Consider the following 72,089-nt stretch of genomic DNA (forward strand, 5'->3'; position numbering starts at 1 on the left):
AAGAATCTGTTGGGCAAGTCAAAATTGCAGAAGTTGTTGGAATCAAGGTTTGACTTGGTCTTGGAGGGTCTTGATCAAGGGTCATAGGTCTTGGAATTCATTAATTGAAGTTCTATAAGAAGAGAAGAATTCTTGTGGGTTTTCCTCTCAGTGGGAGGGGCTTTGGCCCTGGCTGATCGCCTACATCTTGTGTCTTATTGTCTCTTTGATTTTATTGTTTGGTAGTTGTTTGATGATAAAGAAAACTAATAATAATCAAATGTAAGAAGAAGCTAATCAAGTTAAGTAAAAATACATCACAAGCAGTTATCAAAGTAAGAGAAATCACCTAATCTAATTGCCATAGATTTATCAACATGGTTTCAGAGCTAAGGTTTCAAGACAAGGAAAGGCAACTTAAAGAAGGACACTCAAGGGCCGAAGCACTAGAAAAGCATCTGAGAAGCATCAAGAAGAGTTCGATCAAGAAAGAGAAAGAAGCCTTATACCCATCGAAGGAAGAATAAAGAAAGTGACGCATTTCCGGCTCTATTTTGGGTTAATTTTCCTCCACATGCGCAAAGGTTAGGGCATCATCCTGCAGCGGTGTAAGCCAAAAATTGTAGTCACTGGAGCCAAAGTTTGGGTTAAAGGACTATTTAGCAAGTCGAATTGTCAAGAGAAGTAGTAGTCAAGGTCAAGTGAAGTCAAAAGGAGGAAAGTCTGTCCATTTTCCAGCCACACGTGTGACCTAGGGTTTCTGCAAGAGAAGCTGAAATTGCAGTCTTGCAACAGCAAGCCTAAAATATGAAGAAGGGCCGAAATCTGAAGCTGTACGAAGACCTAAAAACCCTAACTTATCCATAGAATAGCAACACATTGAAACATCTAAAAGTCTTTACATTCTAGAGAAGCAAGAAGAAGCATAATCATCATCATCAAGGAATCAAGGTGATCTCACTTTCGTTGAAGGATCACTTTTGAAGGAAGACATTTTCATCAAGAAGACATTTTCTATCATCATCAAAATCAAAAAGGCATCAATTTGAAGATATTAACATCAAGGAGCATCTTCACTTGACAAGAAAGTATCTTTATATCTATATTTGAATCTATCAAAATGACTTCGTTTTGCAAGGAGAGCAACAAATTGGTTCGGTTGTCAAACTTTCTTGCATGGAAGAAGAGGATAGATTTGATCCTCATATAAAATGAAGTCATTGAGCATGTTGAGGGTTATGTCACTAAACCTCCAAAGGAAGAAGCTCAATCTCTCGCTGAATACATGAAAAAGGAAATAAGGGCTCAAAGAATCCTTATGTAGCAAAATTGGCAAAGTGAAAAGACATTAATGACACACTGGTGGAATTATTCTCCGTAAGTTCTGCAAGAGAAGTGATATCATTAAGAACCAAGCTCTACAAGATGATGATATCAAAAGAAGGAGAGGGTGTCTGAAATAAGGAACCAACTGCGAGAGGTGGGAGAGATAATGTCTGACAAAGAAACAACTACTATAGTACTCAACGCACAACCAGAGGAATGGGGTAACTTCACATCAAGCATTTATGGGAAGAAGAAAGCTACTCCATTCAATGAGTTGTGGTCACTATGCAAAATTGAAAAAACTAGGTTGAAGGAAAAAGTGATGTAGGATCAAACAAGCAAACTCAAGCATATGTTGTCATGGCGAAGAGGAAAGGAATGTTTGGGAAATTTGGTCCTCATAAAAGGAAGAAGAATATGGCAAAGGTTCAATGCTTTGGATATGCGCACTATAAGAGAGATTGTCCTAAGCTTAAGAAGGACGACAGCAAAAGAGGAATGAAAAAAGCCCATTCACTGAAGAAGTGGAAGAAGTTGAAAAGAAGAGATCCAAGAAGGAAGAAGTAAAAGATCTCTACTATGATTGAGATAAGTCTTCTCCACCTAATTCTTTTTAGTTTCTATAAGTATAACTATCATGGTAGGAATCATTAGAAGAATGATAGGATGCATCATGTTAGGAGATGGCATTATAGAAGCATACGATTGAAACCAAGAGCTCGTCTTAAAGAAGCATGAAAGATAATTGAAATAGAATTCTATGGTTGTCACCTATAGAAGGATGTAGCTCCTGGTAACCTCATTAGAAGCATAAGTAGTATTTATGGGAAAAAGAAATTCATCTAGTATAGAGCTCAACATACATCATTCAAAAGGAACATTTGCAAAATGAGGATAATCAGGATCATCAGTTAGAATCTTCTTTTGAAGGTTCGTCTCTTGGGAGAAGAAAATGTCTTGCTGAGAATTCCACTTTGGATGGGATTTCATTGTTTGAAAGAATGATGGTAAGATGACAAAAGAATGCAGCTTGTCAAAGATGATTGAAGCACTCTCAATAAAGGATAAGAAGCTACAGAAGGAAGTCTAGATGACCAAAGGAGAAAAGAGGTATGTATGCATATGTTTAATAATTGAGTCATGTCATATAGTTGCAGATAGCATGGATTAATGCTCCACCTCATGAGCATTATCAAGAGAAAGGGATCTCCTCCTTTGGAATGATGCATAAAGGCATGGTTCACATATTGACTAGATGAAATCAACATAATAAAGTCCTCATATGGAATATGAGGTGGTTGATAAAAATGAAGGAACTATGATTGGAAATTTCTGGGAAGCAATGTGTTAATAAAGAATGGAAGAGATTGAAAGATGCAACTATGGAGAAGGCAATCAAAATCCAATGACTAAAAGATTTGACTATGATATCTCCATGGAAAAGATATGAAGACCCTGATGAAGTCTGGAAAAGGAGACCCTTGACATTGTACATCGTGAAAATGTGTCAAATATATGTGTGGGATGTTAATATTGCAAGCAAACAAATGTCATGATGAAGGGCCGTCACAAAAGGTAATTTGATTTGATGTTCTTTTTTATTTTTGAATAACATCTCGATGGGTTAATGCAGGGCCACTGGAAAAAGAGTTGTGGATGTTGTCTACAACTAGTGCTCATGTGGTGGGATAGAAGATCCTAAAGGAAACATGATGTGGAAGAGGTAGCTATATGAATGAAAGCAAGTTGTGGACTAGAAAATCACTTTCCAATAAGGGGAAGGATGACATGACTAACTTGAGGAAAGTGATGGATGGTCAATGCCCTACAAGATGAAGGCTCCATAATTTAAACATAAAATTCATGACATCGAATGGAGGAGCGCTACAAGCAGCTGAAGGTCCCATGATCTCCACCAATGAAACAAGTCCCTAGTTAAGAGGGAGCTTGGAAACAAGTTTGTAACTTGGTAAAAACTTGGAAACAAGTCCTTGGCTAAGAAGGAGCTTGGAAGCAAGTTCATGGGAACCTGGAAAAGCCCCTGGATAAGATGGAGCTTGAGAATATTTCTTTATAGGAATGGGTATATCCTCCCTAATTGAGAGGGAGAGATAGACACATCATTCTTGTCTTCACTTGGGAAGAAAGAATGGAGGATTGGGTAAGCATCTGGCATCCGATACTCTTTGAGGATGTGGTAGGGCATTCAAGATAAGAGTAGTTGTAGAGGACCGATATTCTTTGAGGACTAGGAATCCAAGATAAGAATAGTTTTGGTGGAACATACTCTGAGACAAACCCGGGTGGGGTATGTTTCGAGAGAGACAATGATGAAGATGTCTATAAATCATTGGTCTTGCCAACATTGTGCTATGATCTTGTGGAGAGATAGAGTTGTTAGTCAAGGCCTTGCTATGTGACAATGCTAGATGATATGATGCTATATAGATGGGTTACCAATCTGACTCTTTTGACGAGAATTCTTCAAATTGAGAATGTCCAAGTACCTTGTATGGATTATGAATACCTCCTAGTTAAGAGGCAGTGTTTAAATATGTAACTAGGTTCGGTTTTCATAATGGCATATGTAATCATGATTTTATGTATTTAATGAAAAGGGAAAAATAAATTTATTATTATTCTTGAGGCATGGGTTTCATGCTCAAGGGAAATTTATTTTTAGATCAAGCACCCATTGAATGCTTCTAGGTTTGTCATAAAATTGAGTCATTGTCATATATTGAAGACCCATTTGGGCATGTTACATATTGCAAAGAAAATTTATTTGAGTCAAAATAGAATCAAAAGGCCCTCCAAGACCTCGTCGTGGCACAAAGATCAAGTCAAACTATATGAAGGCACAAGTCAGCGTAAAGAGAGCAATTTGTACCCCTCACGAGACTATAAGAAGGAACTCGACCTCATTGGGACTCACTCAAGCAAAGTTCAATCTTCTCAAGATAGAAGCTGGAAAAGGGATGAAAAGGAAGGAGAAAAACTAGATCGAAGATTTTGGGCCTCTATCTCTCTCGTGGTAAGGTTTCTACCTTTGATGGGCAAAAGAATTTGTTGGGTAGGTGAAAATTGCAGAAGAGTTTGTTGGGCATATCAAAGTTGTAGAAGAATGTGTTGGGCAAGTTGAAGTTCTAGAAGAATTTGTTAGGCAAGTCGAAATTGCGGAAGTTGTTGGAATCAAGGTTTGACTTGGTCTTGGAGGCTCTTGGTCAAGGGTCATAGATCTTTGAATTCGTCAATTGAAGTTCTATAAAAATAGAAAAATTATTGTGGGTTTTCCTCTCAATTGGAGAGGTTTTGGCCCTAGCTGATCGCCTACATCTTGTGTCCTATTGTCTTTTTTATTTTATTGTTTGGTAGTTGTTTGATGATAAAGAACACTAATAATAATCAAGTGTAAGAAGAAGCTAATCAAGTTAAATAAAAACACATCACAAGCAGTTATCAAAGTAAGAGAAATCACCTAATCTAGCTGCCTGAGATTTTTCAACACAGCTGAGCCCTCAATTCAGCGTGAGGAATGTTTTCTTGCAAGCATGCAAGAGATAAGTTCAATTTCTCTCCTTTTGTTGATTATTAATTAGAAACACCACAAGTCAACAGCGAGAGGGGGTAACTGGACCCATTAAACCCAGTTGGAAACCAGTTGGAGCCATCATTTAAACGAATAAGGGTCTGATTTGAGACTCTAACCAGATGGCCTTCCCAAATGTTGATGAGGCCATTTTTGGCCATCAACAGGGCTTAAAAACCAACATGCCACAGCGTGGCTCTTGTTAAGAGAAGCAATCAAATTGTTTAAAGCATGCATCATATACTTGTGATTCCATCAAATGTTATATTAATAACCAAACCCAATAGGCATGATTTACCAGTCAAGTTACTTTTATAGGTCAACTCCCTAAATTGGGAATAAAGGGAAGTGGCCAGCGCACTAGAATCAAATTTTAAGACAATAGTCATATTCAGAAAAAGCTAAATTGAACTTCTGGATGCAATGCCTTCCATGGCAATCTGATTCCAGTGTAAACACTGAGACATCTGTGCCAACACTGACAGTAAACATGACTATATTTATTCTTTTACAAATGCTTACATACCAACACCAGCAACACAGCTGTAAACAACGTTTTCCATGTAAGTGAATATTCATTCCTCCCATGTTAATGACTAGCTTAACTACAGATCATGAAAACCCATATTAACAGTAGTTGTAGACAACCTTTTGAGGGTGCATTTTCCTTCTCTAGATTGAATCACTTATTTTGTTTCAGTTTCATTAGAGGCCACGACAATATTAATGTGATGTACTTCTCTGAGCTGTTCCCTAGTATATTAGATATCTCTTTAAGTACATGTCAGGGAAAGAAGAATAAAGTAATCCAAGACTGGTCTAATAAAAATGAAGATTTTAGCTCGGACAAATGTCTATCAAAAAGAGAATTCTGAAACAACTTGATGTTGAAGAAATTTGTTCAAGACATAGATAAGAAGGAAAATACATCTCACTTTCTAACAAAACATGAAATGCTGTGTAGACAAAACCAATGAAAACTTTCCAGAAATTTGAAGGTTCATCTTTATTGTCCATTGGTAAAAAAATTGAATACACCTGCATATGATTATCTCCTTAGCTTTTGTATTGTTTAGTATTCCAAAACGCTTGTACCAAAATCCATCTTAAATAGTTACCAGTCCCAAAACTGTAACAACTTGTGCATGCATTCTGCAAAATATGTATCTGGAGATTAAAATTCATAACAAGAACAATAGAGTCAATTACAAGAGAAAAAAAAGGAACATCTCTCGATTGCAATATCAATGTCCAACAGAGGCCGCAGAACTTTGGTCAAGACTTAAATTACAAAAGGACAAAATAAAGTGAATATAGTCTAGTGTTCAAAGGGACAATTTGGCATGCACTTCTGGGCAATATAGCCATTGAAAATTAGCAAAGTTTACGAGAGTGAAATAAAAGCAAATCAAAGTATGTGCAATCTCAATGATCAAGGTGAAGCCAGGAAAACTGAAGTTATGTGTAATTTCAATGTTCTTCTAGACAACCCATTGGGGGTAAGTTGTAACATACTCCTGCACAGTGAGATGATGCTAAGCGCTAGTGAAAATGATCAAATACAAAAAAGACCAAATGTTTTGATGCTGACAGCTCCATTCAGCATTTACCTATTCAACATAGATACAAACATAACACAAACTACTACATAAAACACCCTAGCATAACTAATAAGAACATAGCTGCCGGCATGAACATAAAACTTTTAAATAGTTTCACTCACAAGATGTAATTACTTGGCAGAATTTTCCCTTTCTTCATTTATCTTGTCACCAGTGCAACAAAAGAAATGGGGCAGCTTGACCCTGCCACAACTCCTGCAATCATAAGATCAGCCCTTAATCTTTATGTAGTTTAAACTCTCTCTCTCTCTCTCTCTCTCTCTCTCTAAGCTGGCAGAGCTTATATGCAGAAGAATTTGTTTTGGTCTATTTATAGCAGCAACGCAATTATTAAAACTATTGAGGTATTGACCAAATTTCAGTAATAACAGACAGACATTGATTACAAGAATAGGAAAAGCCATTTGTGTTTAACATGAATATGTTACAGCTCAAGAATTTGTATCCATTGTCTCATTACAAGTGGATGTAATTGGTTGATGGCAAACATGACTTTGTTATGCAATAAGTTTAACAAGGCACAAATAACGATTATAAATAAAAGTTGAATTAAGCCACAAGAATGTTAAGAAGGAAAACCTCTCAGGAGAATACCAGGCTCAAAATTTGTAAAGCCTGAAGGGGGTGTTAGTTAAAGATGGCCCCATGTGGCAGGGCACGAGTGCTAACTCAAAATGTTGCACACGTGCCACAAGCATGGCTACATGAGCTTTGCAAACATGCTGAAGTTTTTCTAAGAGTGAGGCATGCAAAATGTAGATTACAAAATATTGCAAAATACAAGTTGCTACATTGCTACATTTAAGTCAAATTTAGAATGTCCATTCTAACTTAAAAAAAGGATGAAAAAAACACATGTCAGTTGTATATTTCACAGTTAAGTTATAAAATAGAATTTAAATGCATTGAATCTAACATCCATCATGGAACTAACATCTGTCATGGACTGCACAGACCAAAAACCATGGCTTGACAGATGAAATCTAACCCTGCAGAAAATCACAGGGCTTATATGCAGAGAAGGAAAGTCGTGTGGCAAGGACAAGGGAAAATATTTGTCATGCAAACAGAACTCAACATCACATTGAAAATTCCATGAGCATTCAGCAATACTTGAAATTGCAGCCAATAAATAAGAAAAATCAGAAAAAAGTGGACAATTGTCATATTCCTGCTTGACAATGTAGAGAAAATTCAAAAAACCTGAATTCACTAGAGCAGGAATAGCAACTATTAAGTGGCAGTTTTAAACATTAACAAAAATTAACGTTTCTTATTCTTCAAAGTCAAAATCAAAAAAATATAGGCTTGCAAAAGGGCTTCAACTGCTATGCTCAACTTGAGGACTCCTTTAGGGTATAATAGATGAACCTGTTCTCTTGGCATATATGAGCTTTAGAGTTAGACTCTGGATTAAGATATACTACAATAAGCAAGAAAGCAGAGAGATTAGCTCTACTCTAGTATTGCTTCAAAAAACTAAAGTGAGTACAGTAGCAATAGAAAATTAGATAAGATCATTTTTAATAGAGTTAACGTACAGCCATAGGAACAATAGGTTTCCCAGGAGGACTAGCCTCAATCTGGAAGAAGATTAGATATCTGGGAAATTTTAGACCAGCAAATAGCTAACTCGACATGGAGAAACCAATATACAGTGCAACATTACCAATGCTTTACAGCCTAAAATTTTATTCAGGCAAGCAAGCCCTGTGAAATTCAACCCTACAGGAGAGGAACAAGATCTTTCTTTAACCAAATGGATTCTAAACACAGAATTTCAACCTGATTATCACCCCTGGAAGGGAAAAAAGGATATTTATGGATGAGAAACCTCAACAATTGGAAGGACCAATAGATAAGAATAGTCTCATTGACATTCACCCCCAAAGGACCTTTCACCTGGAATATCAGAAGAAAAGCCAAAAACATTATAACAGAGAAATTAGATGAATACTTTGTTAGTTAAATTTCTTAGATTTGGAATATTAAATTTGAATCAAAAGTATCTGTTACCCACCAAAATTTGGGAAACTCAGGAGAAAACTTTTCTCCTCCTTGGACAGCCAGCCAACCAGCCAGCAGCCCTATATGATGAGCACATGACATGATGCCAGGATCCTCGACGTCTTGCTCTCATCAGATTTCTCTGTCCCATCCAGCATTCCTTCTTGAAGGAAAGCAATCATCCATCAGCAGGTACGTTAACCATTTTGCAATCATGTGCTATCACTCGATGCTCAGGCATACTAATATGGATCAAGGGGTGATCTGGTAATTGACCGATCTTGATTGTATTATTGTTCCCTCACTTCACCTAGGGGGTTAATCTTTAACTCTAATCCAGTGGGACCTCCTCTAAGGCCTTAGGGTTTTAGGAAGGACACTATTGGGTAGTGTCTGATTGAAATAGTGTGTCCGTGGTATTCCATACTTGCCACTTTCCATCTATCCCATTACTTCATCTCCATTCTTCAGGCTGATGGTCATTGGCTATGGGGATTGGCACCATTTCATCCAAATCCTTGAGTCTCGGCCAGAAAACTCTGCCCTAAAGGTTGATGCAGCTAAGAGAAATGTAAAAGCATAAGAAAAGTCACAATAAAAGGAAACGATAAAATGCAAAAGATGGTTGGGACATTTGATTTGCACATGGGAAAATGCCTAACATGAGCTCTACCCCCCTCATTAGCCATCAACCAATTCTTTGAGCACACAAAGCTCCATCTATAAAAGGAACTCTTGTATTGTCCCAACCCTGATGACCAATAAACTAACTCATCATTAAGGGGTATTAAATGCTAAATTTCAAACAGCAAGCTTGGGCTCCTAAGCTATCCACCTAGCTCAAAGCAAATCATAAAGAAGTAAAAGGTGCACCAAAGGGTTGGAAAAAGCAAGATGAGGAAAAGGGTAACTCATGGCCCATGGCTCCATACTTGGCTATGGCACCTTGCACTGAAGTCATTCCCTCTCCATTGCCACCATTTTCACAAACACATATGGATTGATGAGCTAACTTGGGACTTGTCACTTCCCCTAGGGGCCTAGAAACACCTAACAGGGTTATCCATCTAACCATCCCTAACATAAGGAGGTGTTTACAGGACTCAATCTAGTTAGATATTTGCAGGTGAGCTTTGAGTGAAGCATTATTGTGGCCCCAGCATTACGTATGGTCCACTATGATGCATCTAACGATTGTTGATTTTCACTTGATCTTGAGATGGCTTTGTCGAGTGATTTTCACCACAACGGCGAAATCCTCTTGAGATGATTGCCCTACTTTCTCAACAAGATAGCAAAGGTCATCTTATCCATTCCAGAGAGAGAGTATGAACTTGTTAATGCAGTGCTGCCTATATATAGCAAAGCATTGGGCTACTTAATGTCCCCACATGATGATTGACACTCGAAGGTACCACCATGTTGAAACTTGTGGTAGCTTCGGAAGGTCTTCTACATTGCCTTGGTGTCTTAGCATGTCGATGATGATTTATTGCTACTTTAGGTGCTTGCGTGGTGGAGTAAGTGATTTATGTCTTATTTCCTAAGGGTAACTTAGGAAAAGTACAATAATTAAAGTTAATTCATTATTGTGGACCTAAGTCACCTAACACAGGGATTCGGGACTCGACGGATACGGGGATTCGAGTGTCGGATACAGACACATTGACCCCGCAGAACAGGACACGTTCAGATACATTATATATTATTTTATTAATATATATATATATATATATATATATTAAAAATTAGATATTTCTTACACAAATTCTCATTCATGATACAAATTCATTGATTCAAACATAGATCTTCATCTAGATGTAAGTTTTACAAAGTAACATTATGCATACAAAATTACAAATACAATTGTGACATAAATGATAAATTATAAATTTATAATACATATTCAATTCATCAATGATCCAATAGGAGAAAGACAAGATAGTAAGATAAAGATATTGTAGTTTTCTCATTAAGTCATCAAAATCAAAATGTGTTACTATTTACATAGGTAGAGCAATGCCAATGGAAAATAGAAATAGAAAATACAAAACAACTACAACTACAAGTCTACAAGTGTACAAGCATCAAGGCAGTAGGTAGCTCATGACTCATGAGTCATCAATCCTCATAGTCATCATCAAAATCAATATCATTGTCCTCATCATCATGGTCACCACTACTCTCCTCTGTTGCATCCTCCTCCTTTGTATCCAAAGTCATCTTTGCATCTGCTGGTGTGGAGGATGACCCCTCCATAGTATCACCATCATCAAATCTGATAGGCTCTAGCACTTACTTGTTGCTTGAATCTCCTTGAAAATGCTCCCACACCCTTTGCTCCTTGCTCCCAAACACCCACAACAAACTAAACAAGTGAATGTGCAAATAGAATGGAGAAATACGCCTTTATAACATCGTGCGGGTTCTTGATTTCTGGATTTTAAGTGTCCTAATCAGGACACGTTTCAGATTCGAAGTGTACTGATCGGGACACATTCCGGATTCTAAGTGTCCCAATTGGACACGATGTGTCTCGATTTTCGAACACGAATCTGCCCGAATTGTGTCTGATTCGTCGGATTCGAGACACATAAGGCCTAGGGGACGAATCCGGTTTCATAGTTGTGGACTATTAAGTCATTTTTTATGAATAAATAATCTAATTATTTTAGTGGACTTAGACATAATCTCAACCATTGATCTCTGTGATCTTCTAGAAGGGAGCTTAGGATTAGGGATTTGGGCTTAATGAAGATTATAAAAAAGTCTAGCAAAGAGGTGAAGACACAAGAACATAAGAGAGAGAGGTAGCTACAGCATTTTTGGGAAAGGGATTTTCTCAAGGAGAGAGTGATTCGCTGGAACGTGAGGCTTAGTTCAACAGAGGAGAAGGAAGAAGAATACCAAGGATAATTTTGGGGTGTTTCCAAGAGGACAATTTGCTGGGAATTTTAGAGGTCGGATTGTTGAAGTGGAAAGGAGGCGCAGTTTGGGGAGGCTAATTTTCCAAGACTGAGTTGTGAGTGCGCGAAAGGAGGCGCAGTTTGGGGAGGCTAATTTTCCAAGACTGAGTTGTGAGTGCGCAAAGGCCGAGCGAGAGCTAGCACAGACATAGTATTCAAAACAAAACCAGTGACTAGACCAGTACACCTATCAAACCGATTTTTGAACCATAACCAGAAAAACCAAATTGGTCAGATCTCAATTAACCAATCTTTAAATAAATATATGAAATATTTAATTTTTAATGAAAAAAATCATTTTTAAGATTTAAAACCATGATTCCAAACCAATAGAGACAAAATATGCAAAGTTCGGTCATTTATATACCACGTAAAGGTGAATATATCAAAATGGCACTAAGTGCAATACATATCAAAATCAAAATACATAATCAATGAGGCTCTAAATGGCCTCTAGAGTCCAAAAACAATGCTACAAGTTATGAGGCCACTGGCCTACTACAATTCTACATACCAATGATCAACACGATAAAACTCATCAGCACTACTAGACATGGGATCATCAACAGGAGCTACATAAACTTCATCTGGCTCAAGAGTCTGATGACTCCTCAGACTCCTCTACAACCTCAGTAGTAGTAGTAATAGCATCAAAACTATAAATCAAACTCATCACTGATTCAGCACTACTAGAAATGAAATCATCAACAAGGGCTACATAAACATCATCTAGCTCAAAGTCTTCAGACTTGCACTGCTCAACCTAGAAATTGAAAAAGTTTAACATGACTAACCAATGATTTTGGTTTGAGTGAAGGGTTCATCTCCTTAACCTTATAATAGTAGAAAAAGCTTAGCATGCCTAACCAATTATTTTTCTTTGAGTGAAGGGTACATTTTTGTTAAGGCCATGGTTGATCTATATATGAAACTGCTTGAGGTTTATGTAAATTGCAAATGATTAAATTTGAGTATTGAGGCTCTTATGTTAAATTCATAAACACATAAAACATGAATTTAAACTTCAGAATTTGCATAATATTGCAGACAATACCACCATAATAGTAAACACAAAACAGCAAGTGATGAAGGAGTTCACCCCTCTTGGGCTACGTCTCCTGGTCCAACTTCCAATAGTTGGGCCTATATCATTATGCTCATGAAAATAGTGATTACATCAAGTTACAATGCTCAAATGGCTTCAATAACAGCTCCAATGGCTTCAGAGCTATCAAAAACCCCTGTCTAGCCTCTTTTTGCTCCCAAAAAGACCAAAAACTGAGAAAGTTATGAGCTCCCCAAGTTTTGCTGCTAGTTGACCTACAAATTTGTCAATTTGGCTTACAATCCTACAAATCTGCCCCTTTTTCCGCTAACTGCGCGACAAATTGGTGAACCATCGGTGCAAATTGTGGGATCATTAATTTTGCTAATATCCCCGTGCTCGCGTTGGTGGTCACATGGCCCCCATGTGACGCACCTAGGGTCTGGCCCCCTTCCAGTGTGCTCCTAGTTTCGAGCTCATGGTTGCATGGTAAATGTTTAAGGTTGGGGGGCTGGGGCTAAGCCTTGGCCCTTGGTCTTGCCCCTGGTCCGTGTGGGCGCGGTGACCAGGGCTGGGGCTAGCCCTCGACCCTTAACCCATCTCCGCCACCCATTAACGTTTAATTACATATATGGTGGGTCCTTTTAACAAGGCCCACCCACAACCCAACGGTAACGACGGAAGTTTGTTGGAATGAGATTCAGTGTTCGATTCCCACCAAGTGCACTCCGGACTTCAACAAGTTTTTAGTGGCCACCAAGGTGCCACGTGGTAGCCTCTGGCTAGGCCATGTGGTGACCTCCGGCTAGGCCACGTGGCGACCTCCGGCTAGGCCACGTGGTGGCCTCTGGTTGGTCCACATAACCAACACCATCACCCAATACGAAATCGCTAACTCAGCACCAATAAGAATCTGACAAGTGGAGCAATGTCATTGGCTCTTTTTGAAGCCCAGTCATTTTCCAAATCAGCAGGCCCAGTCAGCATGCCACGTCAACAGTATGGACTGCTCACTGGGCAGCCCTACACAAAATTTTGCATGTTTGCCAAATCGATTAGAACTCATTTCCAGGAGCATACGGCATCCGTTTTTCGTGAAACGAATTGCGCCGAATTCAAAATGACGAGATCTATCCCGTCATTCCATTTTCAAGCCATTCTGACAACTTTCATTTTTTAGCATATTTTTTTATCCGACGGATCAATGGTAGAAGAGTTCAGCAATTAATGCTACCACCTACACACCAACATCATGGTACTTAAAGGGCTTCATTCTCTTGATCAAATGCCAATCTCATACCCTCATGCATTATAGAATCAAGAGGAAACATTGCAATCCCTCAAATCCTAAATTCTTGAAAATCATTTAGCCTACTGGATTTTGAGTGAGATCTAAAATTCTAGTTTCTCCATAGGGAATCCAATGAGGACGAAACCGCTCTTAAATATCACAAGTCATTTCCTGGTAATATTAAAAATTTAAAGTAAAAAGATGAAAATGAAAGATAAAGGAAATGTCACGTTTTCTAGGGTTGAGTTAGGTTTTTGTTTAGGTTTAGGGTTTAGGAGGGAGAGGGTTGGTTTTATGGCTAGGGGAGGTTGTTTTGGAAGGAAAACCACCCCGATTTCCTCCAAAACCGCCATCAATGGTCTTGGATTCCCTAAACTATGTTGGTAATGAATCAGATGGTTTAATGACCAGTTTGATGCCAAACCTAGGTCTGCAAGGGCATGAACTAAGTTTATTGGCCAGTTTGGTCACTGAGGCTAATGACTCGGTCGATTTTGAATACTATGAGCACAAAGGTCGATTTTCTGGTGAGAGGTGGGTCGAATTTCTTCAAAGGTCAATTTTTAGTTGGCTGACTTTTCTTGGGCCGGATTATTCTAGTGGGGCCGAGTTGCAAGTTTCAGACACTGTTTTTTTCTTTGCAACTTTTCTATGGGTTAAAACCCTAATTTTCCAAATTAATAAATGGCAAAGAATTGTTGTGGGTGAATTATTTCTATTGAATGTGATTGATCTCTCCGATTTATTTTCGCTGCATATATTTCTAGATGTTAAAATACTAGTGATTTTATCTTTCGGTAATTTAGGATTTATTTTGTTAATTAAATAAATTGTTGGGAATAAATAATTGTCATGAGAAAATAAATTTGGGCTGGTAAAATTTAACATGGTATCAGAGTATTCTAGATAACTTTGGGAGAGAGATCTGAAATCACTAGGGTTTGCAGCGACAAGTTTCTCTTTTTTATGGCAGCAGAATTATTTTTAAATTTTGTAGTTGGGTTTTGTGGTCATGGTTGTTTTGTAAAGATGGCATCACTAAGTAGTTTGTGATATGAAGACAGGTTGGATGGCGCTGCTAATTTTAGTCCCTGGAAGGAGCGAATTACCATGATTCTAAAAATGAATGGTTCATAGAATCTTGTAAAAACATAAATTCAGGTTTCTTCAGATCCAAACCTTGCAACGGAGTATAATCTCAAAGATATGAAAGCAAGGTGTATAATTTTGGATGGTGTGAGGGATCACATAATTCCTCAAATATCAGGGAAGGGCATCGAACATCAAATGTGGGTAGCTTTGACTGGTCTTTATCAGAGCACAAATGAAAATGGGAAAATGGTGTTGCAGTAGAAATTAAACAGCATCAATATGAACAAATCTGATACTGTAACATCTTACCTCACGAGAATCCAGTAGGTTAGTGATGAGCTTGCAGTTGTTGGGGAAGTTGTGATTAATTCGGAGCTAGTGAAAGTTGCTTTGAAGGGTTGCGTTAAGCATTGGACCACCTTTGTGGATGGGATCCTTGCTAGGAAGAAACTTCTTGATTGGAGTCGGTAGTGGGATGACTTCATCCAGCATGGGATCTGGTAGAACTAACTAATCAAAGGACAACGAAAGGGTATTGAGGAGAAAGATGAGCTTGCTCTTGCTACACAAGCAAAAAAGGGCAAAGGGAAGGCCAAACAGAACCAGAGTGGAGGAGGACCTTCATGGAATAAAAAGGACATGAGCAAAATAAAGTGCTTTACATGTCACAAGTTCGAGCATTTTGCAAATCTGTGTCCAAAAAAAGAAGGGCAAGGGAAAGACAACTACGGCGACCATTACACAGTTGGATGAGATGGTTTAAAAGTTCGATAATAACTTTTCCTTAGTGTCATGCCTTTCCGAAACCGTCGCGACAGGTGTCTGGTTTGTGGATAGTGGAGCATCTCATCACATGACGGGATCTCAAGACGTCTTCACCAACATGACTAGGGAGCCCAGGGATATACATGTAGAACTTGGTGATAGGGCCAAGTATGCAGTAGAATCCATTTGCAGTATTCAGTTTCAGATGGACTCAAGTGGTATCATGGAGGTGAATGAAATATTGTACATACCAAGTCTAGAGAAGAATCTCCTTTCAATTTCAGCATTCCAAGACAGAGGACTAGAAGTCATCTTTATTGGAGGCGTAGTGGCTATTGGGCCGAAAGGAACTGATCCCAACAAGAAGCAAGTAGTTGGGAGAAGGGAAAAGGATCTCTATAGGTTGAGAGGACAGTCGGTGAAGGCTCTCATACATAAGAGTGACAGCCAGAGTGATATGGCATTGGAGGATGGGACACCTATACTACAGAGCTCTCCCTATGTTTCAGAGAATGGCTATATGTTTTCCAGAGATCAGGGTGGAGCAGGATGAGTGCGTAAAGGGTGAATGGTCATAGGTTTTCCAAAGATCGGGGTGGAGCAAGATGGGTGTGTAAACTGTGTGTCGTTGGAAAGCAGGCCAAGGTTGCATATCCTCATAGTGAGACCAGCTCTAAGGGAGTGCTAGACTTGGTGCATTCAGACATTTGTGGTCCTATGTCCGTGACGTCAATCACAGGGTCTTTGTACTTTGCAACATTCATAGATGACTCTTCCAGAAAAACTTGGATCTACTTCCTGAAGACCAACGATGAGGTCTTCAATCGGTTTCAAGAGTTCAAATATCTTGTGGAGAACCAAACCGAGAAGAAGATTAAAGTACTGAGATCAGAAAATGGGGGCGAGAATACCTCCAATGAGTTCCAGGATTTTTGCATGGCAGTAGAGATTAAGAAGGAGCTCATGATACCTTACAACCCTCAACAGAATGGAATCGCTAAGAAGAAGAACAGGACCATAATGGATGTAGTGAGGGCAATGATCTATGATCAAGGGTTGCACAAGTTTTTGTGGGCAGAGGCCTGCAATACAGTTGTATATGTGTAGCACAGGAGTCCTCACATGATATTGGAGGAGGTGACTACAAGAGTGAAATCGGATGTGAGCCATTTGCGCATCTTCGGTAGTCTAGTCTATGTCCACATTCCCACGGAGAAGAGGACTAAGTTGGAGCCCTTATCATAAAGGAGCATATTTGTGGGCTACAATGAGGTCTCAAAGGCCTACCGAGTCTACATTCCAAGATAGAGGAAAGTTATTTTAAGTTGGAATGTCAAATTTGATGAGGACAAGACCCTTAGGAGGTCTCATGAGAAAGAGCCAAAAGGCTAGAGGATCGGGAGTGAAAAGATCCTAAGGTTGAATAAGGACCAGCAACGCCAACAGTAGGGACACATTCCGTAGGTCTGAAGGATGAGTAATATATTCCTTTGAGCTCTACCAGGAGGAGGCCAAGATGGGTCGAACATACATTGAGGGATGTTGAGGAGCATGTGGAGGCTCCTAACAACACCTTCAAGAAGAGCTGACCACCGACAAGATTTTCCAATTATTTGGCATTGTCGAGCAGCGTTAGCGAGTCCGAGCCTTCCACTTTTAAGGAGGCTACAGATGAGTAGGTTTGGAGGGATGGCATGGTGGAGGAGTATAGCTCCATCATGAGGAATGATGTATGGGACATAGTGTCGAAACCGAAGGGAAAGCCTCTGGTCACTTATCAATGGATCTATAAGATCAAACATATCGCAGATGGCAATGTCGAGAAGTACAAAGCGAGGTTCATGGCGAGAGCATTCTCCTAGCAGGGGGAAGTGGATTATGAGGAGACAGATTAATAAATAACAAAGAATGGTTGTGGGTGAATTATTTCTATTGCAATTTGTGATTGATCTCTCTGATTTATTTCCTTTGCATATATTTCTAGATGTTAAAATATCAGTGATTTTATTTTTTGTTAATTCAAAATTTCTTTTGTTAATTAAATAAATTGTTGGAAATAAATGATTACTGTGAGAAAATAAATATGGGTTGGTATTAGGAGAATTAACACCCCATATGTTGAAGCCTGAAATTGTAAGCCCATTAAGCTTGGCGTTGGAGAGATTAATGATGTGCTCAATGGACCCAAGATGCCCCTATTAGAAAATCATAAAGGCAAAATGATTTTCTTATATAGATAATTACTTGTGATTCTTTTAACTTTATGTTCTTCTTTTATCTTTTAGTTCATCAAGCAATTACCAAAACAATAGCACAAAGACACCAGATGTAAGCAGACAGCCAGGGAAAAACCCCTATCTAAGGGAAAACCCAGTCAACAATTCTTCATTCAATAGTTTCATGAGATAATCCAAGACTCTTGATCTAGACAAAGACTTCCTCCACACCAAGTCAGCCCTCTCTTCCTTTTTGTAAATGATAACCCTTCAATAGCAACTTCGACCTAGCAGCAGCAGTAGCAGCTTCGATTAGACAAGAAAAACTTCCATCTTCCTAGATACTCCACTCGAGTGAGAGATAGATGGCCCAAAACTTCGATTTTGATGTCTTCTTCCTTCCTTCCAAATTTCGCACATTTTTCTAGCCCTTTTCTAGCGCTTTTCCAACTTTGCATTTTTTAGCTACCTTGGCTTGTAAGTTGAACTTGTGTGCGAGAGAATGCTCCAAATGAAATCGCACTATTCCTCTATATAGGCTTCTAGTGAGGTCAAATTACCTAGTTGAGGCCGCCTTGGTGTGGAGAGGACAAATAGTATATTTGACTCAATAATAATTCTTTTTACATTATTCAAAAGCCCAAGAAGGGTCTCTTTTAATGGATAATGACTCTCATGACTCAAAATAAATCCTAGAAGTCATCAATGGGGACTTTGACCTAAAACATGATGACCCAAGCATGAAACCCATGCTTTAATAAGTCATAATAATAATAATAACAATATTTTCTTCATTCTTTTGATAAATATATTTTATTGTGACTCAAATACATTTATGAAGATCGAACCTAGTTACATATTTCAACACTCCCTCGTAACTAAGGAGATATTCATAATGACAAGTACAAGGAAGATCTCAAAACACTTGAACTATGAAAAATTTAGGTACCGCAATGCCATGAACTAGATTCCTGACTAAGGCAACCTATCCAAGGTCCTCCAACAGTTTTAGGCACTCATGGTTCCACAAACTAGATTCTTGACCAGGATAATCTATCCGAGTGGGACTAAGATGGACTAAAGCTTTCGACCTCTCTAGGTACCATCAGGCTTACTTGCTAACCATCAACCCATGGATCCAAGTGTGTATCTGAGGTCAAAGCTCTATGACCAACGCCACCCTCCCTACTTCGAGATCCAGACATCATCACAAAGTGTTGGTCAAATGTCCTCCCAGGCAATGTGTCTTACACACAAAGCCTCAACACTCTGACTATTCCAATCAGTAGCAAATCCTCCCGATCAAACATATCAGTAACAAATCTCTCTATCGTGTAACCAGCATGCTATCAAAACTTTAAGATATTTACATGTACAAACACAACCCCAATCAGTAACAAACTTTCAAATGTACATAAGTAAACACAAACCTCCGGGGGTTTTCAGAGAACAGATGTTGCTTCTCAATTTATCATAGTAGGACTTTCAAACGAACCTTGACAGAATATTTCTCAATCATACATCTTCCTTTCCTACTTCACATGCAACAACATATTCTACAAACATATCCTACTTTTCTTATCTCAGTAGCTCAGCAAAATGTATTTTTCAATTTCTTCTTTCAAGGTGTCCATCATGACTATGATACACCCTCCCTCTTAACTAGGGGGGATTTCTTTTATCCAATCTCCCTCTTAACTTAGGGAGATCAACTTCTTATGACATTGGAGAATCTTTCATGGCTTCCATCATTTTCATTAGAGTTATCATGACCATTATCATTCATATAACTTTCTTCATCATGCTTATCATATCAACTTTACGAACATCTTCACCATCTTGAAGATTATGTACCTGCACAACTTAGATAGCAAGTACAACCAAATTTATAGAAGCATGACGTTAAGCATATTAGAATCATATAATAATGGAACCATTCGACATTAGACATCAAATACCCAAACTTAGCTAGGTTCACAAACAAGAGACACATACTTTTCAACTTCTTGCTAGGGTTTTGTCATAAACCCTAGACTTTATCATCAAGACTTTGAGTACCTCAATCAAGATAACAACCTTCATTATATCTAAGGCTTCAATATTTCTTCCAAAGGTATGACATACCCTACTACAATATATTGCAAACCCTAGAAGCAATTCAAACAAATATACAATGCATCCAATCATTTTAGAACTCATATGTTAGAGTTCCAATAGGATTTAGTGCAAGATCTTAGATTTTATACATGAACCATTAAGCTTCAATAATCACAATTCAATTTCAGATTTCAACAATCTTTCATAAATCTCAAATTATCACACTAGTCATCACATATTAGATAATTGAGCTTCTACTAAGTTTTAGTTACAAAATCCTAGAATTCAAAAATATTATCTTCCTAGAGAATCAAACTTCGACTAGGACTTAGTTCCAAACCTAGGACTTATGACCTTCAATAATTAGGTCAACTCATATATCTAGAATTCCATCATTGTGCACAAGTATATCATAACATGTGTTAGTCAAACCCAATGACACAAATATCAATATATTAAGAAGTTAGACATATAACAAACTTGATCAGACTAGGGTTTGATCGGACAAACACACATATACCTAGGATTTTATTTATAGGACATTAATAAGGGCCTTGCTTATACACCTTTGCCAAACCCTAAAGATCTAGGGTTTTAATACAAAACATAGAAAACCCTAATTTATCAATACTTCAAATATTTGGGATTTCAGACATCACCATTCAACCCTACCATGTTAGGATTTTCATAACCATACTAAAACCCAAACATGACATCATCAAAGCATCAAAGACCAAGAATAGCATTCTCTTAGACTTCACCAATAACCCTAAGTAGGCTAGGGATTCACACATTATTATCGACATACCCTTAAGTTAGGGTCTTTACAAAGAACCTTTCTAGGGTTCCACAAGAATAGTCAAAGACATGAGGAGGCTAGATTTATCTGATGATGAATCACCCAATCAAGAATCTTTATGATTCAAGAGAGCTAGACACGATAATGTTAATAATGTAGAATAATTTATCAAGAATGAATATCATGAAGAGAGCAAAATCTTATAGTCTAAGGCATACCTTTTGTTTCTTAACAAACTTCGTAACTTCAATGCTTTGTCTTTGTAAGGCCTTCTTGAGTCTTTAGCAAGTTTTTCCTAAACAAGGAAAATATGAATAGAAATGTGATTAGTATTTAATGCAAGCAAAACTAGATAAGTAAGGAAAACTAAAAAATGAAAAGGTAATAAGATACTTATCTTTGGAAGTTGTTGAGGGCTCCCTCCAAGCTTGAGGGATACCTATGACCTTATAAAAACAATTCAAAAATGTTTTTCCAAAATATGTTAAACCTACAAATACTAGAAATCAAAAAATGAAATAACTAAAGCTTAGAGCAAAGGACTTAATAGTGTAAGTCCCTTATATCTAGTTCTTCGGCTTTATTCTTCTTTGGAGATCCTTCTTCAACAATATTAGCTTGGTCCCTGTTTCTTTTCTTATTCTTTGGATTGTCAAGACAATCACTTCTATAGTGACTCATTTTATGACATTGGTAGCATTCTATTTTGGACATATCTACCTTCCTTCTTGGCCCTTTTGACTTCTCGAAGTTTCCTTTGTTGTGAGAAGCAGAGTATGCATTTGAAACATTTTCTTCTTCATTGTTGGATACTAATGAGATTCTCATCTCTTCTTGGCTGCAGGCATTCCATAATTGTTCAAATGATGGAGTTTCTTTCCAGTTGTTGAGTCCTGAAGCAAAAGCACTCCATGTAGGTGGCAATCCCAATAATGCAGTAATCACTAACTCTTTTTCCGTTACAATCTCATCAATGGCTAGAAGGTCATCCCTAATTATAGTTATTCTTATAAAGAATGAAGCCACCGTATCATCCTTTGTCATTTTGTGGTCCTTAATTCATTCTTAAGACTTGCTACATCACTGATGTTCTTGATAGTGAACAATTTTGATAAGGCTTCATACATCTCTTGAGCATAGTGTATGTTGGAAATGTTGAGGGACAAGATTGTCCTTTATACTTTCTATCGTTAGTGTCATAGCTAATATTTTTGACTCTCTAAGCTTCACTTTAACTGCATCACTAGATCCTTCAATAGGTTTCTTCACTTTTCCTTTGACAAAATCCAAGACTTTGTTCTTTTCAAGAATGAGGTCAATTCTCTTCTTCCATGACCTGTAATTAGATGTTCCTTCCATTTTTTTCTCTCCCTTTATTGTGTTAGACATTGTCCTTGAAGGTAGTATGCTTCCTTCCTTATAAGATCTCCTTTATGATCCCTTGCTCAACCTTTTGAGGTTTCTTAGACTCCTTTCAGTAGATCCTCAAACTGCCTTTTTCCTTCTTCACCTTAGCTCTAATACCATGTTAGAAAATCAAAAAGGCAAAATGATTTTCTTATATAGATAATTACTTGTGATTCTTTTATCTTCATGTTATTCTTTTATCTTTTAGTTCATCAAGCAATTACCAAAACAATAGCACAAAGACACCAGATGTAGGCGGACAGCCAAAGTAAAAACCCTATCTAGGGGAAAACCCAATCAACATATCTTCCTTCAATAGTTTCACGAGATAATTTAAGACTCTTGACCTAGACAAAGACTTCCTCCACATCAAGTCAGCCCTCTCTTCCTTCTTATAGATGATAACCCTTCAATAGCAACTTCGACCTAGCAGGAAGCAGCGGCAACTTCGATTAGAGAAGAAAAAATTCGATCTTCCTAGATACTCCACTCGAGTGAGAGATAGATGGCCCAAAACTTCGATTTTGATGTCTTCTTCCTTCCTTCCAAATTTCACAACCTTTTCCAGCCCTTTTATGGTTCTTTTCCAACTTCGCACTTTTTAGCTGCCTTGGCTTGTAAGTCGAACTTGTGTAAGAGAGAATGTTCCAAATGAAATCGAACTGTTCCAATATATAGGCTTCTGGTGAGGTCGAATTAACCAGTTGAGGCCTACTTGATTTTCTTGAGGCCGACTTGGTGTGGAGGGGACAAATAGCATATTTGACTCGATATTAATTCTTTTTACATGATTCAAAAGCCCAAGAAGGGTCTCTTTTAATGGAAAATGACTCTCATGACTCAGAATAAATCTTAGAAGTCCTGATGGGGACTTTGACCTAAAACATGATGACCCAAGCATGAAACCCATGCTTTAATAAGTCATAATAATAATAATAATAGAAATATTTTCTTCATTCTTTTAATAAATATATTTTATTGTGACTCAAATACATTTATGAAGACCGAACCTAGTTTACATATTTCAACGACCCCCAGGCTGGCCTTGACACTATTTGATGGGCATCACTTGTTCAAAAGCGCAAATGATGATGGTCATCCTTTTCATGACAGAGAAGGGCCTACACATCACTTTTGAGCCCTATGTTGCAGGAAACGTGGGGGGGGGGCCCGTTTCCGGCTGGAAACTGGGACGAAACGCGGAAACGCGTTTGGTACGGCCAGGAAACGCGTTTCCGGCCGTACTGCCACGTTTCCCGAAACGGAAATGTGGCAGTACGGCCGGAAACGCGTTTCCCGGCCGTACAGCCCGCGTTTCCCAATTGAATTGTGTTTTTTTTTAATTTTTTTTTTCAAATTTGTTTTTTAATTTTCTAGATGGGTGTCTAAAGTTATAAAAGTGAATTTTTTCCCTAGTGTTGATATGCAGTTCATGGTAATGTTAAATTCTTAAAGTAAAAGTGATATTCTCCTTTATTTTTCATTTTCATCCTTTTACTTAAATTTTTAACATTACCATGAAATGACTCAGGATGTTTGAGAGTGGTTTCGCCCTCATTGGATTTCATATGGAGAAAGTAGAATTTTAGATCTCACTCAAAATCCAGCAGACTTATTTGTTTTTCAGGATTTCAGGATTGGGGGGATTGCAATGTTTCCATTGGATTTTATCATGTACTAGGGTATGGAACTTGTATTTAATCAAGAAAACCAAGCCCTCTATGCAGGGGAAACTCCCAATAATCAAGATCATGTAGGGTACTAGGGTATGAAACATGTATTTAATCAAGAGCACTAAGGTTGTTCGACTATGTAGGAGGAGACTCCCAATACAACAGTGGTCCTTCTAAAGAATGGGATGTGGATGCAGAAAATCCTTATTTGGATCTCTCTCTTGCAGCCTTATAGTCTTTATTGTACTTGCAGCCTCATATATTAATATAAATAAAGGCTGATTTTCAGATTTGGATATCTAATAAAGGTTGCTTTTGGATATTCCGATATTTTTATTTTCATTATGTGATCATTCATGAGTAAATGTGATGTAGATTAAATCTTAATGTTTAAGTGTAATAAATTATAATGTATCATTTATGCTTTATGATTGCACACACACACACACATATATATTTAAATATTTTCTATATATATATATATATATATATATTCGCGTTTCCCCGTTTCCAAAATTTGGGGAGGTCGCATTTCGTATCGCTTCCCGTTTCGGAAACTCGTACCCGTTTCCTCGTTTCGTGCAACTTAGTTTGAGCCCCAATGTTTAAGTGACAAAATGCCATGTCCCCCATGCCGCCCTTTGGAGGGTGATGTTGGGCACTATGAATATGACATCTTGGCATAAAGGCACTTTGGAGGCATTCCCATGATCTAGGAGCTACATCTTGGAGTATGGAGTACTCATTGGCCCACATGACACTTTTAGTGGCATTTACAGCTCATTTGGAGGATGACATCATGCTTGCAAAGGATTTTCTCCCACACATGTGGGCATTTCTAGCATTTTTGTTATGTTTTTGAGTTGTGAAGTTGGCTTGTAACCTCTATCTTGTGGAACACTTAAACTTGTCAATAGGGCTTCTTAGTTGTATTATCGTGATAATGAGTGGGATAGGTTTCGTATAAATAGAGACTCGCCTCATTTCATTTGTTCACCATCACACATACATTTCTTTTCCTCTCCAAGAGAGTGTGAGCTAGTCTTTTTTGCTACTATGGGCAAGATGTGATCTTTATTGGTGTGAATTTCTTGTGGATGTGATTTTTGCATGGAGACATTGTTCTGGGATTGAAAGAAGTGCCTTTGTGGAGAATTTTGTAAGTTTATTGTCTTATCATTGATATTTTGCATGTTGAATGTTTAAAGTAGGGTTTCTATTATGCCATGACTAAATGCTTAATTATTACTGAAATCTTGCTTCATTATTGCATGTAAAATTGTTCTCTCTAAGGCCTATAGGGAAACTCTTAATGTGCAGACCCTATATTTAATTTCTCCCCTCACAAGAATAATAGTTAAGGTTTTAAAAGTGGATGCCTTAAGCATCCCCCCTTACTTCATCAAGGTCCTTTGAATTTTTGCCCTAAAGACTCCATTAAACCCTCATAGGATAAGGCGTTGATCATTAATGTGTTGATCATCCATAAAATCTATTACATTTCATCTCATTTTTCTTTCTCATAAACGGCTAGGGCAGCCACTAAGGTTTCTAAGGCATATTTATGGATAAAGTGAAGTTTGAGTAAATGTTTAGGGCTCATAATTTAGGAATTGCATATATAAATTATTTAAAGGCAAAATTTAGCATATTGCATGGTCTATATCAATGTTGTGAACAACGCGATTTAATCGCGATTTTTTAACCTTGCCCATAAAATCGCCCGATTTTTATGACGTTTCTTTTCGAAAAAAAATCGTTGAAAAAAATCGCGATTCGATAAAAAAAATCGTGAGCCTCCGGGGCAACGCATTTTAAAAGTGAATTCATGGGTTGTATTTGTCATTTTTAGCAGACAGCAAACTTGTTTGAGAGTTGAGGAGGAGATGTAGGTGACTACTAGAGCAGAGGAGGAGAAAAACGAAAGATTTTAGCATCCCAAGCAAGAGAAATTCGTGTTTGGACCAAATTTATGACATTATGACTCATGATATGAGATACATTATTATATTTTTTGTTGATATTTTGAAGCTGAGTTGGGACTCAGGAGTCAGGAGTTACTATTCGGGACATGATTCATTGTTATGTGTGATGTGGCACTAGAAATAATATTACACATCTTATATATTAGTTCTTTTATCATATTTACGTGTCAATGTATTTATTTTATGTTGTAGATGCTTTAGATATTAAAAAAATTGAAAAAAAATGAATATTTTTGTATTTTCCGATTTTTTTCCCCAATTTTTACCGATTTTTTCATTTTTTCCCCTCGCCGATTTAATCCCAATCGCGATTTTCGCAACATTGGTCTATATCTCCTAAACAATGTAAATGTTACTCTTTCTTGTTGTTTATGCATCCCTAACAGCCATAGAAATAATTTCCCTAGTCTAACCCTAGTCTCTATTGGAAGATGTTGGTCCTTTGTTGAGGGATATCATTCTAAGCTCTTTTCGTGGGCTACTATATGACATTAAATGTCTCATCATTGTATGTCTTCCAAGCCCTAAATTATAGCAGCCTATTTCTTGGTCTAGCCATTGAATATTTGAACCCTAGCATAGAAAACCTAGGCCATCTTAGGCCTTGCCAGTGCCCTATCCAACAATAGACCTTTTACTCATCACCTTGAGCCATAGCATTAGAACATCTTTCTAGGTGATTTAGGGAAGCCTCCCTTGTGGTTTAAATCCACTAAGGAGCAAGAGAAAGGTTGTTGAGGTAATAGTGGCAACCCTCTCTCTTGTTGCCATAAGATTTAGCCCTGCCTAGTGAGGCTTTGCATCGAGCCTACTAGATTTTCATCAATCATGAGAATAACCAATAGGTGATGGTCATCAATCATGAAAATAACCATAAGGTTTTGAATTGTTAAAATCCCAATATTTAATTCTAAAGATATTATATCAAGTCATGTCGCACCTTAAGAGCCACACATGGTCACTTTTCTATGTAGTTATCAAGTGTACTTGAGCATATGGGGGCATATATGACATATGGATCAAAATATAACTAACTATACCCTATCAATCTTTTGAAACCTTGATTTATAGAAAAGAGGGTGTGTCCACCTTAAAAGGCTTGATGACACCCTTATTGCTCTCATATAAATCTAAGAGACTAATCAAGCTCTAATTTCTCTTAATTAGACCTCAATCATCACTTCATGGACCTAATTAGGTCTTGACCTTGTATTTATTCATGTTATATATTATTAAACTATAAGATGTGTCCTTGTAAAAGGGAAAGGAAATGACCTAAGAAGTACATCATTCTTATAGGCTATAGAACAGTATTCTTACTTTGGTAGAAATCATCAATCATAGATGCATCCAGCATAACATGGGAATACAAGAAGGAATTAGTTAAGAAGGTATGGGCACTCTAAAGCAATTTTGTTTTATTTGGTATCAGAGCGGATATTTTATGGGGCATAATCCACTAAGGCTCAGTTGAAACAAGTAGGTTCAATTAAAAAAAATGAAAAATAAATTTGGTGATGAGTTTAAGTTTAAAAATTGCTGTTCAAGTTTGAGTTTGAGATCCAAAATTCAAGTTCCAATTCAATTTAAGAGTTGAAGAGCTTAACTTACCCAAAATTTAAGAGAAATGCTTTTACGTCACTGGATGATACATTTATATCAGTCATTGAAAGTGTTGCACAAGTATATGAAGAGCATTCTAGATGGGCCTCAGATTTGCCCCACCATATACCATACCATGACAAGATGTTAGGTCCCTTTGAAGGGTATTTCAAGTATAAAGCACATATTTTGGAGGTAAAACAAGTAGCAACATACTCAGCATAAATGTGACTATTCCCTTAAATACTGATGTGAAAGGGAGCATTCATATGGATCACCTACACCTATTTGTAGGTGAGCAGGCTAATATAAGACTACCACCTACAACCCATAGGTGTTGTAGATGGGAAAGAAATGATATGAAGAATTCATGTTTTTTATGTTATTTGCTAAGTTTCTAGACATGTCCATACCCCCCCACTCCCATGCCACATATTTTACGTGTCGACCATGCGATATGTTCTTAAGACATGTGCCCTCATCATGTCCCAAAATTGGACATGTGTCTGGTGAAAAAGTGGCCCACGATCCATAAAGCAGAATTTTGCCCTCAGTATAATGCATTTCAGTCACAAGTTTGGAGCACTTACAGATTTTGGAGTACAGCTAAGGGCTATTAAGAAGTGTTAGAAGGGATTCCAAGTGTTGGTAAGTCAAATTGTCCACAATTTTTCAAGATTTTTCCTATCACAGTCCATTTTCAATCACAAAAATCATGGCTCAATCATCAAGGGTGGCTGGAAAAGGTTAAAGGAAAGGGAGGAATGCCCCAACTGAGGTTGTCCCCCTAGTGTTCCATCTGCGGGAAGTGGGGCTGCAACAACAACTTCAATTGTGGAACAAAACATTGTTTTAGCAAGACAACAAGCTCAAAAACAAAAGTATCTATTGTGGAAGTATGTTACAAGACATCAAGGGCCCAAGCCAAGTTAAAGGGAGGAGGGAATGTTCTTTGGACATGTAACTTTTGCAATAGTCAATTTAAGAGTACCTACTTCACAGTTAAGGGCCATTTGTTGGGCACACCTTGTGGACTCGGAGAATGTCAAGAAGTGAATGCATCCAAAGGAAGGGAATGATCCAAAATGGATCCTAAAAATCCTCTAAGTCTTCAAAATCAAAAACTATCGCATAAGGAAAAACCTTTACAAATGGCAAAAAACAGTAATGGGTCTGAAAAACATGAAGAAACAGTGAAAAACAGAGCTATCAGAGGCTTGAACAACGATGCACAGGAGCCGTCGGATCTGGCCAATCAACGGTCCAGATCCGATCGGGATATCGCAATTGGAGATGGCAAGTGGAGGCTATCGGGAGGCTACCATATGAAAGTTGCGACAGCGATCTGCGCAAGTCAACGAAGACCGTCAATCAAGCGCGCAAATCAACGGCCCAGATTAACTCGCAATATCGCATTGGCAAAATACAAGGGAGCGCTTGCCAAAGTCCCGGGGACTATGCGATATGCGATTGCGATATCGCAATATCACATCGGAGCAGCGGGACCAATACATACGCGACTTGCGATAAAGCCGGACCCAACAGGTCTTATGGGTAGAAATATATATCTTTTGAGTTCCGTAAAAAGGGGTTTTTTTGTGTAAATTCACGTTTTCGTTAAATAAACGAAAATCAAAGGGAATGTGAATGGGGCGATAAAACGGACCCGAAAGGGTTTATACATGCAACGATATATGTTTTGAGTTTCGTAACGAACAGGATTTCGGGCGAGCATTAGGCGGTAAGTGGTATTGGTCGGGCTTCACCCGAGCCCATACACTGGCCGACATGTGGCTAGGTGCCGAAGAGAGAAAACCGCCTTTTCGGGCGGGTAACCTCCGTGCGCATTAGCCACCCAAAATCAATAACAGTCGTTGATCAACGATCACTTGCGATAGCACCCGAAGACGGATCCAAAAGGATTATAGGGCGGAATTGATAATATTTCATGTCCGAGAAAAGGCGTTTGGGCGAATTTTTACAGTGTTTCTATGTATTCTCTATGTAAACAGAGAACCACTTTTTTGGGGATTTCTAAAGCGTTGATGGTCCCTTCCGTTACAAAACAAGTGGCCACCATCCCTAAAGACGTTACACCATGATTGGTTAACGCTTAGAGGGGGTTTGAACGGACAGAGGTCAGAAGCCAGAGAGCCCGAAAGGGAAGATGAACAGACAAACGTCGATTGGCTTAAAAGCCATTGAATGACAGAGACAGAGGGAAGCAGTGCTGAGACAAAGAGAAGATAGAGACAGAGAGCGAGAGGGAGGGTCTGCGCACTTAGAGAGACTTGAGGGATTCAAGTAAACTCGTGTTGTTTTGCATCTGTTGTGTTGAGACTCAAATTGAGCTCACTTTTGTAAACTCTGCTCTTGAAGACATAATAGAGAGGTCACCACTGAAGGCTGGACCAGGAGACGTAGCCCAAGAGTTTTGGGTGAACTCCTTGATTATTTGTTGTGTTATACTTGTGTCTGTTATGTTTTTCTAACTGCTTCATTGTCTATATATTCGCAATCTTATTGATTCGTTGCACTAAGTAATATAGGCAAATCCATGCACATGAGTCTGTAATACCTTAATATTAGTCTAAGATCTCATTTTCGGATCAAGTGGTATCAGAGCTTTAGGTTTGCTAAGGTTAGACAAACTTGTGTTGGATTGTTGAATGCTAACTAGGTCAAAGCTCAAACTAGGAGAAGGAGAACTTGTTGAGGCTAATCCAGAAATTGGAAGAGTCTATCCTAGGAGGAGAATGGCAGAACAAACCCCATTGGAATCAGAATCTCAGTTCATGGACAGTTTCATGACCATGAGAGCCATGGTGGAAGAAATGTATCGAGAATTTAAGAAAGGTCAAGGTGAAAGTACTTCAACCCCCAACCAAGACAAGGGAGCAGAGGAACCTTCCCTAGATGCCCCAGAGGGCAAAGGGAAAGGGGAAAGCTTCCTCCATCGTCTCCTCCACCATCACCTCCATCATCCTCATCTCCTAGCGCTGAAAAGAAAAAGAAGAAAACATCTTTGATTAAATTAGATGTGAAAATTGATCTGCCAATCTATGATGGAGAATTAAATGCAGAAAAGCTAGATAACTGGATTAGACAGATTGACGTATATTGCAGGGTGCAAAACATTGATTCAAAGAGCAAAAAGATTCAACCAACTAGCCTTCGCCTTGGAGGAACTACACTAGTGTGGTGGGAAGGCAAGACACAAGCTGATTTGAAGAAGCATGGTAAAATTCTTTCTACCTGGAATGAATTTGTTTCTGCCATTAAAAAACAATTCTATCCACCAGCTTATATGTAGCAAGAAATGATGAGTTGGCAAACTCTTCGCCAATTAAAGGGCCAAAGTGTACAAAGTTATACCCAGGAATTTAGAAAAAGAGCTTTAACCCTAGACATTTCTCTAGACACACCCAAAACTTTGTTGAAGTATATAGGTGGTTTACATAGTTATTTGAAGCACACCATTCTCATGTTTAACCCCACTAGCCTAGATGATGTATCAGTTCAGGGTACACATCTAGACGCTAGAGGCAAGAATGTGAACCCATAGATTGGGAGATCATCAAAACCCTCTGCAAACAAGAACAAGGAAAAGAAAAAGCTGAAATGGAAGGAGAGGAAGGCAAACGCTGTACAGAAAGACAAACCTTCATGCACTCACTGCAAGAAGGATGGACATGATGAACACTGCTGGTCTTTGCATCCGGAGCTGAAACCCAAGAAGTTCGGTGGTAAGAAGAAGAAGATTGTTGCCGCTATTCAGAAAGACTTGGGGTTAGCCTCAAGTGATGAAACAACAGTCACAGCCACAAGTATAAAAGGTAAAAATTCTGAGGCATCTACAAGTAATTCTTCTCAATCTATTGATAATGAAGATAATGAGAGGAAAAGACATGAGCTTTTTCATATTAGAGTTATTTACAAGCACCAAAAGATTGATACTTTATTTGATAGTGGATCACCAATGAACTTGGTTTCTGAAACAATTGTAAAGAAGTTGGGCTTACTAACAACACCTCACAAGAAGCCATATCCATTAGGTTGGGTATGTGATAAAGCAAAGCTACAAGTGACTAGACAATGTGAACTTAGGTTTGCTATTGGGTCAACATTTGTAGATGAGGTTGATTTAGATATAGTTCCCTTGGACATGTGTGGTATTGTTTTACGAAGTCCTTACTTGTATGATAGAAAAGCCATTTTTTATAGAGCTGAAAATAAGTATAAACTCACTAAAGATGGAATAGAATATATTGTAAGAGCTCATAAACTCAAAAATAACTACTCTCTCATAAACTCAGGGCAGATGAAAAGAATTGTAAATTCATGCAAGCAATTTTTACTAATGGTTGTAAAGAAAAAGAACCCTAATAAACCAATGTATTTGAAGGTTGTGATGCTAAACAGATAGCCAATTTAGATAAAGTTGTTTCAGAATATGATATCCTATTTCAAGAACCTAAAAGTCTGCCACCCAAAAGGGAAATAGTACATGATATGCATTTGCAGCAAGATGCTCCATTGCCTAACATCGGAATGTACAGGTTATCCGCTTTAGAGAATGCAGAGATCAAGAAGCAGGTACAGGAGCTGCTCAAAAAAGGGTTCATAAGACCAAGCACATCACCATGTGGATCTCCAATTGTGTTGGTGAGAAAGAAAGATGGTTCGTGGAGGATGTGCATTGATTACAGAGCACTGAATAAAATAACGATCAAGAATCGTTATCCTCTTCCTCGCATTGATGATCTATTAGATCAGCTGAAAGAAGCAGTTTACTTTTCCAAGTTGGACTTGCGTAGTGGCTATCATCAGGTCAGAGTTGCAGAACAAGATGCATGGAAGATTGCTTTCAAGATAAAGCAAGCGTTGTATGAATGGTTGGTTATGCCTTTTGGCTTAACTAATGCTCCTGCCACTTTCTTGAGAGTAATGAATGATGTACTCCGACCTTTTATTGATGATTTTGTAATTGTATATTTAGATGACATTCTTGTTTTCAGTAAAACATGGGAAGAATATCTAAAGCATGTAAAGCAGACTTTAGATGTTTTGAAAAGAGAAAATCTCTATGTGAAGTTATCAAAATGTGAATTTGGCAAAACATCTTTAAATTATTTGGGTCATATTGTAGGGGGTGGTGAATTGAAGATAGATCCCTCTAAGGTTGAAGTCATTGTGAACTGACCTAAACCCAAATCTGCTACAGAAATTAGGAGCAGCACAATATTGAAAAAAGTTTATTGCTAACTTTTCCTTGATTACAGCTCCCTTACATGCTTTAACAGGATTGAACAAGGTGTTTTAGTGGGAAGGCAAACAGCAGAAAGCCTTCGACACCTTGAAAGAAAAAAATTAGTACAGCACCAATACTAACACTACCAAATCTTCAACGACCATTTGAAATTGAAACAGATGCCAGTGACTATGCCATGGGAGCAGTGTTGATGCAACACGGTAAACCCATATGTTATCATTCTGAGACATTTACTTCTGCAATAGTTAATTATCCCACATATGATAAAGAATTGTATGCATTAGTACAGAGTGTGAAAAAGTGGAAACATTACCTAATGGGCAAAGAAACAATTATACATACAGATCATCAACCACTTCAATATTTACACTCACAAACTAAATTGCAGCAATCAAGACACTATAGGTGGATGGGTTTTCTACAGCAGTTTCATCTTGTCATCAGATATAAGAAAGGCATACACAATAAGGTTGCAGATATGTTATCAAGACCAATCATAAATGCATCTACTATACTTAAGCATAACTCAGTATTGCATGAAAGCTACATTGAACAATATGCTCAAGATGTAGATTTTAAAGATGTATATGCAACTTTAAGTCATGGAAAACAAGTAGAAGAATTGGATTATCATGTTAAAGATCAACTCTTATATCATTTGGGAAAGTTATGCATTCCACAAACTGAAAGAGTTAACATAATCCGAGAAGCACATACTTCTCTTATGTCAGGTCATTTTGGTGTAAGTAAAATAGTTGCACAGCTGCAAAAGTTCTGTTATTGGCCAAGAATGCATGAAACAGTTTCTAGATATATTAAAGGGTGTACTATGTGTGCTAAAAGCAAGGCCAGTAATAGAAAATTAGGCTTGTACACTCCACTCCCAGTTCCTTCTCGTCCTTGGGAAAGTGTTTCCATGGACTTTGTTGGGGGATTGCCAAAATGTAGAAAGGGTCATGATTATTTATATGTTATTGTGGACAGGTTCAGCGAAATGTGTATTTTAATACCTTGTAACAAGCAGATTACAGCTGAACAAACAGCGAAGTTGTCCTTTAACTGCAAGAACAGATTAAAGAAAAGCACAGCATGTCATCCACAAACAGATGGCCAAACAGAGGTGGTCAACAAGACAGTTATCCAGTTGCTCAAGGGCTATTGCAGCAAGCATCCCAAGCTTTGGGATGAACATTTGTGTTATGTGCAACATGCTTACAACCGTGCCAAGCACTCTTCTACTCAAAGATCTCCTTTTAAGACTTGTTTTGGTTTTACACCAATGTCTCCCTTGGATTTTGTCTTTGGAAAAGACATAGCAGCTGATAGACACAGTGATGTGGACAAAGCAACCAAGTTCATTGAATAGATCCAAGAAATTCACCAGGCAGTGCAGGAACAGCTAGAAAGAAGCCAAGCCAAGTACAAGGCAAGGCATGACAAGCATCGAATTGAGCATAGCTTCCAAGTTGGTGATCAAGTCTGGTTGTACATCAGCAAAGACAGAATGCAAGGTGAAGGTAAGACGTTGAAACCAATAAGGTATGGGCCTTTCAAGATACGTGAGAAAATTGGTGAAAACGCTTTTTGCCTTGATTTGCCAGCTTATATGCATATCTATTCAGTTGTTAATGCAGAGAACTTGAGACTATATGAACCTTCATTAATTGAAGATCCCAAAGAGCAAAGTCAGTTGCCTTCTATTGATGATTTGTTGCCTGAATATCTCAATGAGTTGCAGGGAGACACAATTCTGGATGGGAAGGTGAGAACTACGCGCAGCGGGGATGTTGAGTACCTGAGAATTGGACTCAAAGGTTCAAAACCTGGCAGTGCAAGATGGATAGAGATTGGACAAGTGAGGAAGTTGTATCCTCACTTGATCGATGCTTAAAAACCAACTTTTGGTGGTCCAAAAGCTTTTTCAGTGGGAAGGCATGATCCAAAATGGATCTTAAAAACCCACTAAGTCTTCAAAATCAAAAACTATCGCATAAGGAAAAACCTTTAAAAATGGTAGAAAACACTGTCATGCCTGAAAAACATGAAGAAACAATGAAAAACAGAGCTATCAGAGGCTTGAACAACGATGCACAGGAGTCGTCGGATCTGGCCGATCAACGGTCCAGATCCGATCGGCATATCACAATCGAAGATGGCAAGCGGAGGCTATTGGGAGGCTACCATAGGAAAGTTGCGACAGCGATCAGCACGAGTCAATGAGGACCGTCGATCAAGCATGCAAATCGACGGCCCAGGTTAACTCGCAATATCGCATCGACAGAATACAAGGGAGCACTTGCCAAAGGCCCAGGGACCATGCGATATGTAATATTCCTAATTAGCCATGGCTAATTGGAATATTCGATTTTGCTCAATTTTGCCTTCTATAGTTATTTATAAATAAAAAGGTGAGGAAAGGGGGACATAACTCACTTTATGAATAAAGTCACTCCCTAGTAGCACAACGTTGTAACTTAAAAGGGGAGCCAACAAGGGCCAAGGACCACATAGAGAAGGGGCCCACGTAGACACTTGGAGGGACTGCGCAGATGGAGAAGGAACACGTGGCAAGAGCGAGGCTACGTTGGAGGAGGTGGGCCTTAGGGTTTTGATGAAAGGCCAACACTATAAAGGAGAGAGGAGCCTCTTCATTTTGATCATTCGATTACGTTGCATTTGAGCTAGTCATTTCAACTTTAGAGCACGCTGGCTGTTTAGCCTGTCTGCAGCACTGTTTAGTGCATCGAGTGTCTCCGTTCGGAGATCTCACCCTTAGCCCCGAGGGACTTCGAGTGCCTGCTCAGGCAAGGTAGTTTCATCAGTATTTTGCAGGAGGAGCGATCTCTGGAGTTGAGGAGGAACTGAGCATTTTGATGACTGCGCAATTTTGAGAGGGGACGCAGTCTCTTTTGGTAGGAGCTCCGAGTTGGGTTTATGTGGAGGATTTGAGCTGGGAGATTGAGCAAGGGATCAGCCCTTGCATATTGGAGGATTTTGGCAGAGTTTCGGGTAGAGTTTTGGAGGATTCTCTTCAGGGGCAGCGCAGAGCCTTGAGAGATTACGTAGATCCCCAAGGGGGTGATTTTCAGGGGTCAGCTATTTTAGAAAAGCTTTCTGGGCTTTTATGGGTTTATTGAGCAGAAGCTGATTCCAGAGTTTCAGCATTTTCTAAGGAGGGGAACAGCCCCAAACCCTCATTTGATTCCAGCAGCAGCACAGCAGTTCTCCCGTAGTTTGGACGCAGTTCAGAGAGAGGTCATTTCCTTACCATTCTGAGTGTATTTCTTCACTTATCTTGTGCAAGTCGAGGTGCTATCTTTCTGATCACCTCTTGTACTCTTTCCATTACTCAATATAATAAAATGGCTTAGCATTTCTCTCTGCATTTCTCGAGTATCTACTTATATTCCATGTATACATTATTGTATGTTGCACTACTGTTATTTCTCTGGTTGGAGTTTGCTTGTGTTTGAGGGATATCTCTGATAAGGGATATTACAGTGGTATCAGAGCATAGATCTGGCTCAGCCTGTGGAGCTAGCAGTCTATGACACCGAGGGAGAAGCCCTACATCTGTTACAGAGGTAGGAAATACAGAGATATTGAGCGTAGGTTGGAGAACACCTACGAAGAGGGAGACTGTGTTCGAGTGGTAGACACAGAACAGGAGGAGCCTGTGGTGGACGCAGAGCAGGAGGATCCGATGGCAGATGAGGACGGGAAGAGATTTGCGGACATGCTCCTCAAATCAGTGCAGGATCTGTCGAGGCAGATCGAGGTGATGGGGCAGAGATTCACGGCGGTGGAGGCTAGACAACGTGAGAACCCACGAGTTTTCCAAGTTGGTGAGGGATCGGGTACATCCCACCATTTTCCAAAGCAGGGTGCCACTCAGCGTGATACTTCTCAACAGATGGCCTCACATGCCCCTACACGCTCTACCATGCCCACTTTCCTAGGAGCATACACGAGGGTCGAAGCCCAGCAGGAGGCAGAGCCCGGTCATATGGGCGATTATTTTGCAGAGTACCAAGCCTATGGGCAGGAGTTCAAGGATGCTCTCTCATTTAGAGACTTTGTTCAGCTCCAGCGGGATAGTAGACCCCGCGACCATCACAGAGGATACCGGCATTATCATGATGGAGACACCCACTGCACAGCTAGTAACTCCACTTGCCTACGTTTGATGGCTCATCAAACAGTTCGGCAAAGTCTTGGGTGGAGAAGCTAGACATCTATTTCCAGCTTAACCAGATGTCAGAGGCAGAGGCCATCAAGGTGGCAACATTACATTTGGATGGTGAGGCCCAGGACTAGTGGTTCCATGGGTTGGTTACACTCCACAGTGACGACATATGCCGAGTTCACCAATAGACTGATAGAGAGGTTTGACCGAAGGGATCCGGAACAGCACTTTGTTGAGCTGACGAGGTTCAAACAGACCAGGAACCCAGAGACCTACATTGCCGACTTCTTGAGGGTTTCAGTGATGGTGCCAGATCTATCCGCGACACAGAGGATCTACATGTTTATTGAAGGGTTAGCAGAGCCACTCCGGGGTCTAGTCAGATCCACTAGACCAGCCACACTCCAGGATGCTATTAGCAAGACCCGGGACTTACAGGATGCCTTACCCAGGCCCCGCACACCTTACCCCCAGAGACAGGCTTTCCAGCCTAAGGGGAAGGATGTGAGGATTCTGCCTCCAAAGGGGAATCCAGGACGAGCACAGATTGATGATGATGCCAGAAGGGAGCTGAAGAAGAAGCAGTTGTGCTTTACCTGTCAGGAGCCGTGGGCACTGGGACATAGATGTGCTGCTGGCAAAGCACATTTCATTGAGGTCTTCTCCGAGAGCAGCGGGGAAGAGGATGAGGAGGATGGTGTGGAGGTAGGAGATAGTCATGCCACGCAAGATCCTTTGCCACCGCCACCACCAGCAGGAGGTAGTGCAGCTTTTGCACCTACCAGAGGGGCCCTTGCAGCATTGCGAGGAGTTCCCAAGTATTTGACGTTGCGCGTACGAGGGACAGTACGTGGCCAGCGAGTATCAGTTTTGGTTGACAGTGGGGCAACCCACAACTTCATCGATGCACAGATGGTTGAGCGGAGAGGTATACAGACAGAGAGCTTCGATGGCTTTTCAGTTTTGGTCCCAGGAGATCAGACCATGGTGTGTGCTTGTTATGTTCCAGAGTTATCAGTGATGATGGGCACCTACACACTGACTGACCACTTTTTCGTGGTCGATATTCCGGACACCAACATGATACTGGGTGTTCAGTGGCTTATCACTCTAGGGAAGGTCACGACAGATTGGAAGGCCCTAGAGATGGAGTGGGATGATGAGAAGACAGGGAGGCATGAGAAGATACGGGGACAGCACACATATCTGCCTCAAACTGTTTCGGCTCATTGAATGGAGGCAGTCTTCCGAAAGGGAGACGTAGAGTGGGCAGTGGAGCTGCGTGCATCAGAGGCAGGGACCACAGGGCAGACGGTGCACCCAGAGATACAGTCCATCCTTGACCAGTATGCCACAGTGTTTGGGGAGATTCCGCCGGGACAGCCACCGGACCAGGGGTTTGAGCACACCATTGAGCTTGAGCAGGGCATACAGGCAGTGATTACTACCCCCTATAGGCATCCCAAGGCCTAACGGTATGAGATTGAGCAGGTCATTCAGGAGTTGCTGGCTCTTGGGCACATTCGATCGAACATGAGTCCTTTTGCTTCTTCCGTGGTGTTGGTGAAGAAGAAGGACGGCACATTGAGGATGTGCATTGACTATAAGGCCTTGAACAAGAAGACCCTGAAGAACAGGTACCCCATACCCAGGATCGATGAGTTGATGGATGAGTTGAGAGGAGCACGGTTCTTCTCAAAGATTGATTTGAGATCTGGGTACCATCAGATTCGTGTGAGGGAGCAGGACATTCCCAAGACCGCCTTCAAGTGTCACTATGGGCACTTTGAGTTTTTGGTGATGCCCTTCAGGCTAACCAACGCCCCAACTACATTCCAATCCTGCATGAATCACATCTTCCGCAATCACTTAAGGAAGTTTGTGTTGGTGTTCTTTGATGATATTCTCATTTACAGCAAGACTTGGGAGGAGCATCTCCAGCACATTGAGACAGTGTTGCGCATCTTGGAGGAGCAGCAGTTCTATGCCAAGCTCTCCAAGTGTGAGTTTGGGTTGACGGAGATGTTGTACTTGGGACACATCATAGGGGTGGACGGAGTGAGAGTCCACGAGGAGAAGATCAGGGCCATCAAAGATTGGCCGGAGCCGAGGAACGTGACAGAACTCCGGGGATTCATTGGCATTTGTACTTACTACCGGAAGTTCGTCAAGAGTTTCTCACAGCTTGCTGCACCCCTGACAGATCTGACGAGGAAGGGGGCATTCAGTTGGTCGGATACAGCGCAACGAGCCTTTGACAGGCTCAAGGAGGTTATGAGCAGCTGCCCAGTGCTTGTATTGCCGGATTTTTCGCAGCCATTTGTTTTGGAGTGTGATGTGTCGAGAGAGGGGATCGGCGCAGTGTTGATGCAGGGAGGTCACCCTATAGCCTTTGAGAGCCGAAAGCTCCTTCCACATGAGAGATTATATTCTATATACGACAAGGAGATGCTAGCCATTATGCATGCATTGGCCAAATTCCGGCAGTATTTAGTGGGTAACAGGTTCAGGGTGAGGACTGATCACAACAGCCTCAGGTTCTTTTTGGAGCAAAAACTACAGGAGAGGCAGCAGAAGTGGATCAGTAAGATCCAAGCGTATGACTTTGACATTGAGTATGTCAAGGGTAAGAACAACGTGGTAGCAGATGCCCTTTCACGTAGACCAGCCACGTTGTCTCTTATGAGCTTGGACACAGACTGGAGGGCTCGACTCTTAGTAGAGTACTCCAAGGACAGATTTGCATGTGAGGTTCTGGATGGGCAGGTGGCGAATGACAGGTACAGGGTAATCGATGAGATCATCTACTATAGGGACCGGATCTTCTTGACTGAGGGATCTCAGCTCAAGAAGAAGATACTTCAGGCATCACATGATTCACCATTGGCCGGCCATCAGGGGTTTACCAAAACCTACAAGGCCATTAGAGAGAGGTTCTCATGGAAGGGCCTCAAGGAGGACGTACTCCAGCATATCCGGGAGTGCGATATTTGCCAGAGGAACAAGGGGGAGATGAGCCATCCCGCAGGATTATTGCAGCCTCTTCCCATTCCGGAGGGGAAATGGGAGAGTATTTCGATGGACTTCATCACAGGGTTGCCCATGGTGCAGGGCAAGGATTGTATCTTTGTCGTCGTTGATCGACTGACAAAGTACGCACATTTTTTCGCCATATCCGCACACTACACAGCAACGCAGGTGGCCGAGCTGTTCTTTAGAGAGGTCTTCAGGCTACATGGTCTTCCTAAGACCATCATCAGTGACAGGGACAACCGTTTCATGGGCGGGTTTTGGCAGGAGCTTTTCCGATTGGTGGGGACGGAGTTGACACCGAGTAGCAGTTATCACCCACACACGGATGGGCAGATGGAGATAGTTAACAAGTGGCTGGAGGGCTACTTGCGTAACTATGTTAGTGGGCAGCAACGAGCATGGCTGAAGTGGCTGCATCTGGGGGAGTATTGCTACAACACTACACATCACATGTCCATTGGTATGTCACCATTCTATGCTTTGTATGGATATCATCCTTTATCTTTTGCTGACGTGATGTTTGGTGTTAGCAAGGCTCCAAGAGGCGAGATTTGGATCCAAGAAAGTCAAGATATCCTCCGAGCTCTCAAGGATAATATGGCTACAGCGCAGAACCAGCAGAAGTTGTATGCTGACAGGGGTCAAGTGGAGAGACAGTTTGAGGTAGGGGACTTGGTCTACCTACGATTACAGCCATACCGACAGTCGTCACTGAAGCAGAAGGGAGCTGATAAGCTCAAGCCCCGCTTTTATGGGCCATACAGGGTGATACGCAGGATTGGACAGGTTGCGTATGAATTGGAGCTGCCCCAAGGTAGCAAGATTCATAACATTTTTCATGTATCATGCCTGAAGAAGGCATTGGGGCAGTAGGTGACAGTGACAGATGAGCTACCACCCACGGATGATGAGGGGCATTTGGTGTTGCAGCCAGAGGCTATTATTGATACCAGGGAGAGGCAGCTACGGAGCAGGACGGTCAGGGAATTCTTGGTGAGGTGGAAGAATTTACCGAATGAAGATGCCACTTGGGAGAGAGAAAATTTTGCAGCATCCATCACTTCAGTTGCTTGAGGACAAGCAACATTTTGCCGGGGGAGACTATAATATTCCTAATTAGCCATGGCTAATTGGAATATTCGATTTTGCTCAATTTTGCCTTCTATAGTTATTTATAAATAAAAAGGTGAGGAAAGGGGGACATAACTCACTTTATGAATAAAGTCACTCCCTAGTAGCACAACGTTGTAACTTAAAAGGGGAGCCAAGGACCACGTAGAGAAGGGGTCCACGTAGACACTTGGAGGGACTGCGCAGATGGAGAAGGAACACATGGCAAGAGAGAGGCTACGTTGGAGGAGGTGGGCCTTAGGGTTTTGATGAGAGGCCAACGTTATAAAGGAGAGAGGAGCCTCCTCATTTTGATCATTCGATTATGTTGCATTTGAGCTAGTCATTTCGACTTAGAGCACGCTGGTTGTTTAGCCTGTCTGCAGCACTGTTTAGTGCATCAAGTGTCTTCGTTCGGAGATCTCACCCTTAGCCCTGGGGGACTTCGAGTGCCTACTCGGGCAAGGTAGTTTCATCAGTATTTCGCAGGAGGAGCAATCTCTCGAGTTGAGGAGGAACTGAGCAAATTGATGACTGCGCAGTCTTGAGAGGGGAGGACGCAATCTCTTTTGGTAGGAGCTCTGGGTTGGGTTTATGTGGAGGATTTGAGCTGGGAGATTAAGCAAGGGATCAGTGCTTGCATATTGGAGGATTTTGGCAGAGTTTCGGGTAGAGTTTTGGAGGATTCTCTTCAGGGGCAGCGCAGAGCCTTGAGGGATTGCGTAGATCCCCAAGGGGGTGATTTTCGGGGGTCAGCTATTTTAGAAAAGCTTTCTGGGCTTTTCTGAGTTTATTGAGCAGAGGCTGATTCAAGAGTTTCAGCATTTTCTGAGGAGGGGAATAGCCCCAAATACTCATTTGATTCCAGCAGTAGCAGCAGCACAGCAGTTCTCCCGCAGTTTGGACGCAGTTCAAAGAGAGGCCATTTCCTTATCATTCTGAGTGTATTTCTTCACTTGCCTTGTGCAAGTCGAGGTGCTATCTTTCTGATCCTCTTGTACTCTTTTCGTTACTCAGTATAATAAAATGGCTTAGCATTTCTCTCTGCATTTCTCGAGTATCCACTTATATTCCATGTATACATTATTGTATGTTGCACTACTGTTATTTCTCTGGTTGGAGTTTGCTTGTGTTTGAGGGATATCTCTGATAAGGGATATTACACGATATGCGATTGCGATATCGCAATATTGCATTGGAGCAGCGGGGTCGATACATACACGACTTGCGATGAAGCCAAAACCGACGGGTCTTATGGGTAGAAATATATATCTTTTGAGTTCCGTAAAAAGGGGTTTTCCTGTGTAAATTAACGTTTTCGTTAAATAAACGAAAATCAAAGGGAATGCGAATGGGGCGATAAAACGGACCCAAAAGGGTTTATACATGCAACGATATATGTTTTGAGTTCCGTAATGAGCGGGATTTCGGGCGAGCCTTAGGCGGTAAGTGGTATTGGCCAGGCTCCATCCAAGCCCATACACTGGCTGACACGTGGCTAGGCGCTGGAGAGAGAAAACCGCCTTTTCGGGCGGGTAACCTTCGTGCACGTTACCCACCCGAAATCAATAACAGTCGTTGATCAACGATCACTTGCGATAGCGCCCGAAGACAGATCCGAAAGGATTATAGGGCGAAATTGATAATATTTCAGGTCCGAGAAAAGGCGTTTGGGTGGATTTTTACAGTGTTTTTGTGTATTCTCTGTGTAAACAGAGAACGACTGTTTTGGGGATTTCTAAAGCGCCGATGGTCCCTTCCGTTACAAAACAGGTGGCCACCATCCCTGAAGACATTACACCATGATTGGTTAACACTTAGAGGGGGTTTGAACGGATAGAGGCCAGAAGCCAGAGAGCCCGAAAGGGAAGATGAACAGACAAGCGTCGATTGGCTTAAAAGCCACTGAATGACAGAGACAGAGGGAAGCAGTGCTGAGACAGAGAGAAGACAAAGACAAAGAGTGAGAGGGAGAGTCTATGTACTCAGAGAGACTTGAGGGATTCAAGTAAACTCCTGTTGTTTTGTATCTGTTGTATTGAGACCCAAATTGAGCTCACTTTTGTAAACTCTGCTCTTGAGGACATAATAGAGAGGTCACCACTGAAGACTAGACCAAGAGACGTAGCCCAAGAGTTTTGGGTGAACTCCTTGATTATTTGTTGTGTTATGCATGTGTTTGTTATGTTTTTCTAACTGCTTCATTATCTATATTATTCGCAATCCATGCACATGAGTCTGTAATACCTTAATATTAGTGTAAGATCTCATTTTCAAATCAGGGTATTAGAAAGAAAAGCCAATGTTGGCGTGGCGATGATGGCAGCAACATGTAGGACAGCAAAGAATGAGGGTCCTCTTCCATTCTTGAGGAAATCATCTAGCAATTATCCATTTAGGAGTGGGAGTGGGAGTGCAATTCAAGCAACAAAAAAGCGGGCAGTTGATCCAATGGACAAGATATTTCAAGAAGAAAGGCGAGATGAGATTGATTTTACCATTGCTTTCTATCTCAACTTCATATTATTTAATGTTGCACGATCACCTTTTTTTATTTAGATGTGTTGAGGTCTAGCTCAAGGGGCTCCAAAAGGGTACATGCCTCATGGTTCATAGAAGCTTAGAACCACATTGTAGGTTAAGGCGAAGAAGGTGGATAAAATGCTAGAGCCTGTTAAATCATCACGGCCATAATTTGGGGCTAGTATTGTTTCTGATGGATGGGCAAATATAGCATGCCATCCACTCATCAACTTCATGGTGTCTTCTTTGAATGGAATAGTCTTATTGAAAGTGGTGGATGCTCTTGGAATATACAAGTATGCAGAATATATGGGTAAGTTGTTCATTAAAGTTATTGAAGACGTAGGCATTGATTCTTGTGTGAAAATTATTGCAGATAACGCATATGTTTGCAAGGTTTTTGGCATGATTGTGGAATCAAAATATGCACAAATATTTTGGATGCCTTGCATTGTCCATTCTTTGGATTTAGCACTTAAAGCTACTGCGTCTAGTGTGGCATGGATCAGAAGTCTTATTGAGGATGCACACCATATTCGCAAATTTGTACAAAACCATGCCAATGCCCTCACAATACATAAAGAGTGCACACATCTATCATTGTTGAAGAGAGCATATTGGTGATTTGCCTTATTCATTATGCTTAGTAGGTTAAGGGATGTCAAGACTCAAGACTGCTATTGGGTTCATGGTTATTTTAGAGTTTTGGTCTTTTTGAAGATAGACAAATCAAGCTTCTTCAAAAAAGGTCATAGATACATGCTAGATGATGATTGATGGACCAGGGGGAGGGTAGTTCTTACCATTAAGATCATGGAATTTATCATCTCTTTGTTTCAATTTGCAAACACAAACCAGCATGTCCTAGGAGAGGTTTATGAGAGGTGAGATTCCATGATTCAGTCCATGAAGACCATTATTTTACAGAATGAGTGCCCTAAGTATGGGACATCAACAAAGACTTTTTTCACCACGATACAGGATATTTTTGTCAACATGTGGGATAAGAATTACTAAACTTTGTATTGCTTGGCTCACTCATTAAATCTCAAATATCACAGCAAGGATTGGCTCAATGGTGGTCCTTCACACAAATTCCCCCCACACATGGATGGTGAGATTTCACGTGAGAGGAAGGACACATTTACATGGATATATCAAGATAGAGCATCCCTTGATGAGGTGGAGGAGACCTTTGTAGATTTTTCCACTGGCACTTGGAGATTTGGAAGCTATTATGTGCTTAGTGACAAGAGGGCTAAGAAGCCCTATGCTTGGTGGGCAACTCATGGGGCAACATGCCCTCTTCTAAAACACTTAGCCATGAGGCTCCTCTCTCAAGTTACTTCATCCTTTTGTTGCGAGAGATATCAGAACACATATGGAAACTTGTGTAGTTTGAAGAAGAGAAAGCTTGAGCAGTCTAGGGCAGAGACAATGGTTTATGTGCACACCAACCTCCATCTTATTTACATGTAGAGGGAGGAGTGGTTGAAAGGAAAGACAAAGATGTGGGATGTGTTTCCTGATGATATGTGTTTGAACAGTGGAGTTGAGTTGGCATTGGCCAACTTAGATCTTAATGAACCAGTGCTAGAGCCCGTCACTTTTGATGATGGTGATCACCTTGAGGGGTCATCCTCCACACCAACAGATGCAGAGATTAGATTGGATATAGAGGAGGATGTAGGAGAGAACAATGGCAATGATGTTGATTTTGATGATGATGACATGGAGGGCTACTGATAGTCTTGATCTATGATATTCTTCTATTTTTATCTACGGTTCTAGTATCTACCCTGTTTTGTATTCGCCATTGGCATTCCCACCTATAGTAGCAATGCCTCACTGAGCCAGTATCTACGTAATACATTTTGATTTTTATGACTTAATGAGAATTGAGAAAACTGTAGTTTATGGTTTTAATTTCTTGTGTGTTTGTCAATTTATCACCATTCATGTAGTACTAGTTATATGATTGAATTTGTATCATTGTATAAATATTTTAGCTTCTAAAATGAATATTTGTCTATTTTTCATTTTTAAGTGGCATTCACTAATTTGTTATATATTGGTTATATATTTATATATATAGAACATGTCCTTTGTGTCCTATTCCCAAGGTAGTCGTGTCTCGTGTTGGATACTCGTATTTTTGTGTCCTCCATGCCCTGTGTCATTGTATCAAGTGACTTGGGTTATTTGAATGTTAATTATGCTGTGAACAGTGACGTATCATTAATTAAGTTGTAACAAAGGTCACATAGACAAAAGAGGTCAATGAATTATTTTGAAATTCTCGCATTTTTCAAGGCAAAGGAAGGCATGAATTAAAGTGAGGTTACAATATTTCTGTTCTCATTCCCTGTATATGTGTTGTCTTGGCAACTTTGAGTCCATTAGAAGGATTGTCGGTTAGATCCCCATCGTGACATAGGACAGCGACTTCCTTCTCTCGTGTGTTGTTGTTTGTTTTCCTTTCATTCTCTAAAACAATGTATCTGTTATTCCTTTGCAGTGGTACTTTTATGGATGTTTGAATGATAATCGATTTAGCAATTCTTTCCTAATATTTACTTACTTGACACCTATGAAGTTGTTTGTATTCTAGATATAAAAATCACAAAAAATAGATCAACCCTGTAATTTGCAGATCTGGTTGTTGATTTGAAATCATTCCACAAGTACATATTCTCATAATTACACAAAGAAGAAAACAAAAAACCTTTGTGTAAATATTTTTATAAAATCATGAGGAAAACCTTTGTGTAAATATTTTTTTGCCATCAGAATTATCCCAACATTTTGGTGTCACTACCAGGAATGTGTACCTCACCCTCAATAGGAATTTTGTGCAATAAGGATATCCAAGAGGGAAAAAAAGAAAAAGTCATGTAGAGGGAAAAATAGAGAGGTTAAGGAAACAAGGCATCCCACTGGGAAGACAGTATGCACCCAAAATGTTCTTGTCCACTGGAAATGGTGTTCCAACATTACATGGATTTATGGGACTCCTCCTTTATCCTAAAACAGTACCCCCAAAGCGTGCAGAAAAATATATGTGCACATCCAAGAGGGTAAAAAAGAAAAAAAACATGTAGAGTGAAATGAGGAGAGGCAAAAAGAAACAGAACGTCTCAATGGGGGCAAAGAGCACAACCCAAACATTCTCATCCTACTATTTTTTATTAGTGAAAATGGTGCTCCAATGTTGCATCTCTTTCTATGATTCTTCCTTGCTCCTAAAGTAGTAGTCCCAAAGCGTAAAGGTCAATAGAAGTACACCTCCAAGTTGCTCCAAAAGCATGGTCATGTTCATAGTATTCAATACCGGCCGGGTCAAATCATTAACCAATCAAACCAGTCGGTTCATTAGCCTCAGTGACCAAACCAGCCAATAAACCTGGTTCATGCCCTTGTAGACCTAGGTTTGACATCAAACCAGTGATAAACCGATCGATTCATTACTAGCGTGATTTAGGGAGTCAAGGACTATTGATGGCGTTTTTCCAAGTGGTTTTCAATGAAACTCTGCGTGGTTTTCCTTTCAAAACAAACCCCCTTGGCCATAAAACCAACCCTTCCCCTCCTAAACCCTAAACCTAAACAAAAACCTAACTCATCCCTACTGCTGGCAATCAATGGCAATGTTAAATTCTTATCATTTTTACTTAAATTTTAAATATTACCATGAAATGACTCGGGATGTTTGAGAGTGGTTTCAACCTCACTGGATTTCATATGGAAAAACTAGAATTTTAGATCTCACTCAAAATCTAGTAGACTTAATGGTTTCCAAGATTGGGGGGATTTCCATTTGATTTTGTCATGTGTGAGGGTATGAGATTGGCATTTGATCAAGAGCACGAAGCCCTTTAAGTACCATGATGTTGGTGGTGGCATTAATTGTTCAACTTCGTTGATGTTGGTGGTATTGATTATTGAACTCTTCTACCATGGCCTTAACAAAAAGGTACTCTTCACTCAAAGGAAAATAATTGGTTAGGCATGCTAAGCTTTTTCCACCATATTAGGAGACGAACCCTTCACTCAAACCAAAATCATTGGTTAGGCATGTTAAACTTTTTCAATTTCTACCATATTATAAGGTTGAGCAATCCAAGTCTGAAGATTTTGAGCTAGATGATGTTTACGTAGCTCGTGTTGATGATCCCATTTCTAGTAGTGTTGAATCAATGATGAGTTTGATGAGTGATCATGTTGATCAGTGATTTGTAGTCTTAATGTCTAGTTTTGTTGCTACAACTACTACTATTGGGGTTGCCGAGGAGTCTAAGGAGTCCTCAAACTCTGAGCCAGATGTTGTTTATGTAGCTCCTGTCGATGATCCCATGTCTAGTAGTGGTGATGAGTTTGATCATGTTGAGGAGTGATCAATTTGATCACTAATATATAGACTTGTAGTAGGCTAGTGACCCCATAGCTTGTAGCATTGTTTTTAGACTCTAGAGGCCATTTAGAGCCTCATTCATTATGTATTTTGTTGTTGATATGTATTGCACTCGGTCCCATTTAGATATTTTCACATTTACATGGTATATAGATGACAAAACTTTGAATATTTTGTCTCTATTGGTTTGGAATCATGGTTTTAAATCTTAAAAATAGTTTTTCATGAAAAATTAATTATTTCATGTGTTTTTTTAAAGACCGGTTCATTGAGATCTGATCAATTTGGTTTTTCCGGTTCCAATTTTGAATACTATGGTAATGCTTTAAAGGCTCCTCCATGTTGTCTTCTCTGGATTTACTTTTGTTAAATTTGGCAACTTGGACCAACATCCACCTCAAGACAGCTCATATGATGGAAATGATTATTGCATTGGATTCCTCTTTTGGAGAGGTACAATTTTAATATAAAGATCATCTCATTCTGACAAGCAGAAATGGAATTATGAATTTATTTCTCTTATGGACAAATTGTCAAGGTTAGAGGATCTGGCAGAAAGCCGAATTCTTTTGGGTCAAACAGGCCGAATTTCAAAAGCGTTGGCCAGGGGTGATTTGACAAGCGTTGACCTCGGTTTTTTGGGCCAGAAATTCGATTTTTGGAGGTCGCATTTATTGGCACAGAAATCGAGAATTTTGGGACAATTTGACCAGCATTGACTTTAGGTTTGACTGACGAAATCTGCAGCAGTATTTTCTCTCTCCTTTGACTGGGTTTGACCAAAGAATTTGAGCTAACTTTGACTCTCCTAGAAGACCGAATTGGACTGCTGTTTGGAGGATGTTTTGGGGCAGCTTTAACCACCGTTGACTTTCTGGTTAGGGCTGATTTGACAGATCTGTTTTGGGCTTGTATTTATGATATTTGTACTCTCTCTCTCTCTCTGTGCTGAACTATTGAAGAATAATAAAAAGATTTGATCAAGGGGTTTCCCCACATTGGGGTTTGTAACTTTGTCCCTGGCATCTGCCACATCTTGTGTCCCCCTGTCTTGGCTTGTTTTCTGCATATGATTTTATGTTCTATCTGCATTTACTGTCAATGTTTATAAGTTAATGTGATTGCAAGTGGATATAATTGGAATTTGTCATTGGGCTGTTAAAAGAACATTGAAGTAAATTGTCTTAAGCATAGAACATACCATCATTATCTAAAATTAACAACTATAGATAAGCACCTCTCTTATACTTGAATCTATGAAATTATTAAAATAGATGAAAATAGTATATCCTATCTATGAAATTGGAAATTAATGAGATGAGTAAAAGTTCTTCACAAATTCAAGATGGTATGGATGGCTTAGATAAGATATCTCACAACGTCAAAGATTAAGATTTTCTGTGATTTGAATAAGTAATTCTAGTCTCTAACGTGAATAATGCAAAACGCAACCAGGGAAAATTGTGATATAAGAGAGGGACAACCTGTTAGATTTTACCTGTTGCTCAGTACTTGTTCACCTTCAACAGCAGCAGTAGCAACTTCACCAGTTGCAGCCTTGATCCTTGTGCAGCCAGTTTGCAGTTCATGACGAGAAGGGTGCACTAGAGAGTTCATACGTAGGGCGCAATAGTTATAAAGATCCAATCAGTCAGTAGGGCACACCAACATCTTTGGAAGGCACACAAGGGTAAGAGAACATTGAATGAGGAGGTTCCAGATTCAGTAGGGTGCAGTTTCCAAGGGAGATGGATGCAGCAAATTCATCCTTCGACAAATGCTCTATTCTAGGCAACCCTATCCATGCATGAGGACGTGTCTTCCCAAGGGAGCGGCTTCTCTCCTGAAGGGAGGATATTCATTGTATGTGTACAGATTCAATGTATTCTTCTGTCTCCTACTATATAAAAGAAACAAAGGGCACTTCACTAGGTTGCTTATGGTTTCAGTGATGTGATTGAGTGCTGCAGATTTAACTTTTTGTCTTAAATTTTCAGATTGATGTGTTTGTACTATGTAGATCTAGCATTCCTTACCTGTTGTTTTCATAGGTGGTCAATCAATTTTAAATTCCTAGCATAGGTTTTTTTTTTTAGTGCAGACCCATTAACCATGCACTGAAAAATAACACAGAACAACCTGCCCAATCAATCTCAGTCTCCAGTCAGCTTGAAATTGGAGTTCTAAATGAACTCTGATCTGTAATCAGCAGTACCCTTCGAATGGATCAAACATGTATCTAAAATGTAGCACAACAGCAAAGAAAACAAATGGAAATGTAGTCATCAAGTAAATTACACAGCCTATCCACTGCCTGTATAAAGCAATGTTATCAGAACCAGTCAGACTGGACCAGAACCCGTCCAGACCAGATCCAATTGGTTAGTCTGGACCAAGTTCCTACCAAACAGGGGCCAAACCTGTTACCAAACTGAACTGATAGGAAAGTTCAGAGTGTTCAGCAATACAATTCAATCAATTCAGGAAGCCAGTTCTGACTTGGTATGGTTGTAGTTGGTCACCTGTCAGCTTAGTAAAAGAAGTCAGTCTCCCTGGTTCATCACCAGAATCAGGATCAGCAAATGCAGGATTGATAGCACAGCTTTATGGGGACAGTGTTGAGACATCTCCTTATCTGCATTCATGTCAACAAAGCTACATTCAGAGTAACCTCCACTTTCTTGCTCTTTGGATGAGAGACATTGTAACCATTTCATTCCAAAGAATAACCAAGAAATATTACCTTCACACTTGTATCATCAAACTCTCATCTCTTCTCCTTGAGAACAAAAGTGTAGCTAGCCAAACCAAACACTTTGATCTGTCCTACACTGGGCTTATCTCCTGTCCAACACTCCTTGAATATCTTTCCTTCCACTGCGTTAGAGGGATGTCTGTTGAAAAAGAAAGCAGCTGCATGGATTGCTTCAATCCGTAAAAAAGAAGGCAAATGTCTGTTGAAAAAGAAAGCAGCTGTATGGATTGCTTCAACCCATAAAAAAGAAGGCAAATTGTTTGCCTTCATCAACATAACCCTATCTGTGAAAGTTTTGTTTGTCCTTTCTACAATGTCAATATATTCCAAAGTATAAGGTGCATTCTTCTAGTAGAAATTTGTAACTCATTGGAATGTATTCATCCATATTGTCTGTGCTTAGCACACCTTTATCTACCTACCATGCTCCTGTATTTTCCAGCATTGAATTTTTTGAAAGTCTTGAAGGCCTGAAACTCCCCCCTGAGGAACTACACTGGAGCACATATGTTTGAATATACAATGTGTCTAAAGGTGCTTCTGCTCTCTGTGCTCCAATTTTATCAAATTTTTGTTTATGTTAATGTTACCATAGACAAATGTTTCAAAAAAGAAGTCACCTGAAGTAAAAGCAGGTAAACCAACAAATAATCCATGCAGCTTCTTGAGACCATCATAATCCAAATGTCCCAGGCATTTATCCCATATCTTTGACTTAGAAGATACCTCAGACATATCTACAGAATCAAAATTTTGATAAACTTCCCTGAAGTTTGTATGGCACATTAAACCCTTCTCCTATTGAGATGACATCATTTCTTTTTCACAAGACATTTGCCATCTTTGAATTGTACAGGAAGGTGGTTACAACTTACAAATGAAACTTATTCTACAGAAAGCAAATTCCTACACAATCCTGGTAGATAAAGAATTGGACCAATCAATCTTCTCTTATCATCTTGTAAAATAACAGGGATGTGATTGCTGCCAACAACTGGAATCACATGTTTGTTAGCCAATATCACAGAATCACCGATTGATTCCTTAAAGTGAAAACAGCTCACTGAAATTAGTCACGTGCAATAGTCAATGTCTATAGGCTAAGAATCCTCATCATGAGAGGCATGTATGGCAGCAACCTACATATGCACCTCCATCTTTTCTGCAGTATTGTTGGACTGCTCCTTGGGTTTCTAACAGTCCTTGGCATACTGGCAGCATTTGACCGTTCTCTGTCATCCATTATGTTGCTGCCCTCCCCCATGCTCGTAACTTCTTTTGCGTGGATTCCTTACCCTTACATTTAGCAGCATGGGGTCCACAAGAATCTCCTTTGTTGATTCCTACATTCCTTAATCCCTCCACCCAAAGAAGCAAGCCTTCAATGTCATTGAAGCAGATGGTTCTCACATGTCCTTTTGTGCACAAACTAGTGATGAATGGACCAAATTCTGAAGGTATTTCATGTCACAAGTTGATAATGTTTGCTGTTACCACTCGTTGTCCAACTACATCCAACTAATTTCAAACATTCTTCATGTTTTGGAGATGCTCAACAACTAAATCACCTTGGCCCATCTTGAGTGGCCCCTATTGAGACCTCAACTGGATGATTTGTACATTAATGGAACCTACATAAACATTGGCCAAGGTGTTCCAAGCATCCTTGGGAGTTTTGCACTTCCTAGTATTTGTCTATATGGTGGGGATGACAAAGAGGTTGAAGATCTTAAGGGCATTATCCATATTTTCCTGATATGCATCCTATACATTCTCTGAATCAGTATCAGCAGGATCTGGGACTTTAGCAGTGATGCGACCCACAATTTGAAAAGAGTGAAAACAGATTGCATGGCATCTACCCATGTACCTTTATTTTCTCCAGCTAAAAAAAATTCTGTCCAAGCATTTAACAAACCACGGATAGAGGATGATGCCATTTGCACACACAAATTTCATAATTTCAGCAAATCATGAATCTGGAAAAAAATTGTCAGTTGACAGAATAAAAAAAGAATAACAGAACTTAACACAAATTTAACTCCACTCTGATACCAAAGATATTTCATAATTTCAGCAAATCATGAATCTGGAAAAAAATTGTCAGTTGACAGAATAAAAAAAGAATAACAGAACTTAACACAAATTTAACTCCACTCTGATACCAAAGATTAGTTATTAGTTTTCTATGCAGACATAACTAAGAAAAGCTAACAAACTATCATAGAAATCTAGCAACCAGAGAGAATACATAACACGCTTAAGTTGGCCATTGTACGCCCCCAAAAATACATTGCTTGCATTCACAAAGAATACCTTTCCCATCAACTACAAAGTTCAATGTGCATAAATATTCATTGAAATTTAAAAGAGAAGAGTGATCAAAGCCGACTCTGTCAAGGAATATTTTTTTATCGTCTCCTAAAGAAATATCTATCATTAATTAAGGTGGACTTCGTCACTGATCAAAGTTGACCAAGTCATACTAACTAATGGAAGATACAGCTAAAGCACAAAAAAATATTACAAGTTAGAATCCAAGTTAGTGGTTTTGCTGAAGGATCCATATCCATAGATAAAAGGTTAGAATAGAGTAGCAATAGGAGATGCCATTGCACTCCTGCTCTTATACTTATATTAGATGTATTCTCAAGTTCCATTGACCTACTATTGTGGTCATGCATTGGACATTAATAAACTTATCTTCATCTTATCTTATTACGACCCAACAGGCTTCATGGTATGTGTGTCATATCTTCTTCCTTATTTGATAAGTTGTGATTCACTCCCAAAGCAAAGATGCACACCCCAAGGAAGTGTTGGAATTCTTTTAACCGTTATCTTGTTGAACCCTCATTCCATTTGTGCATGCAAGTATTGAATCTCCAAAGTCTAAGTAGGGGATATCCGAGGTGGTTAGGAAGGAGCTTCCTTTGGAATTATATTTTTTAGTGGAAGCACTTGCTAATATAGGCTTGTTCTAAAGTCCTTAAACGATGAGCCCATATACTGCTAACACACATGCTCAACTTTTCATGCAATCTCTCAACTATTTTTGAGAATGATAAGGCCAAGCCACCTACAGATATATGTTTGTTGTGGATAGATTTAGTACAAATATGTGGTTGGAAGTTAAAACACCCATATCAATAACAAAGGATATCCTCCAGAATCCAATCTCCATCATACGCTCATTCTACTTCTCGTTACAGTCATGTTATGGTTGATTCTCCATCATATTGGAAGTTCTTTGGTTGCTTTATAGAGAACGTAGGTTTCTTTTAATAGTTTCTATTCATTTCATTCTCTATATTGTTCACTTCTTTTCATCTGGCATAACCTCTCATGCTTAGAATCATATAATTACAGATAGGCGTAGTGGTACTGGTACCCCAACCCAATACATCAAATTCAAAACCCATGAGACTCAAGCGCTAATCCCACAATATTTAAGGTTTCTTGCCATGAATGTGGTTTAGGTTACAAAAGCCTGGGTATTCTTCCAAATACCTAGGATTCTCCCAATCTCACATTAGCCTCTTCAACATGTGAATGACACATCAAATTTCAGTCTGCCTTTCCTATGAATATAACCATTATGCCTAAGGTCATTGACTAGGTTTCCACATCAAACATCCTCCAATAAAGCAGTGCAGATGATCCTTTTCCTGCTGCAAAACGGGGGCTGATTTGGAATTCCAGTGCAGCAGCAGTTCCTATCTTTGTGCTTCTTAATTTATAGAAGACAGCCGCTGGCTGAAATAACAATTCTCACGCACCAACTACAAGGTCTGTTTCTGCAAAAGATCATTCACAGCCACTAACAACTTAATAATGCCAGTGAGGTATTATTTCACATTTTGAAGGCAGGATGCTTCCCTGTGTTGTTTTTCGTTGCACCTAGGATTTTAAAACCAAATGGATATTTGTTATATTCTATTGAAGAGTATTGAGCATTTGCATATGCAGTGCTAATAAAGAAACAAACTAGTCTTAGGAACTCTAGCAAAAGGTGCCCCAATGCCTCAACTTGATGAATCTTATAAGTATTTATTTGCTCGGTCAATGTCACCCGTCCCATTAGTGATTATCGTGAACAAAGCTCTAAAACTTTTTCTCTGACCTGCTTTGGCAAGCAAAGGACCAACCAGATTGCTACTTTAATTATCCAATCAGATTTCATACTAGTACAAAATCCACCTACTCAAGCATTTCAGGACTAGAAGAAGCTGTTAAGTACACCATTGCAGGGGTGCATCTTGAAATATAAAAAAGATTAGAATGCATTTTGACACTGCTCATAAAAGGTCAGAACGCACATACAACAATGTGACTTATAGAAAACCTGAGTAAACTATAAGAGATTGTAGAAAAAAGCAGCATAATACCCTCCAACAAACACTAAGAAAGCACATAAAAGCAAACGTGCATACTTGCATCTCATAATCAACGGAGCTGGCTTGAGAGCTTTTGGACCGTTCCGTATCCCTTTTCTATGCGGCGTCACCTGTTAATTCAACACTAGATCAATCACCCATGAAACGCTTTAAAATATGTGCCCAGAAACCGTAAACCCTTTCAAATATCTTCCCAAAAACGGGAAATAGGAAACAGAAGGCAAACACGAACAACGAGGAACGAGACTAGAGGATTTCGGGAACCCACCCCAGGCGTATACTATGCATATAAAATCATTCGTAATGAACTAGTGATTAGTCATTACTGTCCACAACAGTAACATTGGTCAAATGGACCATATACCAATTTCCTCCCATCTGCAGCCTAAATTCTCTGATCCAAAACCTCTATTTTATCGAATTCAAATTGAGCATGAGATCAAAAATACAAAAACTGAAAAATCCGTGGACTGACCTTTCTCTTGGGAACTGCCATGAGCTGCATGGAACCCACCGGAGCAAATTCCTCCATTCCCGATTCTTGCAGTTGGCACTTCTGATCATTAATTGACATCGATCCATCTGGACTTCTCGCGAAGCCGAAAGTCCCCAGATCCTCGTTAAAATGGCCTTCAGATGGATCAAGATTAACCGATGTTGAAATAGCCCTTGAATCAGGAAGGGTCCATCTCGTTAGGCTCACTCTAAAATCCAATGCTCCCGTAAGCCTTCCCAGTCGCAACATTTTCGATAGCAATGAAATTTCGTTGACACGGTCACTTTTCCGGTTTGTGAATCAAGCCTTCGTTCGAAAGGTTTTTGGAGGGCTTAAGGCTCGGCCCTCAATTTACGGTTCGGTAAAATAAACAGTACCTTTATAACCAGGCTTCATCTAAGGAGTTAAGAGTGCCCTAGTAGCCTTAGCCATGGCCTCATGGAATATGGGACATCTCGTGAACACTAACGACTGGTTGAAATTGCCATATGATTCCAGTGCAAGGTCATATATTGTTTCTAAGTGGGTAGGAGTTTTGTTTTCTTAGACCTGAAGAGAACAAGTTAATATTGGAGTTTGTAGGGCTCAAGTTAATATTATAAGATCTATAGGTTTTAATGAAGTATATTCTATATAAATTATTAACAAGTTATTTTAGGTGGTCATGGTTTCTCTATCTACATAACATATAATATAATTGTAGGTTAAGATTTTGAAATTGTATAAATAAAGACTAAGTGTAAATATTGTGAGTTTTTTCTTATTTAAAAAAAAAAAATCAATTACTTAATGTATACATAAGTGAAACATTTCATAAACATAAAATAGATGGTATGGATTTGACCATGAGCATTTTCATACATTTGTGTTTTTTTCTTCTAGCTCAAAGTTATGATGATCAAGTTGACCAACTAGATACATGTTTATAATGTACCTTTTATTACTATATAAGCATTTTTGTAACTCTTTATCTAAGCACATATTTTAAAGGCTTGATTGAGTCAACCACAATTATGACACACCCAATTACATTTACAATTTATAAGGTATACGAGAGTCTTGTGAAGTAGTTCACTGCAAACCAAAAGAGACATTTAAATTACCACATCTAGCAAGGGGATAATTGTCTCCTCCACCATGCCTTGATCTCCATATTCATTTTCACTCATGATGTGGTTATGTTGTCCTCTACCCCTCCAGGTTTATAGAGCTAGCTAAATGCCCTTTTGAGGCTTTGCAAACTTCGGTGGTGGATAATCAACTTTAGAAAAACCAAGATTGTGATCTACAATGGCTCGAAGAAGACCCTCTTAATTTATCACTTTTAATTTAGGGAGTCTTGTGAATTAGTTCACTACAAACCAAAAGTGACATTCAAATTACCACATCTAGCAAGGGGACAAGCGTCTCCTCCATCATGCCCTGGTCTCCATATTCCTCTTTGTTGATGACGTGGTTTTGTTGGCCTCTGCCCCTCAAGGTTTATAGAGTTAGATAAATTCCCTTTTGAGACTTTGCAACCTTTAGTGGTGGACGATCAACCTTGGAAAAGCCAAGATTATGATCTGCAATTGCTCAAAAAAGAGCCTCTTAGATTATTACTTTTAATTTAGGGGGAAGGAGATTGAGCAATTTGAATTAGATCATTATATAATTTGTCATCTATCTCAATGATTTCAAAGCAAATGACATTTTTTGGGGGGTAAAACTTTCATGATTAAGTGTCAAACCCTATGATGTTGTTCTACACTCAAAGACCTTTCCAAAAGTGCAAGAATTGTGTCAATTGGAGTTCTTATGCAAAATTTGTGTCTCCCATAAGTTGACATATTTTGTTTAACCACCATGGTTTGAAAGGCTACCACGACAACCCTCATTACTCTTGCAAAAGGGGCTATCCATCTGAGGACTTGGAAGAATTATCTACAAGGGTCAAATTTGTAATTCTAGTAGGGAGTTGAAAGATTCAAACTCAACACCTAGTTGGCTATTGAGCTATGTTGTAATCGGGCCACTACAAGGAAAAGGATTATTTCTTATTCCATAATAGAGCAAAGCAATTGGGAATGGGAGTGAGAGAGCATAACACATGGGTTTGGTGTTCTCTACCAGACTATCAGGGCATGAGCCTTAAGTGACTCCATAGACAGCGCCTTCTCCTTTGTATTTGCATTATTTCCTTTCTAAACAAAAGAGAGAGCAAAGAAACCTCAGCTTCTAATTGGATTTTCTCCTGTAAGGGTTTCCCAGAGCATATCTTGTATCCCTTATGGTTGGTGAGTGATTGTATTTTGGTGTTCTGTGTTTTCAACATTTTATCTATTACATGCAAAAATAGTAAATCAGTAATTAATAAATCTAGAAGTTAAAGGAATTTATCCTTCATAATATAGATTTCAAATTATTTTTATTAGATCTGTTGTGATGAACTATCTAGTGGAATATCCATGGTAGTTTACAGATTATCAAATTTACTACAACATACACTTATCTAAGGGTTCAACTTTTAGGACCTAGGACTAGACTAAGGTGGACTTTCCAAACCTTCATAAGGGGTATGAATCCCTTTCTCCTTTAGAGAGATAGTGCTTTTGGTGCCATTTTTGGGACATGAATTGATTCAATCATCAAACCCATAATTTTGCATGGTTCAAAGGTATAGGATCTTAGCCTAATTTAGTTGAATTATACTTAGGTTTAGAGAATTTAGACCCTTTTGCTTCACCACATTATTAGATGCAAGATGATTATTCCTTAAGCCATCATTCAAGTAGAGTTGACAACAAACCTTTCCCGACTTACGATCACTTTCAAGGGTTTTTTTGTCATCTCGAGAACTTTGTTAACTTGATCGCCAATAGGGATTAGTCTCCATGCCTTACTTATTATTCATCAGAGGTCATTGTTTCATCCACACACACCCCTCCCTTTTCAAGGACAAATTACTAGAGGTATTCTAGGTATCGTGTCTATAGTTTTTTTATATATTAATGAACAACCTTCACCTAGTTAGGTATTCTCTAGATGCTCCTAGCCACCCCTTATCGACTAAGTAGGAGTTGAATAGGGTTATTACAAAGGATATTTACAAGAAATGTATCTAGATCATTTGGATTGCTCCAATTAGGGGATTGAAATCCAAGATGCCCTTTGATATAAAGCACTTCATGGAGCTCAGGAATAACCTCATTATTCCCCCCCTTGCATGCTTTGTTATTGGATGCATGGGTTCAAGGCACCCTGGGTCAATTCTAAGTAGAATCACATCATTTTCACCTAGAAGTTGAACACTAGGTTTTACACGAGCATAAAGTATGCTAACTTTGCCATAGGTAGGGATCGAGATAGAGAATTTTGTATTCATATGCCATTAGTATCATGACATATACGGGCAATATTATTGATTATTCAAGGAATCAAATAACTCCACTACAAGGAAAATGTTGTGATCTAAATACAAAAACTAGAAGGATGCACCATGTACAACATTGTTAGTGTGGAGCACAACTCCAATTTAGATAAGACAAATAATTTACACAATATTTCCTTAAATAATAGGAGAAACTCCTCCAAATACCCAATACATTCATACATCCATAGCCATGTCCTCAATAATGACTACATGATCTCTACATATAGTTATTCACACATTGTATATGTGGTCCCTTCATTATTAGGTTGACCCTATTACAAATACATTTACACATTACATACACATTTAACCCCATTTATGGCCCCCTTGGGTTCATGCCATATACATTTAACCAAATATATGCCCCCCTTGGGGTCATAAAATAGTACCCTCCTTCGAAGCTTTATCCTCAAAGTTGTGTAGTTAAGGGTGTTACATGTGATGAAACCAAATAATGGGATTTCCTTATATTCCTACATTATTTTTTCCACTATTAATGATCCATCCATCCAAACTCAATTATTCTCAGTCTTAATGCTTGATGGTTTTTTGTTGCATAGTTTTCTTTCCCTTTATTCCATGTATTATTATTACTTCTCCAATTTGTAGTAGTTATTGGTGTTGATCTAGATTGTCATTAATGTCAATATGAAGCTAAGGAGCTATTAGAGTAGAGCTATCAAAGCAAAGAAGAGAAGCAAGTGTAAGAGCGGAAGATTGAGGAGGAGCCATATCGGGAGTATCGCGTGTAATGTATGCCCAAGAAGAACCGAGAGGAAGAATTCATCAAAAGAAGCAAAGAGGAATCATAATGGGTCTTTGAATCCGGCTGAAGAATCAGAGTGAAGCTCAAAGAGAATCAGCGATGTATGAATTCGCAGATGGTAGGCTTAGAGAGAGTTGAGCAGCGGAAAAGTGAAAGGATGAAACCCTGAAGAAAACCCGAAACCACAGGAAAAACACTGAAGAAATGAATCAAAGTCAAAGTGAGGAGACACATGAAGATTGAAGGCACAGGAACCGTTGGATCTCGAAGATCAACGGACGAGGTCGAAGGAAATGATCGGCCAAGATTAAATCGCGCAGACTAGTGTCAAGAAATGAACGACGGAGATTGATTTAAGCAGTAGCAGAAGAGGAATCTGGAGAAGGCGTCGCAGCCGTCGATGGTAGAAGATCTATGGTCATCGGGTACAAACAAGCTCGGGCGTTAGTCAACAAAGGAAGGCGGATTTAAAGCTATAAGCAAGATTTCAGGCGGATGCAAAATGGTAAGTGGTATTTAGAGGAGAGCGCCCAATTCCATTCAATGGTTGACACATAGCAACTAGAGGAGAGAGAAAAACCGCTCATTTAGGGCGGGTAACTCTCATGCAAGTGGTCCACCCAAAATTGTTGTAGACCGTCGAATTTTGGGGGTTGAAATCTACGGTGGAGAATGGACCCGACTGCGACCCGACGGGTGTATTAACTTCTGTTTAATGTAATATCGCATCCGGTTCAATCGCAAGTCTTGAAGGAGTGTAACGATATAAACTGCCGATTGCGATAAGGCAATGGACCCGACAGAGTTATTAACAACTGGTTAATAACATAATCGCATCCGCTTCGTCGACAACAGGGGAATCGGCCATCGGCTGTACTATGGGCACGACTTATAAAGACCTCCAGAATGTTGTAATTTTCGTAAAGAATAAGTCTATTGTTTGAATAATAATAAAGATGGCCTCTCTTCCTAATTAACATGTCCTGTGAGTATTGATGAATTCGAAGAGACAGAGGAAGCCGAAGAGTGAGCGCAGAGGAAGCTGAAAGATCAAGCAAGCATTGAGGAAGCCGAAGCTCAAGTGAGCAAGGAGGAAGCCAAAGGTCATGCGTATCAAACATATAAAAATAGAGAACAAGGAAAGTTTAGGGGTGCTGGCGAACTGTAAGAAAAAAAAAAAGGAAGTTGAAGTTCTAGCAGAAGTGGAAGGAACAGGAGGATAGAAGTAAGTCATAGGTCCAGCATGGTTGGGAGCAGAGAATTACAACCAAACAGATCCAGACAGTTTACAGTAGAGGGTTGGAGCCCTTGAGGTTGGTGCCTCAGAACTGAAAGGATTGGTGTCTTGGGAGTTGGTGCTCTGGAGGTGGGAGCCTCACAAAGAATCCAAGTTGGTGCTTGGAAACACACACACACACACACATATATATATATATATATATATATGTATATTGTACTTGATTTATTGTAGAGATCATATTAATAAAAGCATCTATTCTTGTAATCTATTTCTATGTTCCAAATATAAATGTTTTTAACTGATATAAATGATAATTGAAAATAAATATTGATTCACCCCCCCTCTCGGTATTTCCAACAATTGGTATCAGAACGGGCTTCTTCATATTAGCCTAACAGCTTGAAGAAGGATTCTTAGTCATGATGAGAAATCAAGAAGTGTCAGGAAGACCTCCTCTGTTCGATGGCACAAATTTTGGTTTCTGGAAAAAGAGAATGTCCTACTACTTAATGTCCCTTGGACCTGAAGTTTGGCATTCGGTCTTAAATGAGTACATAGCTCCTTCCACTCTTCCAACAGATCAAGACAAGAGGAAAGTCTACGTTGCAAATGCAAAAGCCTTAAACTCCATCACTAGTGGAATCGCTAATTCTGAATTTACAAAAGTCATGAATTGTAACTCTGCCAAAGAAGTATGGGATAAGCTAATTGGCTTATACGACGGGGACTCCAAAGTCAAGAAGGCAAAGCTTCAAACTCATAGAAGGCAATTTGAAAGTTTGAAAATGGATGATGAAGAAGATATTGCATCATACTTTCTCCGAGTAGCTGAAGTGGTCAACTCTCTTAAAGGATTGGAAGAAAACATTGAAGAAAGCACCATTGTTCAAAAGGTCTTAAGATCTCTCCCAGACAGATTTGACTCCAAAGTAAGTGCCATAGAAGAAATGAAGGATCTAGATACTCTCAAGATGGATGAACTCCATGGAATCCTCATTGCCTATGAGATGAGAAAAGGTTGCCCAAGTTCCAAAGATGCAGCATTCAAGGCCTCAAAATCAAAAAAGGGGAAAGAAAGGAATGTTAGTAGTGATGACTCCGATGTTGAATCCAAATTGGCACAATTTGTACGAAGGTTGAAGAAAGGATCTATGCTAAAAGGTAAATACCCTCTTATTTGTTTCAAATGTGGAAAAATAGGTCATTGTGCTGCAAAATGTCCTCATAAGCATGACAGTGATGATGAAGAAAATTGTAAAAGGATGGTATACAAAAAGAAAGGGTTCAATAAGAAGAATTTCATCTCTAAGCAAGATGAGTCTAATGAAGATGAATTTGTAGTCATCAAAAAGAAATCAACTAACCAGTTCCCTAACCGCAAAGGAGGTAATGAAGAATCAGATGAAGAAAATGACCATGCTCGAAGCCAAGAAGTATTATTCATGGCATTCACAAATGATGATGACTCGGAGCTAGATGGAAATGTAGATGAATTGTTAATAAATGCCATTGAAGAAATGAGAAATTACAAAATAAAATCATTTCTCTCAAGGTAGAAAACGAGGAAACAAAAAGAAGGGAAGATCTCTTGAAAAATAAGCTAAAAGAAAAAGAAGAAGCTTGCGAAGAACGTGAAGCCGAAATAGTATCTCTGAGGAAGGAATTGGAGCAAGTTAAAAAGGGTTGGAAAAGCTCTCAAATATGTGACACTATCCTAAATAATCAAAAACCTCAACATGACAAATCTGGAATAGGTTTTAAAGGAGAATCATCAAGTACTAAGAATAATGCGAAAAGCTATGTCGACGTACTTTACAGCAACCCAAAAGAAGAAAGATTATTTCATCAAAGGCTCATTCCAGATTCAAAGAATGGAGAGAGAGTAACTCCAAGGAAGAATGTTGATTCGAATCATGGATGTTACAACATATACAAAAGAGTATTTCATCAAAGGCCCATCTCAAATCCAAAGAATGAAGCAGGAGTAACTCCAAGGAAGAATGTTGATTCAAATCATGGCTATTACAACAGGTACAAAACTATCTTTTTTGGGCATTGTTTCCATTGTAAAAATTTTGGTCATCAAGCTAGACATTGCATGGCTCGTAAGAATGACACACCAAAACTGAAGGATCAAATAAACAAACCATATGGCCCCAAAGGGCAAGGATAAATCAAGACCTACAATTCTTTTGATCCCTTGGCTAAACTTGATCTGATTTGCTCATTATGCAATAATAATGGACACAATGAACAAAATTTCCCACTCAAAAGAGGAAAAGCAAGAAGTGAGAATCCCAACACGGATAAATGTGGCCTAGCTCTATGTGCTCAAAATAATGAAAATCATTGGTTTGTGGATAGTGGGTGCTCCAGACACATGACATGGGACAAAAGGAAGTTTGTCTCATTGAACAAAAAGGAAGGAAATGTATCATTTGGAAGTGGATCTGCCAAAATTGCTGGAAAAGGAACTGTTACTCTTATTAATGGAAAAGGAAAAGCTCAAAATGCTTTGCTAGTAAACGGGCTCAAACACAACCTCCTGAGTGTTGGCCAAATCTATGATTAATGACATAATGTTGTCTTTAGCACCAAAGATTGTGAAATAAGGAACTCTTCCTTAGGGGAACTTGTGGCGAAAGGGGTTAGAACACCAGACAACATCTACATTTTGAACAAGATTCAAGAAGATAAATGCTACTTAAGTCAAACAGATGAAAGTTGGTTGTGGCACAAGCGACTTGGACATACAAGCTTCAATAACTTGATCAATATCAACAAGATTAAAGCAGTACAAGACATTCCAAAGTTATTCAAACCAAATCAAGGAATATGTGGTCCATGTCAACATGGAAAGCAAACCAGAACCAGCCACAAGACCAAGGAGTTTTCTACATCAAAGCCTTTGGAGATCATCCATGCTAATTTATGTGAGCAACTAGAAATCCGACACTCTAAGGAGAAAGGTACTTTGCTTTATTTGTTGATGACTATACTAGAATGATGTGGATATATTTTATAAAATATAAATCCAAAGCATTTGAGTGTTTTAAGAATCTTAAAGCTCTTGTAGAAAATGAAAAGGACTCAAAGATTAAGTGCCTCAAAATAGATAGAGGGGGAGAATTCACATCAAAAGAATTTAATGAATTCTATAAAATACATGGAATTAAAAGAGAACTCTCTACTGCCAGAACACCCAAGCAAAATGGGGTAGTTGAAAGAAGAAACCGAACAGTTCAAGAAATGGCAAGAACAATGTTAATAACAGCTGACTTGCAGCCAAAATTCTGGAGAGAAGCAGTTGGGACAGCTGTCTATACCTTGAATCGAACTCAATTAAGACCAAATAATGAAAAGAATCCTTATGAATTATGGAAAGGAAGACCTGCTTCAGTAAAATACTTCAAGATTTTTGGAAGCAAGTGCTTCATAAAAATCAATGATGGCTCACTAGGAAAGTTTGATTCTCGGGTTGACGAAGGGATCTTCCTTGGATATTCTACATGGAGCAAAGCCTACAAGTGCTACAATAACCGACTACAGAAAATAGTGGAAAGCATTGATGTGAAGATTGATGAAGACCTTCCAAAGAAAGAAATTAAAGAACATGAAGTTGATCCTCTCATCGAAGAAGAAGAACCTGAAGAAGAAGAAAAAAAATCAAGAAATACCCAAGGAAAAAGAACCATCTCAAACTCCTTCAAAGATGAAACTTCTCCAAAAATATCACCTGGAAGAGCAGATTATTGGCAATATAGATGAAGGGATGCAAACTCGAAGAAGGATGACAAATGCACCAAAGAAAAATGATATTGCTCTTCTATCCATGATAGAACCAGAAACATTTACTCAAGCAAGGATCCTCATTGGGTAAAAGCCATGGAAGAAGAAATGTCTCAAATTGAGAAGAATGAGACATGGGAGCTGGTACCTCGTCCAAAGGACAAAAACATAATAGGAACCAAGTGGTTGTTTACAAACAAAATGAATGAAGATGGACAAATCATCAGAAACAAGGCAAGGCTTGTTTGTAAAGGTTATTCACAAATTGAAGGAATTGACTTTGAAGAAACATTTGCACCAGTAGCTCGTGTGGAAGCTATCGGGATGTTCTTGGCATTTGCTTTCTCAAAAGGATTCAAAATCTATCAAATGGATGTAAAATGAGCATTTCTGAATGGGGAACTCAAGGAAGAAGTCTACATGGAGCAACCAGAAGGGTTTAATCTAACAGAAGGAAAAGACTTTGTTTGTAAGTTGAAAAAGGCATTATATGGGTTGAAATAAGCTCCTAGAGCTTGGTACGCAAGATTGGATCACTATCTACAACAAAAAGGCTTCAAGAAGGGGGTGGTAGGAAGTAATCTCCACATAAAGACGGATGAGGATAAGTTACTAGTCACACTTGTTTATGTTGATGATCTAATTTTTGCTAGTAATAATGATGAGATGAGCCATGAGTTTTCTCAAAATATGTCAAAAGAGTTCGAGATGTCAATGATAGGAGAGTTATCTCATTTCCTTGGACTACAAGTATCTCAAACCACGGCAAGCATGTTTATATCTCAAGCCAAATATATTAAAGACATGCTTAAAATATATGGAATGGAAGACTGTGCACCCATGAGCACACCTATGACCACAAGTTGCAAATTGAGCAAAAATGATGACTCCCCTCTGGTAGATGCAACTCATTACAGGTCAATAATTGGAGCCCTTCTGTACTTAACTACTACGAGACCCGACATTATGCAAGTTGTAGGAATGGTGGGAAGATCTCAATCAGCTCCTAAACAATCCCATTTGTTGGTTGTAAAAATAATTCTCAGATACCTGAAAGGAACTCCTGATTTCGGTATCTGGTACCCTAAGAGCTCAACTCTTACTTTGACTACATACACTGATGTTGATTGGGACGGAAGTGTCGATGATCGGAAAAGTACTAGTGGAAATACATTCTTCCTGGGAGATTGTTTAGTATCTTGGCTTAGCAAAAAACAGACATCCATATCACTATCTATAGCTGAAGCCAAGTATATAGCTACCGCAGATTGTTGTACCCAAATACTATGGATGAAGGAGCTCTAAAAGATGTCAACATAGGTACAAATCAACCAATTACCATCTATTGTGATAACACAAGTGCACTCAGCCTCAGCAAAAATCCAGTGATGCACTCAAAGACCAAACATATACCAATCAAGAATCATTTCCTTCGTGAAAAAGTAGCTGAACAAAATATCATCTTGGAACATATCAATACTAAGGAGCAGATAACTGATATTTCCACAAAACCTCTTCCTTGAGAAGCATTTGAACATCTTCGTCAAAAGATGGGGGTTATCTCGTTAGCATCACTTAAGTTGATTCATAAAGATGTTGCAGGACAGGGGGAGCAGTTCGACAGGGGGAGTCCTTGTACACTCCTTTGTCACTGATGTCAAAGGGGGAGAGAAGAAGAATATTGCCATCAATGACAAAGGGGGAGATTGTTGATCTAGATTGTCGTTAATGTCAATATGAAACCAAGGAGCTATCAGAGCAAAGCTATCAAAGCAGAGAACAGAAGCAAGTGTAAGAGCAGAAGATTGAGGAGGAGCCACATTGGAGGAGCCATATCGGGAGTATCGCATGTAATGTATGCCCAAGAAGAACCAAGAGGAAGAATTCATCAAAACAAGCAAAGAGGAATCATAATGGGTCTTTGAATTAGGTTGAAGAATCAGAGTGAAGCTCAGAGAGAATCAACGATGTATGAATTTGCAGAAGGTAGGTGTCTAGTCAATTTAACGTCTTAAATTGCTCTACATAAATTATCAATCCGGTATCATAAACTGATGAAGTGTGGTGCACCATATGTGCTTAGTTAACCCTTTTTCTTACTTCGTTGTTTTATAGTTTATGTTGTTTTGGGGTTTTGTTTTTGTTGGTCTCCTAAAGTATTCTAATGCAATGGAAATCCTAGTTTAAAGTTTTAAGAATCCTTTTAAAGATCAAGCGTGGATGTATAGTTGAAGACAAGGTTTATGTCTCTTATGGTAATCTCCAAAACTTAGCACTTCAAAAAATCTCAAAACATGCTATTGATAAAATCAATACTTGAACAAAAGTGTAAATATGTAGCTACTTAAATCAAGCAAAAGATGAAGTATTGATCATGAGGTTACTATCTCTACTGCCCATCTAATTACAGAAATAAAATCTAAACTACTGCACTCAAAACCAAAAATTGCAGACTAATGAAAGCAAAATCAAATTACTTCACTTATAATCCGATAGCTCGCCAATTAACTTCTCGGGTTAAGCCATGGCACCGGAGATAACGTCAAATAACATGAAGAATCTGATATCTAAACTATCTAAAAGCAGTAAACAAATTTCACTAAAATAAAAGCATAACAATTGCAATTAAAAACTAAAGTTCAGCAGAGGAAGCAAGTCTCAGATCACCACTTGATGCAAAAACTAATAAGAAAATACAAGAACATGTAAAGAAAAGCTAATCTATAATCAACCAGTTGAACACACTTGCATGAATTAAAATTGCATGAATGGAAACTCTAATCTATCAAACTTGAAAGCAATCAAATGACATACTTGAATGAAATCAAAGCAAAACTACATAGCAAAATCTACTCTACCTTACATTTTAATATGCTCCATGACATCCCTTCCATGTTGAGAACATCAAAGCTTTATTCAAATTCTTGAAAATTACAAAGTACAACAAAGCTTTCTAAAGTTTTCCAAAGCCATCAAAGAAGAACTACAAGATCCAATCTACCAACTCTAAACCCTAAGCTAACAAATGAAGGAGAGAGATCTCCTATTTATACAAAAAGATAAGAAGCCATCTCATTAATGAGAGTCCATGAATCTCTCCCTCTACCTCTAGAGTCCTAATCAAAATAGGAACTACTAAGACACATGTATTCTTAGAGTTTCAATACAATTAGGAGATGTGACACATATCCTCATGATCTCATGATTCTCTCCACTCAAATTCGAATTTGGCCTTAGGGTGCCACATAAAGGTCTTCCAGAAGCCTCCTTTTGACCTACACATGTCAACAATCTCAACCCACTTGTTAGGTATAAGCATATGCACATTATTTTCTAATTTTTAACCACAAATTCACTTAAAAAGGCTTAGAATTAATCAAGTTTGGAAAAACATAAATGTGGCCCAATGATAATGAAAGTGGGATGAATGTGGTGACATAGTAGTGAAATGGAGGTGATATAATGGACATAATAGTGAAAGTGTAATGGAAATGAATGACATTTTCAAGACCCAACAACAGGCTCAGAGAGAGTTGAGCAGCGAAAAAGTGAAAGGTCGAAACCCTGAAAAAACCCGAAACCATAGGAAAAACACTGAAGAAATGAATCAAAGTCAAAGTGAGGAGACAAATGAAGATTGAATGCATAGGAACCATTGGATATCGGAGATCAACGGACGAGGTTGAAGGAAATGATCGGCCAAGATTAAATCGCACAGAATGGTGTCAAGAAATGAACAATGGCGATTGATTTAAGCGGTCGCGGAAGAGGAATCCGGAGAAGGCGTTGCAGCTGTCGATGGTAGAAGATCTACGGTCATCAGGTACAAACAAGCTCGGGCGTTAGTCAACGAAGGAAGATGGATTTAAAGCTATAAGCAGGATTTCAGGAGGATGCAAAATGGTAAGTGGTATTTAGAGGAGAGCGCCTGATTCCATTCAATGGTTGACACGTATCAACTAGAGGAGAGAGAAAAACTGCTCATTTCAGGTGGGTAACTCTCGTGCAAGTAGTCCATCCGAAATTGTTGTAGACCGTCGGATTTTGGGGGTTGAAATCTACGATGGAGAATGGACCCGACTGCGACCCGACTGGTGTATTAACTTCTGTTTAATGTAATATTGCATCCGATTCAATCACAAGTCTTGAAGGAGTATAACGATATAAACTGCCGATTGCGATAAGGCGATGGACCTGACGGAGTTATTAACAACTGGTTAATAACATAATTGCATCCGCTCCGTCAACAACAGGGGAATCGGCTATTGGCCATCAGCTGTACTATGGGCACGACTTATAAAGACCTCTAGAATGTTGCAATTGCCGTAAAGAATAAGTATATTGTTTGAATAATAATAAAGATGGCCTCTCTTCCTAATTAACGTGTCTTGTGAGTATTGATGAATTCGAAGAGACAAAGGAAGCCAAAGAGTGAGCACAGAGGAAGCTGAAAGATCAAGCGAGCGTTGAGGAAGTCGAAGCTTAAGCAAGCAAGGAGGCAGCCAAAGGTCAGGCATATCAAACATATAAAAGCAGAGAACAAGGAAAGTTTAGGGTTGCTGGCGAACTGTAAGAAAAAAAAAAAGGAAGTCGACGTTCTGGCAGAAGTGGAAGGAATAGGAGGACATAAGTAAGTCATAGGTCCAACAGGGTTGGGAGCAGAGAATTACAACCAAACAGATCCAGACAGTTTACAGTAGAGGGTTGGAGCCCTTGAGGTTGGTGCCTTAGAACTGAAAGGATTGGTGTCTTGGGAGTTGGTGCTCCTAAATTCAAGGTTGGTGCCTTGACAAGATAGAGTTGGTGCTCTGGAGGTCGGAGCCTCACAAGAGTCCAAGTTGGTGCTTGGCAACTGATTGAAACCACACACACACACACACACATATATATATTTATATATTTATATTGTACTTGATTTATTGCAGAGATCATATTAATAAAAGCATCTATTCCTGTTATCTATTTCTGTGTTCCAAATATAAATGTTTTTAACTGATAAAAATGATAATTGAAAAGAAATATTGATTCACCCCCCACCTCAGTATTTCCAACAATTGGTCTTCGATAACATCTTGTTCAATAATGAATTGATGATGCCCTACTCCATGAATATTAATGAATATTCCATATTCTTCCTTGATAATGTTGATATGTATCTTCTTGTCTTCCTTGATAATGTTGGTATCAATCTTCTAGTATTTCTTGAAATCTTTCTTGGTAATGACAATGTCAATATGGTTTCACATTTGATGGCTTTCCTTCACTCAACATATCCATTTTTTTTAGAGATAATGGAATCCTTTATCCTCTTTGTGTAATATTTGATTACTCTAGCCTCAGAGATAATACCATCACATTTGACATGCACATCCTCTAGATGTCTTTCAACTTCTTCAAATATCTTATGGAGACCTTGAATATTTTCTTCTTTCTCTTTTTGAATTTGTAATGTGATCTCATGTATCAAATTTCAATGTCATTCTTCAATTTGACAATGCACTCCTGATTTGACCACATGCAAGTCCAGGGCTTCTTCAATCTTCTTGCAAATTTCCTTTTTGAATCTTGTGGTAGTTTCTTCATCTGAGTTCCTTGTATCTTCATAACTTTGAACATGCTCTTTTTCTTCTTTCAATCTCTTTACATCATCTAGTAGTCTATTATGATTTTGTAATCTATATATTTCTTCATCTTTCTTTTTCAAAATATTCCCTTTGCTACTATTTCCTTGTTTTAGTTTTCCAATCCCCCTTGCTATTCTTTCCCCATTTTAATTGTTTAATTTCCTTAATGAATGCTTCATTAAGATTTTATATCTTAGCTAGCTCGTCACCTTTCTTCTTGATCTCTTATTTAGCTTCTTTTATTTCATCTTGAATTTTACACAATGCCTTCATTCTTTTATCCTTATCTATTTATTGGAAAATATTCTTTCAAACACTCCCATGCGATGTTCCATCTAGTATCCATGTCAAAACTCCACTACCACTCATGAGCTTCACCTATAAAATAATTGTTGAAGAAAGTGTAACTAGGTTCGGTCTTCATAATGACATGATCTTTGTAATTGATGTAATAAGACAAAATAAATTATGTTTGTAATCTTGCTAGACGGGTTTCATGAGAAAGAAGTGTCATTAGATGAAAGACTTCTTCTTGATGTCTTCAGGATTTATTTCTATGTCAAAGAATCATGTCATGAGTCCATGTAAATGTATACAAGTCTTCATCAAGTGTAGCAGCCCTCCAAGACCAAGATCAAAGCCTCAAGATCAAGCAATAGAAGTCTGCAAGCGAAAATATTAAATAGAGTTCATGTTAGCTCAAAAGTAAATTAAATATATAAATATATTTAATTTCGGCTTGAAACAAGATTGACGTCAATTCATGGGATCACGTTGGCTCATATATGGAATGCTCACCACTATAAATACCTACGAAGTGTCAGCTCCAAAAGGCAGAATTTCACACTTCTACATCTCTTAGATTTTGGGTAATGAAGTTGCAGTAAGGAGCCGCAGTCACGAGGAGGTGAAGCCGAAGTTAAGGAGTGGAGCTGCAGTCATGAAGAAGAGGAGCCGCAGTCTTGGAAAGGGAAGTCACAATCATGAAGAAAGCAGACACAATCATGAAGAGAGGAGCCGCAGGGTTTGACTGCACCTGGTTTGGGTTTTAGGTGCAGTCACAACCTCGATGCATGGAGCAATGAATAAGGTCTCCGCAACAAAGTCTGGGTACACTTAAGATCTGAAGGTAGTATCCGCAGTAAAGTCTGGGCATGTCACTCTCAGCATACTTAAGATCTGAAGGTGGTATCCACAGCAAAGTCTAGGTATGTCACTCTCGGCATATCTATCTCGAATAAAAGGATCAAGACAAGTTTTGGATGTGGACATAAAGATCATGATGGTATTCCTGTAGTAGATAGCAGTCAATCTCAGTGATGATCACAGGGATACAGAGAGATCATACATCACAATGAGATTCAGATCTATATCTCACTGTCTCGGCATAAGGAGCAATATCACAGTCTATATGGAGAAACAGTCCTAAAGCTCTAGCAAACTAGTAATGGAGGAATGATATAATAACTAGGACTACTTGATGAAAAGCATTAATGAGGATCATTGTCTCAATGATGATGAAGATATAAGGCACAGTCATCATGTTGAAGAAGACCTCATTGACATAATGTCATGGATGATCTCAGTGATACTGTAGTGATGGCTTCAATGGTG

General features: G+C 39.1%; 1 protein-coding gene across 2 annotated transcripts; it reads right to left on the reverse strand.

The window, feature by feature from the left end:
• Positions 1-6,044: 6,044 nt before the first annotated feature.
• On the reverse strand, positions 6,045-56,124 carry LOC149230838 (uncharacterized). Of its 2 annotated transcripts, none has more exons than XM_089376147.1 (4): positions 55,624-56,124; positions 55,185-55,258; positions 6,618-6,711; positions 6,045-6,504 (listed from the first exon to the last, which is right to left on the reverse strand). In XM_089376147.1, the coding sequence occupies exons 1-3, from the start codon at positions 55,891-55,893 to the stop codon at positions 6,627-6,629; spliced, it is 429 nt and encodes a 142-aa protein (XP_089232273.1). In that variant the 5' UTR covers positions 55,894-56,124; the 3' UTR covers positions 6,045-6,504; positions 6,618-6,626. The 2 variants fall into 2 exon arrangements, with proteins under 2 accessions (XP_089232273.1, XP_089232272.1); XM_089376146.1 differs by having other exon boundaries at positions 6,045-6,411; positions 55,624-56,119.
• Between the last annotated feature and the right edge of the window lie 15,965 nt (positions 56,125-72,089).

This window comes from Pinus tabuliformis, chromosome J, assembly GCF_031772625.1.
Source record: "Pinus tabuliformis cultivar Carrire ecotype Pingquan chromosome J, CPIR1, whole genome shotgun sequence".
In the NCBI taxonomy this organism is placed as follows: Eukaryota; Viridiplantae; Streptophyta; class Pinopsida; order Pinales; family Pinaceae; genus Pinus; species Pinus tabuliformis.

What these genes read in the sequence shown, in the direction of transcription:
- LOC149230838 (XM_089376147.1), bottom strand. Translation starts at nt 55,893, where the DNA reads ATGTTGCGACTGGGAAGGCTTACGGGAGCATTGGATTTTAGAGTGAGC. An exon ending in TGGCAGTTCCCAAGAGAAAG is followed by an intron (nt 55,259 to 55,623) that starts GTCAGTCCACGG and finishes TTGAATTAACAG; the next exon opens with GTGACGCCGCATAGAAAAGG. An exon ending in CCGTTGATTATGAGATGCAA is followed by an intron (nt 6,712 to 55,184) that starts GTATGCACGTTT and finishes TTATGATTGCAG; the next exon opens with GAGTTGTGGCAGGGTCAAGC.